This window comes from Euleptes europaea, chromosome 17 (genome assembly GCF_029931775.1).
Source record: "Euleptes europaea isolate rEulEur1 chromosome 17, rEulEur1.hap1, whole genome shotgun sequence".
Lineage (NCBI taxonomy): Eukaryota > Metazoa > Chordata > Lepidosauria > Squamata > Sphaerodactylidae > Euleptes > Euleptes europaea.
Genome location: NC_079328.1, coordinates 21,495,574 through 21,556,521, shown reverse-complemented (window position 1 = coordinate 21,556,521; position 60,948 = coordinate 21,495,574). Strand labels below are relative to the sequence as shown.

The 60,948-nt window shown below is 47.7% G+C and overlaps 3 protein-coding genes across 3 annotated transcripts; 1 reads left to right on the top strand and 2 right to left on the bottom strand.

Moving 5' to 3' along the window:
• Window positions 1-3,991: 3,991 nt before the first annotated feature.
• Window positions 3,992-29,026, bottom strand: MMP15 (matrix metallopeptidase 15). The gene is made up of 10 exons (XM_056862456.1): window positions 28,964-29,026; window positions 24,824-24,972; window positions 16,356-16,478; window positions 14,939-15,246; window positions 12,592-12,756; window positions 10,932-11,134; window positions 8,186-8,324; window positions 6,742-6,892; window positions 5,094-5,209; window positions 3,992-4,514 (listed from the first exon to the last, which is right to left on the bottom strand). Exons 2-10 carry the CDS (start codon window positions 24,925-24,927, stop codon window positions 4,021-4,023), a joined length of 1,803 nt encoding a protein of 600 aa, XP_056718434.1. The 5' UTR covers window positions 24,928-24,972; window positions 28,964-29,026; the 3' UTR covers window positions 3,992-4,020.
• A 6,815-nt stretch (window positions 29,027-35,841) lies between these two features.
• On the bottom strand, window positions 35,842-46,334 carry USB1 (U6 snRNA biogenesis phosphodiesterase 1). Its single transcript, XM_056862319.1, has 7 exons — window positions 46,186-46,334; window positions 43,583-43,740; window positions 40,856-41,039; window positions 39,519-39,572; window positions 38,060-38,165; window positions 37,319-37,402; window positions 35,842-35,962 (listed from the first exon to the last, which is right to left on the bottom strand). Exons 1-7 carry the CDS (start codon window positions 46,332-46,334, stop codon window positions 35,858-35,860), a joined length of 840 nt encoding a protein of 279 aa, XP_056718297.1. The 3' UTR covers window positions 35,842-35,857.
• Window positions 46,335-57,277: 10,943 nt separating this feature from the next.
• Window positions 57,278-59,150, top strand: ZNF319 (zinc finger protein 319). The gene has a single exon (XM_056862718.1). It carries the CDS (start codon window positions 57,374-57,376, stop codon window positions 59,114-59,116), a length of 1,743 nt encoding a protein of 580 aa, XP_056718696.1. The 5' UTR covers window positions 57,278-57,373; the 3' UTR covers window positions 59,117-59,150.
• The last annotated feature ends 1,798 nt before the right edge of the window (window positions 59,151-60,948 follow it).

Here is a 60,948-nt window from a genome sequence, read left to right as displayed (position 1 = left end):
GTGCACTGCTTTGCCCGGGGGACCTATAATGCTGTTAAGACGGCTCTGCAAGCAACACTGCTTGGAGACAGAAAACAAGGACCACGTTGGGTTCAGGCCTTGAGAAGGGCCCAAAAGAGCAAGTTTAATGCCAGGCACCAGTGGAACGACTGCTACAAACATCAGTCCTCTTTGGACCAGCCCAATTCTGCAGCACAGAAGAGTCCGGGCCCCCAAAATTACACAAAATATTATCAAGTAAGAGGTACACACATCAGCCTGCTTTGCCTAAGCCGGTCAAGCTACACACCTGACTTCTTTTGCAACAGCAGCGAGACAGGGGAGGTGCAGGGGAGGGGTGGTCAGCAACGATCCAGTGGGTCAGGGCGCAGAACCTGAGGCCAAGAGGAAGAGAGAAGTAGCTGCCTGAAGCAACCTGACCGAAAGGTGAAAACTTTCCCCCGGCGCAATACTGGCACTCTTCAGAAAGACCAGTGTTGTTTCTTTGATAAAGTTCTGCCCTCACACAGTTGACGCAGCATGAAGAACGCCAACGCAACCTGAGATCAAGAGAATCCTAGACAACCTACATGAATGAAAGGGTCTATGTGTTCCTCTCAAGGCAGAGATCCACTTGGATTGCCTGCATGCAGACAGCACATGAGCAAGGCGCACATGTGCCAGAGCAACCCAGTCCTGAACATCACACATCCCCTCTGTATTGTATCAGTAGTTCTGCTTCCTAGATTTCAGGCTGTTTGAAAATATGGGGCTTCTGCTTCGGAAAGGAGGAGACTGGAAGAGAGCAACAGCGCGGAGCCTGGAGAGAACGAAGTCACAGGGAAGCAGGAGCCTTGGAGCAGGATAACCACCATTCTTCCCTCGAGTCTGAAGGTCCGTCCCTCACAATGTCCACCACTGCCCTCCTTCCTTGGCAGGCACAAGAAATACCGCTTCAAAATAAAAATGGAAGAAAGACTCAGGATGACCAACAGCAGCCTTAAGAATAAAGCTCTAAGTTTATGCAAGAAGTCAACAGTGATGTTCTCTATGTCCATCTTGAACCACTTGAAGGCCATTCACATGGCCCACAGCTCAGGGTCTCTCTCAGTGGCAAGGACCTTATGGCTGTAAAGATGGATTGAGATGCTAGAAGTGCAGACTGTGATTCTTGGTGGCACCGGCACCTCTCTTGCTCCTTGTTATGAGAAGATGGCAGAATAAGGGATCAAAACAATTGGAAGTCCTTTGCATAACAAATACATGTTGCAGACTTGCACTTCTCTAATGTGAACACATGCGTGAAGCAGCCTTATACTGAGTCAGACCCTTGGTCCATCAAGGTCAATATTGGCTACTCAGACTGGCAGGGGCTCTCCAAGGTCTCAGGAAGAGGTCTCACCTGCTACCTGGTCCTTTCGACTGCAGATGCTGGGGACTGAACTTGGGACCTTCTATATGCCAAGCTGATGCTCTACCACTGAGCCATGGCCTCTCCCCGAGAGCCAGCGTGGTGTAGTGGTTAAGAACAGTGGTTTGGAGCAGTGGACTCTAATCTGGAGAACCGGGTTGGATCCCTCACTCCTCCACATGAGCGGCGGACGCTAATCTGGTGAACTGGGTTGTTTTCCCCACTCCTACACATGAAGCCAGCTGAGTGACCTTGGGCTAGTCACAGCTCTTACAGCTCTCTCAGCCCCACCTAACTCACAGGGTGTCTATTGTGGGGAGGGGAAGGAGAGTATAATCCGGTCCGATTCTTCCTTAAGTGGTAGAGTAAATCAGCATATTAAAAACAATTCTTGTTCTTCTTTTCTTGGGGCAGACATTAAGACATCAATTTGTCCCTCTGCAGGGCAGGCTAACCCTATTGCCGACTGGGTCAAGGCATTCCCCAAGCAGTTTGACCAACCTTACAACTTCTGGAACTGCAGCATCTACCTGCTCAATTCACCTGTTGGAAGAGAGTTCTGGGCAAGCAAAGAGGGAAAGGCAGACACACCAAACCCACCAACAGTTCTGCCTCCGCAACTACTAGAGTTGTCTGACATGCTGCTAAATGCACTGGCATGCATCCACATATGCTAGCAGAAAAGCCATTACGCTAATGAAAGCTTTAGGTCCCGTCCCCGCAAAGTTGTGCAAAAGACAGCCCAGTTGTATCCCAAGAGCCGCTTGTGCAAAGCATAGCACTACCATTAGGACAGCTGTTCTAATTTATTTCAAAGCAGAAAATGACAAGCGCTCACATTTGCACAAGATTCGTGCCATGCTTGATGCTACCGCCTGAGCAAAGATCCTTGCGTTAACAGGACACAAGTTGGAGAGGAACTCTGCTGACATTTGATTAGATACATGCCTGTACCACCACAGGCTTGAGGGTTACAGCCGTATTATTGTCTGAACCTTTCTTCACCTCTCGCGGGCCTAAGCCAAATTCTGCAGCGTTCCCGTCTGTGCCGCAAATGGGTTTAGGGCAACGATTTCCATCCTCAGAAGATACAGAATACACAAGTCCCGGGTCCACAGAAATACATGCAGAGTTGCTGAATGAACGGGGGGGTGCGCTTGTTTTGCTGCCCGGTAGCCCCGTTGGGGAGCCACGTCCACACACCACAAATGTACATCTATCAGGGGAATAACTCTTGAGCCGCATGTGCAAATTGGGCTTTGGATTTTCAGTCTCCAAAATTCAGGTCAAAGTCCTCCTTGGGAGAGCCGAAAACATCCCCTCTCAGAAGTCAAGCTGGGGAACAACACCTAGTCCCAATTCAGTGTACACCTGCTGCCAAAAGCCTAGCCGTTTCAGGGAGAGGGTCACAGGAGGTAGTTATCCACCATTCACCCGACATTCATTCCACAGGGTAGAACCAACTGGTTGCTGCTGCCTCGCAGCTATGAGAGGAGAAAGAGCTCGAAGCACAGCACCCACAACTGGCCAGGGAAACCACAGTGCAGGACCAAGTTATACCCACCAAGCACGTTCTGCTCTTCAGCTTTCAAGGCATCCGGAATTGTTGGCATGGGAACAGAAGCAGACAACCATAGTGAGATGTGAAGAGGTAGGCAAGGAATAGTTGTCACCTGGCCAGGAAGAAGACACCAGAACTACCCCCCCCCACCTCGACAAGGCCCACCTATTTCCTCCTCTGGCTTCAGAGACTTCACCAGGAGTAGTAAATCCCAACAAATTACAATGAAAGAGTCTTCCAGATTTTGTCCTGCAGGGAAGAAGGCCAGGATTATTTAAAAAAAATAACAAGAATGAAGGCAAGAGTTGTAGGATGCATGGCACATCTAAAGGCACCCAAAATTCACTGTGTCCTGTGCATGACAACGACTGGAACAAGCATCTCTGTTTCCCAGTTGGTTTGGAGGGGGAGACAGTGAACAACGCTTGAAGGCAAGGAAGTAACCCCCCCACACACACACACACACAAACACCAGCAATTAGTCTGGTATAAGCAGCACTGTCAGGATGCAACTTGGAGAGCCCATGCATAGAAAGGACAAAAACGGATCTAAAAGGGTGAAGCACCCTCCCCCTTCCTGACTGGTCATCATTCAGTCTTTGCAAACAGGGGCCCAGACCGCCATGCATGCACTAGAACCCAGAACGGGGAACGAGATCCATCAGATCATTCTCCATCCCCAGGTCACACTCTCTAAGAGAAAGCCATGCCTCAAAACTGGAGGACTCCAGCAGTATCTCTTTGGCTAGAGTGGTCGGGGTACGGATAGGAGAGATCAGCTACTTATCCTCCAACCACTAGAACACCCGCGTAGAAGCCGGATCTCTAAGGCTACCTGCAACAGTCCTACACAGGAAGCGACGAGGCCTGCTTTGGGCCTGAAGAGATGGAAGTGACCAATCAGCCTCAGACACCTTCCGAAGCCTCAAAAGCCTCTCCTCCGTGTGGGAGACGAGGGGGAGGGAGAAAGAAAGCTCTACGGATTAACTAGCCCACTGGGAGAGACTGGGAGGTAGTGAGAGGCACGTCGAGAGCACCAAGGCCGTTGATGGTGGGACACGGTCAGGCTTCACACCCATTCCTGTAGAGACCGCTTGCAGTAGAGAAGCATGCGGGGGGTGCCCTTCCGCTGCAGCTGCACAAGGGCATAGATGAGGCCCAAGATCCCAAGCAGTAGCACCAACGGCACCATCACCATGACGATGCTCAGGGTCAGAGGGTATTCGTCAATGTGCACCACGATGTCCACATCATTGTCCCCGCCGCGCCCACGGCCCTTTGCCCTGCCACCGTCCGCGTCGTCGCTGTAAGCGTCCTCCGCGTCCACTTCGTTGTCTTCCTCCTCGGGGGGAGGGTCCACATTGTATTCCTCCTCGGTGCCATCCGGGCCGATGGTCGGCCTGCCCAGATTAGGCCACCGATGACCGGGGTCAGGCGTCATGGCAACCTCCTCGTGGCAGCCCATAAAGTCACGCAGGATAGACTTGGGGTAGCCTGGCTCTGTTTTCAGCCTCTCGTTGTCAAACTTCCAGTACTTTGTGCCTTTGTAGAAATACGTGTAAACTGGAAAAAAAGTGTGGAGAAAGAATAGTTAGTGACTCCGGTCCCATCCTGTTCCAACCATTCGCTAACCAACCCGTACAATCTTGCGTTCTGTGGCTGCTCTGCTTCCAGCATCCAGGACTCCACATGTCCTGACCTGATTACACACTGTGTTCTGTGGTCTGAATAAATTCTGCCCGAGACCCTGGAGAGTCGCTGCCGGCCTGAGTAGACAATACTGACTTTTCTTGCAGCTGGCTCCCAGCTTATGCTGTACTTTCACAATAACAATAAGTTAATAATCATCATTTTGTAATTTATTATTAGCTTTGATCTTACTCTTTGCTTGTTTTTGTTACTTTAGGATGGTGGCTATGAGAGTTTGTGCTTCTCTCTGTCAGACCTCAGAATCAGATTTATTAATACGGCAAATGCCAGCCGAACAATTATGTCCTTTAAACATGAAATAAAAGATTATATAGATTTTATGTAAACAGTACCTAGTAAAAATTCTTGAACAATGTATAATAAACTAAAATTCACCAAATATTAAAAGATTGTATAGATTTAATCTATTTGCCATGCTCTTTGTCCATTTACCTGCATCGGAGCTCAGAAAGGCTCCCTTGGGAGCGGAGGGGATTCCGGCCCACACACTGATTTTCTTTGGGTAGCCAGGATCCATGCTGTGCCTCTCCTCATTAAAGCGCCAGTACCTATGCGAGAGCAAGGGGTAACATGAAGGCGCGCACTTTCCAAGAGCCCAGGGAACAGGAAGAGAGGCTCAGGGTCCCCAAGAGACATCACTGTCATTATTTTACTGTGGTCAGGAACAAAAATAGCTATTTTATTTGCATCCTGCTTGGCTCAGCCCCAAGTATTCTTCCATCAAAGCCCAGAACCGCTTTGCTCCAGAGACCGAACTATACCACACAATGTCGGATTATTCTCTGAACCCTGCAGATGAGAGCTCTCTCAGCACCCTTTATACTCCTGCATCCTCGCCTACTATAGACTCCTATTTAAACTCATACAGTAGCCTCTAATCTGGAGAACCAGGTTTGATTCCCCATTCTTCCACATGAGCGGTGGATGGTAATCTGAACATAAAGCCAGCTGGGTGACCTTGGGCTAGTTACAGTTCTCTTAGAGCTCTCTCAGACCCACCTACCTCGCAGGGTGTTTGTTATGGGGAGGGGAAAGGAAGGTGATTGTAAGCTAGTTTGATTCTTCCTTAGGTGGTAGAGAAAGTTGGCATATAAAAACCAACTCTTCTTCTTCTTCTTAAGGCACAGAAGCCTCTGGACAACAGTAGCAGCTGTTGGAATATTGGTTCTTTCTGCTAACTTTTCCCTGCCAGAGGCACTTCCAAAGATTAGCAGGAACACAGGCATCCTCCTTGGCCAGAGCAGACAGCTACTACAAGCACCCAAAGGCTTCTGGGCTCCCAGAATCTATTGTGCAAAGCTGACCTCAGTATTCTTCTTCCACTGTTATCTCTGTGCCTTCAGCCATGGTGTTACCCACGTCCGGGCACGAACATACACACACACACCAGTCCACTTCTCTTTCCTCCAAACCTGTGCAACTGCTTTAGCAAAGCATATCCTTGGTCTTCATCGTGTGATGGCTATAGGGGACTCCTTGGAGGAAGGAGTCTTGCACTCATTCGGCCCGTGTCACACAGGGGAGCTGGAAACCATTGAGCACGTATTTTTTAGATGTCTCCTCTACAAGTCAGCCCGCTTCAATATTATTGACCCTTTGATTAGGAAAATGGGCTCTGGAGATGAGGGTGAATGGACCAAAAGGTTTCTGCTGTGAGATAGCTCGCCAATCACCACTCAGGTTGCAAAATATTGTGCAGTAGCAATGAAGCTACGTCGCCTTAATGTACTTCCTTAATCTGTGGAAATGTAAAATTGGGTGATTCCTAATTTTGTTGACTTTGGTTGTAAACATCTACTCTGTATGGTCAGTTTCTGTTTCACTTGTTTTATCTGGCATACTAGCTGCAAATAAAATTTATTTATTTATTATTCTTGCACTCATTCCTCCACAAACTCTGTGCTCACCTCCTCCTGCTCCACTCCAGCCTCTACGGCCTTGAATCCTGCTCCTTAAGCCCCGACTGGCTCACCCTAGACCTTATCTCTGCAAATTTGCCTTCAGAATGAGCCCCTTAGCGGAGACCTACCTGCAAGCTCTCTGGTGAACTTCGTGTGCAGTCTGCACACCGGTTACGCACCTGTCCCCTTGGAAGAAGTAGGTGTGTCCTGTGGGTTCCCACCAGATGGCCGTGTCCACTCTGCCGTATGGCATGCCCAGTCCGTAGCTAGTTAGGGGCTGCGGGTAACCTGGTTCCAAGTTTGCCTCGCGGAAAAGCCAGTACTGATCCCCTGGAGATAGGATGCAGAAGGACGTCAAGTTGAAGCTAGCAGAGCTCCCATGTGCTACACAATTCTTGCAGGGCCACGTTGCTCAGATGTGGTCTAGTGCCCAAGAGGCCCTCTGGAATCAGGAGACGGGGCAAGAAAAAAAAAAAAAGCTACCAGTGCCAGGTGGGGGAGTTGGCCTCTTTCCTGCTTGCCAGCAAAACTTCTTGCAATGTCATAGTTCCACTGTACACAACATTGGTCAGGCCACACCTGGAGTATTGTGTGCAGTTCTGGAGGCCTCACTACAAAAAGGATGTGGACAGAATGGAGCAGGTGCAGAGGAGAGCGACGAGGATGATCAGGGGCCTGGAGAACAAGCCCCATGAGGAAAGGCCGAGGGAGTTGGGAATGTTTTGTCTGGAGGAGAGGAGGCTAAGGGGGGACATGATTGCTCTCTTGAAGTATTTGAAGGGCTGTCACTTAGAGGAGGGCAAGGAGCTGAGAGAACAGGACTCGAAATAATGGGTTTAAATTGCGGGCTGAAACGTGTGTGTGTGTGTGTGTGTGTGTAAAGTGCCGTCAAGTCGCAGCCGACTTATGGCAACCCCTTTTGGGGTTTTCATGGCAAGAGACTAACAGAGGTGGTTTGCCAGTGCCTTCCTCTGCACAGCAACCCTGGTCTTCCTTGGTAGTCTCCCATCCAAATACTAACCACGGCTGACCCTGCTTAGCTTCTGAGATCTGACAAGATCAGGCTAGCCTGGGCCATCCAGGTCAGGGCGGGCTGAAACATACCAGCTGGATATTAGGAAAAAGTTTTACAGTAAGAGTTGTTTGACAGTGGAATCAGCTACCTAGGGAGGTGGTGAGCTTCCCCTCACTAGCAGTCATTAAACAGAGTCTGGACAAGCACTTGTCAGGGATTCTCTAGGCTGATCCTGCATTAAGCAGGGGGTTGGACTAGATGACCTGTAAGGCCCCTTCCAACTCTATGAGTCTATGATTCTATGAACTCTGATTGGGCTTCTATCTGCCCAAGTCGCACCCACTTCAAAACAGACTAGGGCCTGGACAGGACAAACAACTCTCTGTCTGGACTCCCGATGCCGCCCCTCTCCAGTGAGAGAGACACATCTCTCCAGATAGCTTTGGGGAGTTTTCTGTCTGGTGACACCAGGGAAAGGTTAAAGAGACCCCCTGTCCGTTCAGGCCTGAGCCGGGACAACTGGCAGAGAAGCTCTTCTTGATCTTGGCAGGGCTCAACACGACAACATCCTGGTTTTACCTTCAACCCCCACCGAAGGTCCCCCTCACCTTTAAAGAACACAAACCGGCCATCATGCCTCTCGTATGCAGCATCGATGTTCCCGGGGAGGCCTCTCCAGAAGTGTCCAATCGGCATCGGGTAGTTCACCAGCACTCGGTTATAGCGGACCCGCCAGAACCAGCGGCCCTTTAGGGAGGGAGAATGACACACCTCAGACTCATTTCTGCAGACTCACGGTTCGTCCTGCCCCCAGCCAGAGATGGGGGGTGGCACAGCAGGCTCAGCCGGGGCAGCAAATGAGAGACTCACCCCCCCACCACCCTGTTTCCATCTCCAGGGACTTCTAACTCCCATGGAATAGCTCCACTTCCAGCCCCGTGTGCCCCTGAATGGCAGCAGGCGAGGGTGGTGGTGGAAAGTGCCGTCAAGTCAAAGCTGACTTGGGGCGACCCTGTAGGGTTTTCAAAGCAAGAGATGAGCAGAGGTGGTTTGCCATTGCTTGCCTCTGCAGAGCAACCGTGGGCTTCCTTGACAGTCTCCCAATCCAAGTACTACCCAGGACCAACCCTGCTTAGCTTCTGAGATCTGACAAGATTGGGCTAGCCTGCACCATCCAGGTCAGGGCAGCAGTCAAAGAGGAGATGTAATTCTACATTAACTTGCAGAAGGGACCGTCAGAAAGACTAAATTCGGCAAACAGTAACTATCATTCCATGCCATTCATTCAAAAAGACTGTAGCACACTGGTTTTTAAGACAGTGTAAGAAAGATCAAGGAGCCCCTTGGCGCAGAGGGGTAAGCTGCAATACTGCAGTCCAAGCTCTGCTCACGACCTGAGTTCAATCCCGACGGAAGTTGGTTTCAGGTTGCTGGCTCAAGGTTGACTCAGCTTTCCATCCTTCCAAGGTCGGTAAAATGAGTACGCAGCTTGCTGGGGGTAAAGGGAAGATGACTGGGGAAGGCACTGGCAAACCACCCCGTAAAACAAAGTCTGCCTAGTAAACGTCAGGATGTGACGTCACCCCATGGGTCAGGAATGACCCGGTGCTTCGCACAGGGGACCTTTATCTTTTTAAGAAAGATCAGGTTAAAATTTACAAAAACAAGAGACTCAGCATTTAAAGAAAATAAAAACAAAGAAATATACAATTTTTTTACAAATAGCATATATGAAAATCCATTAAGGCTCCAAGCCAGTTACCAGACTTATACCTTGGTTACTGTGAGGCTGAGAAACTGGCTTTAGTCGGATTTTCAGAGCTACCGAGACGTATTTAGCAGTACCAAGAGTAGTACGGTTTTCATTCCCAGATAGGAGAGTATATGGTAACTGCCTTAATTCTTGGGAAATACTACAAGAAATGGAGCTATCAAAGAACTTACAAAACTGCCATAGAGTTTGCATGAACAGAAAAAAATGTACCAGGGTTTGGGGCAGCTAAGACTCACATTAAGTGGATCAAACTAAATCTCACTGATAAACTCTGCCTGTGCATTTTTTTTGTTCCCCAAATTTGGAAACAGGCTTTCCTCCCAAACTCCCTTGTTGGCCTCAAGGAACAAAATGTACACTCAGAACATGGTTTGGAGTGTGTGAATGACCAAGTGGTGCATAGAACATGAACAGGGCAATGGTCCTAGGACAACTAAACTTCTACCACCAGAATACTAGCACTTGCACATTTAATGGAGAATTTGAAGGTGTTTGGGCCAAGAAAAAATATAGGGGAGGAACTTCTCTACTCTCGTTCTGTGCTAGGAGGCTACCGCTTGGCACGAGTCTCAACTCCCCCAACACTGAGTGCAGAAGGTCACTCCGGGGCTTCCTTCCGCTTCTGAAGCTGCCAGCAGAAACAAGTGGCTTCCAAGGTCTATGGTAGAGAGATGCCACATTTATCTCTTGGGAATGCTTCTCCAGAGTCTTCACCTGGGGCCACAAGATGGAGTCTGTGGCATAATCACTCTGTAACCCTCCTGATGGTGGCAAGCAAGCTTCCATGTTAGGCCACCAGAAGGGGAGGGAGAAACCTACAAAGGTCTCTGCTGCAATCCCACTGAAGAAGAAGCCCTGCTCTGTAGAGACGGACTACCAAATTGGGGTTGGAAACCTATTTCTGGAAGGGAGGGGGCGTTTTTACCCTTTGCCCCCTCACCCTGGGGGCGGAACAGCAGCCAGAGCAGCAGGGCAAAGAGGCCTTGCGGTCTGGGAAAGGGAGTGCACTGAAACATCTGTCTACCAGCTGAGTGTCATATTTTTGATGGGTTTTTTAATCTGCCTGGAATGAAACCATATGTAACGAAAAGGCTGGGCACAAAAAAGTTGTCTTTTAAATAAAGCTGCCATCCCCAAACCTGGTGTGACACCCTCTTTATTTGCATGTTGGATCTTTATTGCATGTTTTGATCTTAGAATCATAGAGTTGGAAGGGATCACCAGGTCATCTAGTCCAACCCCCTGCACAATGCAGGAAATTCACAACTACCTACCCCCCATACCACCAGTGACCCCTACTCCATGCCCAAGATGCCCTCCCTCTCATGATCTGCCTAAGGTCATAGACTCAGATGGCCATCTAGCATCTGGTTAAAAACCTCCAGGGAAGGAAAGCTTACCACCTCCTGAGGACACCTGTTCCACTGAGGAACCACTCTAACTGTTAGACAATTCTTCCTAATGTCTAGATGGAAACTCTTTTGATTTAATTTCATCCTGTTGGTTCTGGACCGACCTTCTGGGGCAACAGAAAACAACTACCTTCCAAGCAAACAAGAGTCACTGGACTGAAGGAGTACCTTGAAGACAAACATCTCCCCACGCAGCTCTGTCACCACATCAAAGTCCCCATCGCAGATGTTGGGCTCCGACTGATCTGGGTTGCCTGGCCTGGGAGGCCAACCTGGCTTACCAGGCGGTGGCCTGGTGGTTCTCTGCTCTGGCTTCCTGGGCATCCCAGTAGGAAAGGGCTTGGTGGGCTGTGGCTGTCCCCCTGGGGCACCTGAGGAGCACAAGCACAGTGACCTGGGGAGAAATCGCTAGGCACCAGGGACAGTCACCTGCTGTGGGGGGGAGGAGGGCAGTGCCCACATACACTGGCATAACCAAAAGCTGTTTCAGGAGTCAAACTGGCACACACCTGACTCTTCTACATGGCGGAATCTTTAGATGTGTGTGTGTTAAGTGCCGTCAAGTCGCTTCTGACTCATGGTGACCCTATGAATCAATGTCCCCCAAAACGTCCTATCCTTAACAGCCTTGCTCAGATCTTGCAAACTGAGGGCCGTGGTTTCCTTGATAGAATCAATTCATCTCTTGTTGGGCCTTCCTCTTTTCCTGCTGCCCTCAACTTTTCCTAGCATGATTGTCTTTTCCAGTGACTCTTGTCTTCTCGTAATGTGACCAAAGTACATTAGCCTCAATCTTTAGATATCTGTCCCTAAAAAGGAAGGACTCAAAAAAAGGGAAGGATGAGAGACAGAGAAGATTGGAGCAAGATCCTTGCCCAATTCCAGAGGTTCATCAAAATACGTGCACATACCTCTCAGTTTTTGAAATGCAATATGAAAGCGGGGTTGCATTTGTCAGTATTTTGTGGCAGAAACACTTTGATTAGAGCCACATTGTGAAACAGTCAGTCAAAGGAAGGCTAAGTAGGATTTGCATTAGAGGGTGGGGCTTTACATAGTTCCAACCCCCTTGATTATATAAACAAACATATATGTGCAGGCTGCACCTTTCCTGTTAAAGCTTTGAAGTGAAAAGGGTGAAAGATTTAATATTTAAAAATGAAAGCTGGAAGATAGTAAATAATTATAAACTATAATGGTCTAGCAATTCCCAATATTTCAAATCCCCTAAAGTCCTCCAGTGTGTGCATGTGGGGGGGGGGGGAATGGCAGCAGTAGGGGCAGAGGCAAGGAAAATGGCACTGATGTGAGTGGGACCTACAAAAATGCACATCTTCCTTTCCTTAGAGAATCGGATTGACTGCTCCGTGTCCGAAAAGATCATACCAAACCAGGTTTGGGAACAATTGCAGAAAAACCAGTGGAAAACACCGAAAAGGGACAAATAGATGATGACATCATATGGATGCTTCTGAAAACAGCACTGCTACAAGGAAGCCAAAGTGGAGCAAAACATCTTATTGGAAACAGCCCAGGAGACAAGGCACGTAGGTTTCCCAGGAAGTTCCAACATTTCTTTCAAAACTAAAAATGGCAAGCATTTCAGGCCTCTACTTTCAAACGCTAAGACAGGTAACTTCTACAACAAGCTATTTCATACTAAACAGTGTGCTAAGAGGCTGCTCTGAAGTTTCTTCCCCCACCCCTCCACTTCCATCCAGAAAGGAGGTCAAGTATACAATCACCCTTTGTGCAACCCACACAATGCCCCAAGAACCTTAACAGCTGGCACTTGCCATAAAGGATTTCTATTATTAAAGGCACTCACCATAGAGCTGTTGGATGCCGCGAAGATCGTCATCCGGCAGCTGGAAGTTCTCTGTGTCCATCCATTGGTAGAAAGGTGCCATGATGGCCCCAGGGTTACTGGAATGCTCCAGGCCCAAAGAATGACCCAATTCGTGGACAGCTACCAGGAAGAGATTGTTCCCCTCTGGAAAGAGACAAGGGAGGTCTCCTAAATTCCATGTACTTCCACCCTGCTCCTTGACCTTGCTTCTCAGAATTACGGGGGAAACAGAAAAGGAATCTAATCTAATCAAGCCCAAACCAAGACCAGCCACAGGTAAGCCCCTCCCCAAGCTAACACATGCTGTCTATATTCCACTGTATCATAAGCAGAGAGGGAATCTGACCAACAATATAGATAAAAAGGCAAAATGGCCAAAATCTTTCATACAAAACAATACTTTGTATAGCTCTCACTGCAATACAGTGTCTGCACACCAGATTTTTCTTATATTTTCCCTGACTTAGTTGTTTACCATCAGCATTTCCCCACTTCTATTAGAGGACTTTTAAAAGGAAAAAAATAGGATTTGCTAGATCATTACAGTACTATAATGTTATATTGATTTACTGCCATAATCTACTAGCTCCTCTGAATTCTCAGCTTTCGTTTTTTTAAAAAGTGTCTAGACCTTTTCACTGCGGAGTTATACAGAAAAAGTGTAGGTTGCATCTTTCCCCTTATAACTCCGAAATGAAAAGACTTAGAAGCTTTCTTTTTCCAAAAAATAAAAGTTAGGAACCTGTACATTATTGCAATGAATTATGATGCTGTAGTGATCCAACAATTCCTGCTTTTAAAAAAAGCCCCCCGTATCGCTCTAAGTGTGTATGGGGGAATGGTGGTCATGGGGGCTAAGATAAGGAAAATGGCACCAATGTGGATAGGACCTGCAAACATGTGCACTTCCCCACCCAAAAGCACTTTGACAGTGATCTTTCTAAAAATGACCGTACCAAACTACATTTGGAAAAGGTCATAGCAAATCAGGAGAAAACACAGAAGCAGGATGAATAGAGGAAGACAGCAGGTGTTCCTGAAGACAGCAGTGCGGTAAAGAAACCGAGGGGGAGCAAAATGCATGCGGAAACAGCCCAACCCAGGTACTGCAGTGAACTGTGAAGATGGGTCTCAAAAATAAAATGAAATCCCAGGATTGACCCGGAAGAGGATCCCTTGCCGGTTCCATAAGATGACGATCAGCCCATTGGGACCAGCTCCAGACTGATGAAGCAAAAAGTCCAAGGGCACCTTCAAGACTAAGAACATTTATTTCAACATGAGCTTTTGTGAGTCACGGCTCACTTCTGCAGATGTGTGTGTGTGTAAAGTGCTATCAAGTCACAACCTACTTATGGAAACCCCCCGGCAAGGGGCTTTCAAGGCAAGTCAGAAGCAGAGGTGGCTTGCCATTGCCTTCCTCTGCAGAGTCTTCCTTGGAGGTCTCCCTTCCAAGTACTGACCCTGCTTAGCTTCTGAGATCTGATGAGAACGGGCTATACCATGCTCCCTTCCCTCCCACTTCTGCAGATATGTGAAGGGAAATCATATTGGGAGTTCTTATGGGGAAGTTTACAAGGGGGAGGGAGGAGTTGAGGCAGAGAAGTTTGGTGTCCATTTTTTCATGAACCTTTCAAGTGCAGATTCTCAATGTAAGGGGAAAAGGGAGGAACTGAGATAGGATGGTGAGGTGTGAATCCCATTATTAACCAACAGAACGAGCAGTTGCACATAATGGATGGTGAGAGAGTTCTGAGGTTCCAACAGAGAAGCAGATACAGAGAGCCAGTGTGGCGTAGTGGTTAAGAGCAGAGGTTACGAGCGGTGGACTCTGATCTGGAGAATCGGGTTTGATTCCCCACTCCTACATATGAGCAGCGGACGCTAATATGATGAACTGGGTTGGTTTCCCCACATGAAGCCAGATGTGTGACCTTGGGCTAGTTACAGCTCTCTCAGAGCTCTCTCAACCCCACCTACCTCACAGGATGTCTGTTGTGGGGAGGGGAAGGAGATTCTAAGCTAGTTTGATTTTTCCTTAAGTAGTAGAGAAAGTCGGTATATTAAAACCAACTCTTCTTCTTCAAATAGTTTGTGAAAATTAACTGATATTGGTACAAGGCTACGGTCTGATAAAACATTTTAAGAACATCCAATTAACATTTCTAAAAAGTACAGAGCTACTAGAGATTGTAATAAGGCAGGAGACTGTAGTGAGTCCAGATTGATGCTAGCCCCCCCTAATGCAGCTTTATGTCCCTTGGCCTATCTTTATGCTCAGCATACACCCACACACCATCTTCAAAGCCTTATGATGCTTTCTTACCCGACACGTCCCTGTTCTCAAGCATCCATGGCTCGTCCAAGTCAAAGTGCACATCCCCTCCCAAACCGGTGCTCGGGAAGAATGCATGTGCCAAGAACCCCCCGGCACCATCGAAGGGAGAGCTGTCCCCATGGAACCCAGAGGCAAAGAGCACCATGATGTCAGCTTCCTTCCTCCTCTTGTAACGGATTTCGTCGTACGGGATCTCTTGGAAGATGAGCGGGGTAGCTTGCTCCCACACTCGGAAGGCTCGGCGGACGGCGTTGTAAGAATGGAAGCGGCCCACCTTCTCTGTGTAGTTCTGGATGCTAGAGGCAAAAGAATAAAAGGACACCCTGTTGTGTACTATTGACGGCAGACTGAAGGCAGCAGGAAGAAGAGCTGGTTTTTACATACCGACTCTCTCTACCAATTAAGGAAGAAGCAAACCGGTTTACAATCACCTTCCCTTGCCCTCCTGACAACAGATACCCTGTGAGGTAGGTGGGGCTGAGAGAGCTCTAAGAGAGCTGTGACTAGCCCATGGTCCCCCAGCTGGCTTCACGTGCAGGAGCGGGGAATCAAACCCAGTTCTCCAGATTAGAGTCCACTGCTCCAAACCACCACTTTTAACCACTACAACACACTGGGTCTCTCCCCTGGCTCTCAGGGGAAGGCTTTTCCTCTGAAGCCTCACCTTGCCCGTTTAGCTTTTCTTTTCCTTTACCCCAATCCATGTGTATATACATATATATATGATGCCAACAGCATCACCTTTGTGCCCAGGGCTCGTCCTATGCAGCAGACGATTGGTGGCTTTTATGGTATTATGCTGCCTCTGGGAGAAAACATTATTCCGCAGAAATCGAGGCATCTGGAAGACTAGCAGGGGCAGAACCTGCAACTGTATTGCCAAGGAACCGTTTGTTTTCCCCACATGAGATGACAGGAGAGAATATTTTGCAGTACAGCCATTTAAAAATGGCAATATGTCTCAGCTAACTTCAGATTTCAGTTCTTTAGAGACATTTGCAGCCCTCGCAACTATAAAGAAGTCTGAAATCACGTTAAGAGCTACCTGCCAAAAGTCTGCGAGTTTTCCACAGGGCTGCCATCTGTGCATAGATGGCATTCTGCTCCTAATCTCAGCGACTTCCTATTTATTTGCCCCCTCATAATACCATCCTTCCTTCCCTGCCTGATGCTGTCCCATTGTTCCCAAAGTATTCTACAAAATCCCTGATACTGAAGTTTTAAAAAACCACTGAAGAAATCTAGTCAAAACCAAATCACATAATCTATTTCAAGCCCAAATTCTGGACATTTGTGATACTGAATTGGGCTGTTCTGGCCCATCCTGCTGCCAACCCCAAAGCCAGGCCCTCTAGAAGCAGCCTTAGAAAACAATCCTTCTTCAGGCTTGGATGGTAGGACATACCTAAAGGTCAGGAGCTCCTGGGTCCACCTGCGTCCAGTCAGTGCGTATCGCTTGCGCCGCATGTTGGCTTTGACCTGAGTTCCAATCTTATCGGGGACTCCGCAGCGGGGCCGCCTCATCCACCTGCAAGCCACAACAGCCAGTGAGCAGAAAACAGATGAGAGGGCCAGGAAGCTATGAGGCCAAGCCCCCTACAACAACTTAAAGTATTGCTTCAGCATTCCCAGAATGTGCTAAAGGGACAGTGAGAACCTTTAAAAGAATCAAGCAATGTCTCCTTGATGTAGAATTGCAGAATTTTAACCCAGCTCTTCCCCCCATCTGCTCTCCGGCGGCCCTAGGCCTTAATAATGGATCGGGTAAAATGGCTAGGTATCTAGATAACCTAGAGATACCTTCTCAACGCCGCGCTTTTCTATTAGCTAGGGTTAATGCATTCCCATCTAGGATGCTCTTAGGCCGATACCTCCAGATCCCTAGACATGAACGCCTATGCACATGCGGTTTAAACTTGTTAGATACAATTGACCACATCCTTGTAGATTGCCCCTTCTATGTGACTCTGCGGGATAAACTGCTATCTACTTTGCTCCAGTACAAGACATACAGGAGTAATGAAGTGAAATGCAAATTTCTTTTGAGTGACCATGATCCTAAAATTACGGCTACCGTGGTTGAATTTCTTACAGGAGTTCTTAAAGAACAAGAAAAGTTTTATTAACCCGACTTGTAACTTATATGTATTGCCCTTTGGAGGTATATTGTTGTTTTTTTCTATGTCTGTCTTTTGGTATGCCAATAAAGGTTAATGAAATGAAATGAAATGACAGTGAGAACCTGCAAACACCAGGATATTGCGCCATCATCTTTCCCCTTCCACAACAGGAAGGCCTCGATGCATTCTACGAATATACTTCCTGGGAATGTGTTGTGTGCGGGGGTGGAGAAATCCATTATGAAGCGTCTGTCAACTAAAACGCAAGTTCACGCATACAGGTGGGATTACCAAAGGCTGAAATCCATATCCCTGTCCAAGCAAAGCTATGCGGTGAAGGATCTCATTCAGATCCTCAGAAGTACAGGCAAATTTGGAGGACGAAGTGGAAGTCAGAAAGCAAGTTCTTCCTCAACATTGGGCTGGATCCTATAGAAGATCTCTGCATTTGCAACAGTCCTTGTACAGGCAGAGGCAGAAGCGTGCTGGACATATTTTCCTTTCTTCTCACCCATTGCTGGATCCAACCCACATGTTTTCATGAGCCTGCATGTTCCCAAAGAGCCACGTCACTCGTTTCTTGTGTGGGAATTCTCGTCACTCGTTTCTTGTGTGGGAATTCTCTTCTAACAAGTTTCCCTGGAGGAAAGACCACCTCTCCAGCTGGCTGGACAAATCCCTTTGTCCCCCACCCCTTCTCCAGGCATCTGGCAGCAAATAGTGCAACGGCCATCGGAGGCTTCCTATTTCTGTGAATTTCACTGGTGCCAGCTAAAAATCGGTGTAAAGCTATCGGTGTGAAATCACTCACAGCCCTGAATGTACACGGCAGGGAGGGAAATGAGAGGGCCTGTTATTTAAGCCGTCTCTGGGAGCTCAGAGGAGAGCCGTTTCTGGGGGGCTTTAGCTCCCCGCTGGCATCTCAGAGCCATGACAAAGGCCCTGAGGGAAGCGCTGGTGCATGTTATTCCAAAGCGACTCCTTTGTCACTAAGTCCTCTGTGCAAGGACCGGGTCATTCTTGACCCATGGGGTGATGTCACATCCCGACATTTTCTAGGCAGACTTTGTTTAAGGGGTGGTTTGCCAGTGCCTTCCCCAGTCATCTTCCCTTTACCCCCCCCAAGCTAGGTACTAGAGCATCATAAATTGCTTCTTTATTTTCCCTTTTTGCAGCGAAAGATGGGGGAGGGAGGAGGAATAGAGAATCGCTGACGCTTGACTCCTATCTTCCTTGCATTACAGTTGGATTAAGTGAGAACTCTGTGGACTTCTGTTCTGGTTATTTGGAGGTACATAACTTTTTTCAATTTGAAATTTTAGCTCCTAGTTTACACAGAACTGCTGCAAAATACCAAGGCTCTTAAGAATCTTAAGCCTTGGAGATGCGAGATCCAAGTATGGAATTTAATGGATATCTTGTTTGAATAATTGAGCCATATGTCTTGAATTTGAACTGAAGTAAACTATTGGTGGTGAAGGAAAGTGCCGTATTTAAGGCTAAAACATTTCAGTAATTGAATCTGGACAGAAGCACATCATGTTTACTGAAAACCTTTATATGCTGACATTTAATTTTGTCACAAGGGTTTTCAATGCCCACTGAAAAGGACAGGTACACTACTTTTTTTTGGAAAAATATTTTGCATGAAGCACTTGAATGTCCAGTATTATTCAAAGTCACCTGGAACTTTGGTGCGAAGCAAATATTTAACTTCGCTACTTGGCTTTAACTTCTATCACTACTACCTGAATTTAACTGGAACTCCACCATAGAGTACCTTAACATTCATTGCTGTTATCTGAACTTAATTAAAGCTACTGTATAAAGCACTTTAACATTAACTGTTATTTGAATTTAAATGGACTTAACTATAACCCCCAACACAAAGCACTTTGATATCTTTTGAAAAGAACACTGCTGGTTAACAGTCTATTTTACACTGTATAACTTGCCTGAGTAAGGTAACATTTATTTAGAAATTTAGATCCAAAGATAATAAATGGGTCTGAAATTCCAAAGCTTTACAAAGATGAAGGAACTTTACATTTTTAGCAGAGGTTGTAGGAGCAGAAAAAAAAGGTATAGATGGAATAAATTAGCAGACGTTTCAGCATTTTAGAGAGAGGATTGTGATAAAAACAGAAAAAGTTAAAGAAATAATGAAAAAGCTTATAAAGACCAAAAGGAAAGGAAAGATATATACTATGGGATATGATTATGTAGTTTGTACTACACTGGCCACCAAGATTAAGTTAATTCATGCCATCGTATTCCTATTACTATGTATGGTTGTAAAAGCTGGACAATGAAGAAAGCTGATAGGAAGAAAGTAGATTTCTTTGAAATGCGGTGTTGGAGGAAAGTGTAACAGATACTCTGGACTGCCAAAAAGGCAAACAAGAGGGTTATAGATCAGATCAAGCCTGAACTGACCCTAGAAGCTAAAATGACTAAACTGAGGCTATCATATTTTGGTCACATTATGAGAAGGCAAGAGTCACTGGAAAAGGCAGTCATGCTAGGAAAAGTTGAGGGCAGCAGGAAAAGAGGAAGACCCAACAAGAGATGGATTGACTCAATAAAGGAAACCACGGCCCTCAGTTTGCAAGACCTGAGCAAGGCTGTCAAAGATAGGACATTTTGGAGGACGTTGATTCATAGGGTCGCCATGAGTCGGATGCGACTTGACGGCACTTAACACACACACACACACTACACTGATATATTGAGAAAAGGAGAAGAATGATGTCGCAGAATATAAGGGAGTTCAATATTAATGTTAAAAGGCAAAGACGATTCAGAAAGAAAGCAAAAATTGTTTTCTTGCAAGAAACTCATTAAAATAGCACAAGGGAATGGAATAAAACAAGAATCAGAAATGCATATATTTTTTCTTTGGCAAAAGGTAACGCCACAATTACTTAAAATGCACTATCAAACAGACAAGCAATACATGAACAAAGAGGGCTAGGGTGAGCATTGTAAATTTAACTGGCTGGTGGGGCTGATGGGGAAAGTGGGCTACGGCCTTCCATTTATAGGCTAATATTAATCAGAACCACTTTTTAAATGATCTCAAGAGACCTTTAATAAAATTCCAGTTTTATTGTTTCAAGTGCTTTCAAGAGTATGATGGATAAACAGGTTAACAATGTCAACATGTCTATGATTTTTCCAAAGTTTTATAGGAGGAATCTTTAAGATTAAGGAATACTTGGCATGTTTTATGTCACCTACAAAGAGATTATACTTTTAACTTCTGCTCAACAAATGAATACAAGAATATGGAATACATTATATATTGAAGAGTATCAAAAGTACTGAAAATTGAATCTGAGTTCTGGCACGTCAAGAAACAACAACAGTACATCATCTGAGCTAAATTATGGAGACTGGATCATTTTTTATTAGCCAATAAGGAAGACATTAAAAGAACAGTGAAGGAAGAGATTAAGCCCATTTTCATATCAACATTACACCCAATGTTTGTATTTTCAGTGTTGGAAATATTAAAAATTTTTATTAGAGGACACTTATCTCTCATAGCTTTGATGGGAGGAAATAAGGAGAACTTGCTATGCCAAACTTAAGAATTAGAAAATAAGAATAAAAATACAAGTTAAAGAGGAAACATTAATGGAATTAAAATTTTACAGAGACCAATTAAAGATATTAGATGTAAATGGTACTGAAAATCCTTAGCCTCCACAAAAAACATTTCAAATATAGAAGTAAAAAACTCCATTAGATCGGGATCTTTCCCTTTACTACCCCATCCAGCAATATTCCAGGACATAATGTGAACTGTCTACTTCTGCTTTTGTATAGGGCTGGCTAGTCAATCCAATTCGGATATTAAATTTAGAGACTCATTCTGTTCTGAACAGATACAGCCATTTTAAATATAGAAGTAAATATGGCAAACTATTTGCTCAGAGTAAAATAATTAAGCACAAATTGCTGACCCCATCAAATCAGCCACAAATATCGAGGCGGAGCAAGATGGTAATAAATGAGCTTGAAACATACCAAACGAACAAGTGCCAAATTAACGAAGAGATATTTATCTATAATATTTATAGCTTGACTTTTCCCAACCACAGGTTCAAAGCAAAACGGTCAGCAAAAACCAACTATTAAAAATATCTCCACATCTGAAGCCAGAGACACAAACCCCCACAGTCACACCAAGCAACTGAAACTCCCCTTAAAAGCCCTAATAAACAAAATAGCTTTGAATTTCATCTTAATACCCCAAAGGCAGAAGTTCACAAACTTTTTGAAGAGGGATCCACTTCTAAATGTACTGTACTTCTCAGGACTCAATTGCAAAGGAACTCTGTGTGACTTTTCCCATCCCTAAGAAGGAGACTTGGACTCACATCCGTTAACACTGAACAGTGAAAAAAAGCTGACCCAAGGAGCATAAGCAGCATATGGGTATAAATATAAAAAGTATTGGTGAGGATGATTAATTGCTAAGTACTAAAATAAGCCAAGAAGAAGCTAAAATAAAATCAGGAGGCTCACGATGGACGGGAAGTCCAAGAAGGGATGGATTGCCCCTGGATATATAAATTACTTTCTGGTTCAGGTGGTAGCCATGTTGTTTGCAGTAGGAGCAAGATTCAAGTCCAGTAACACCAGATATACCAACAAGATTTCTAGGGTATAAACATTTGAGCTTCAACCCTTCCTTCGTCAGATACCTTGGAAATCTTATATTACTTACAAGGATAAGCTACTAATTCTACTCGCCTTGGTAGTGCAAAAGAAAAAATACCCCCACTCCATGGAAAGCAACTGCTGCTGATGCTTAAAGAAGGGAAGGATTCTTTGAGTGAGAACTCGTATTTTCCAACAGCCTCCCTTTCTCAGGACTACAAAATAATGATGCTGATCACGGCACACAGTTTTACGTTGCATTCCTGACTTTCATTAGGCTGATGAAAGGTAATATAGAGAGTTTGGTGTGGCAAAGCAAACCCACTTAAATATCAGCTTTTTTAGATGTTGAGGAAAGCAGCCTTTCCTTAATTCTATTCTAGAAAAAAAGATGGACAACTGTTTTCTGGGTTATTATGTGTTATAAGGATGCAAAACGTGAAATAAATTGAAAGTTAATGCAGTGTCTGAAAAGAGGAACATATCAATGACATGTGCTGCCCCTGATATTCTTTACAATATTTACAAACAGCATCGTGAATGCAATCTGTCAGGAGAAAGATGTAAAAGCTCTTCAGTTAGGGCCCAAAGAATCACAATTATGTTATACGCAGCTGACGTTGCATTAAATGTACTTGATCCTGTGACTTATTTAAGGGATGTAAAAGAAATAAAGCAAACAGGAGTATGTACATGGACAGCAAAACTAATGCAAAAGGTCTCCATAAACAACAAAATATATCAAGAATTAATAAAAAGCACTCTTAGAAGTGTACAGAAATGACATTCTGAGGGATCTATTCGCATTGGGTTGGATTTTCCACTGGTGGAAGACATTGCCGTCAGCGGAACAGAACTTTCCTGCCTCTCCCCCGTGGTGCTGACCACTGATCTTCCCAAAATGCCACTCCTGGAGGACAGAGGGGCCTCGGGAATGGTAGACGGGGCAAATCAGGGGTTGGCAGCAGGAAGGGGAAATTGGCAGAAATGACACCTCTCTTTCCATTAGTGGGAAATTTAGTCTGCTTCCAACCCACTGCTGTGCAGCAAAATTCCAGAGGTTGCTTGAATGGACAATGCCAGACAACAAAGCCTCTTTTCTTAGCGCACAAGTAGGATGGAATTGGGGTCCCTCTGAAGTATTTACCATGGGTAGGCGAAAAAAATAGGAAGAAAAACCAACCTTGTAAGAAAAGGCAAGAAGATTTTTTTTTATTTTAAAAATATTTTGTACATAGGGATTGGACACACCCAGCAGTGAAGAAAAGTGCAGCACCCTTCAGTTTTCCTAAAAAGGGTTGACCATTTCTGCTGATTCGCATCTTCCCGCTGTAGCTGAATGAGACTTCCAAATTCTGTTCCTGGGGGAGTCGGTCAGTGGACCCTCATAAGCAGCCTAGTGGGGGTCTACAGTAGGAGGGGCGAAATCAAGAGAAATCGCCGCCCTCACTAGTGCCCTGAAATCTTTGGAACATGGTTCGATAACAGGTCAAAATAAGCAAAAAGGGACACTCACCAAGATGAAAGGCTTGATTTGAAAAAAACAACAATAATGCATAGTATCAAAAAAATATCATAACATTTGGAAGGTATAAAATAGGTTAACTTTCACATATGTGAAGCAGAGAAGGAATGGAGATGTAATTTCTTCACGTAGCGCATAATAAACTGCTCCCACAAGGCACTTTCACTAGTTAGATGGCTAATAGGGCATTAGAAAAAAATCGTGGAAATACTCTTGCAGTAGTTCTTAGCCATGATGACTATACAGAACCTCCATGTTCTGAGGCAGTGTACCTTGGAACACCAGTTACTGTGGGTTAACAATACTTGGACGTTTTGCTCTAAGTTCCCTGCCGATAGGTTTCCCAGTCTGGCCACAGTGGGGAAACAGGATACAATATCATTCTGGTCCAGTTTAGTATTGCCATTCCTATATTCTTAAAGGGGGAGGGGCAGAATGACGGAAGAAAGGGAAACAGAGAATCCAGAAGGCACAAGAGAAGAAGCCCTTCTCTCCTTCATCTCACGCCCCCGGGGCCTTCTCCTGTTCCTCTGATAGCTATCTAATTTTCCAGACGAAATTTGCCCCATGGTTTAAAATGATAAAAAAAGACCACATTAGCACCTCCTATCTGACAGATATCACAGTCTATAGCCTTAGAGCAGTCTTGACATCGCTTCGTTTTCAAACTATGCCCATGGAATTTCTTGCAGGTCATTTCTCAAAAAACAAACAAACAACCTAGCTCAACGTATCTGCCAATGTGGTGGGGCAGTAGAAGATCTCCCCCATTATGTTTTGGCCTGCCCTTTATACAATGAACCCCGAAATAAGTTTTTGGCAAACTTTCTATCTACATTACCATTTCCATTCCATTTATATACTAGCTCCTTTGACCAAAGGTCTTGAGCTTAACCATAACAATAATACATAAAACAAAACAACACCAAATAATCAATTTACAATACCCAACATATACTTAAAGTTAAAACACAGTAGAAATGGAATTACTAAACATAGCATCGCTAATACCATAAAAATCAGTGTATTCCCTTTGAACCAGCCTCATTGAACTGGGATCATTCAAATCACAGAATTTAATCCAACATTCATCTTGCAGCCTACGTGCTTATTTTATTTTGATGTTTAAGCGACATCACCTCCGCCAGAAATCTCGCAACAGGTATCTGCATTACAATCATTACCTGATGCTGATAAATGAATTCATTAGTTATCAGATATGCATCTCTGTATTTCCCAAAAAATGGCACCTTATGGCCTGGCGGCCAAGAAAAATCAGAGAGAAGCATAAATTGTGGAATGCTGGACAGAATTGAACGGGCGCAGTTTAATGTGTTTTTTTTTTTTTTTAATTATATCGGTTTGTACATTTTAAAATTGCTGTTATATTGTTTTAGATTGTAATGGCCTATGGTCTTATACAATAAACTACTACTACTACTACTACTACTACTACTACTACTCCTCCTGTTCCTCAGCTTCCCCTGTAGCCTTGTGCTACAGGAGACGAAACTCAGCCCCCACCACCCTGTCTTTTGTAGGTTCCCAGGAGCAGCTTACACTTTTGTCTCTTCATCTAGGACACCTGTCACAGCGATGCCGTAGAAGCTCTGCATCTCAGACACGGCGGAGGAGAGGATTTGAGCCGAGCGCAGAGTAGACATCTGGCGGGTAGACGGCGGGAGGTAGCCGTAAGACTGGAGCCAGGCCTACGAGGAAGCATTTCGATCGTAATGCAAAGCAGAAGAACAAGGCGGACATCATATCAGCTACTTCACCAAACAGCAAGAATGTGCAGAACAAAGGCAAAGGGCTCAAAATGTTAAATTCCCTGCAGTGTATTTTGGGTTAGGGGAGCTGTTTTCCAGGAAAGCTAGAAAGAAGAAAGAAGAAGAAGAGTTGGTTTTTATACCCAGGTTTTCACTACCTTTTAAGGAGACTCAAACCAGCTTACAATCACCTTCCCTTCCTCTGCCCACAACAGACATCTTGTGAGGTAGGTGGGACTGAGATGGGAGGGAACTGTGACTAGCCCAAGGTCACCCAGCTGGCTTCATGTGGAGGAGCAGGGAAACCAACCCGGTTCACCAGAGTAGAGTCCACCGCTCTTAACCACTACACCACGCTGCCAGGAAAGTCATAGGTGGGTAAACCCTGGACTGGAAACGGACAATGGCCCTGGGGCAAGAAGAAGAAGAGTTGGTTTTTATATGCCGACTTTCTCTACCACTTAAGGAAGAATCAAACCGGCTTACAATCATCTTTCCTTCCCCTCCCCATAACAGTCACCCTGGGAGGTAGGTGGGGCTGAGAAAACTCTAAAAGAGCTGTGAGTAGTCCAAGGTCACCTAGCTGGTTTCATGTGGAGGAGTGGGGAAACAAATCCAGTTCACCAGATTAGCGTTTCATGTGGAGGAGTGGAGAATCGAACCCGTTCCTCCAGATCAGAGTCCACCACTCCAAACCACCACACCACGCTGGCTCCCTTCTCCAAACTGAGTAGTCCCAGTGGCACTATAAGCCAGTGTGAACGTCAGGGGTCACTCAGCTCAGCGATGCAAACTATGGGTTCACCAAATGCTTCCTCCTGAAAACTGGCAGCAAAGCAGGACATCAGTCCCCATTGCCAAGGAAGGGTCTGAGCCAAGCGCGCCTGAGTTACTCGCTGCTGGCCCCCAGTGGCCCTCCACACCAGTGGCCCACTGGGAAACTTCCCTGCAACTTAAGTGCTCAGTCCGCCTCTGGGGAAAACCCTGAGCTGAGCACAGGCCTGGAGAAGGGATGTATACCCCAAAGGCATGCACAGATTTCACAGAGGAGGCAGGACATAACCATTCGCTCCAAAGGCACAATGCTCCCATTCAGAAGCTGGGTGTGCCGCCAAGCCATACTTGAATGGGACGAGCTACTGCCAATAAGCAACTCCAAGTGTTGACGAGAGTAATTTTAGATCCCGGGCTGGAAACAAACGCTTTCCCAAGGGCTCAAGAACTACTTCCTGAGGCATATATCAGTTCCACGGCCATTTCTGGCCCAACAGGCTTTGCAGGATTTGGAAAACCTTTATGAAAAGGGGTGTGTGCCTGTGAACTTTAAGGTCACGCAACCTTTTCTTTCTTTTTTTAAACAAGTCACACATTTACCAGCTGTGGCATTCACACCTGGGTTGCTAGGCAGTAGGATACAACTGGCAGAGCACAACTTGCCCCTCTACTTCACAGCCAGTCTACTAGACCTGCAGTGAAAGTTACCTCCACCAAGTTCTTAAACTCAGTTCTCAGGCTCAAAAACTGAGCCGGGAGCTGCAGAGGCGTCTGCCTGGTTTGGCTTTTTAGGCGTTGTTCAAGAGACACGTGTCATACAGAGGAGGGAGCACTAGGATGCTGCTGGTGCGCCCGCAACCTCTCCATGCACCTGCCATGCCCAACAACGCCCCGGCCTGCAAGCATCAGCCTGACCCCCGGCAGCATCCCTGCACACGCACACCCCGCCGCTCCAGCAGTGCTGCTTGCTCTTGCCATCCAGGTTGGGCTGGGAATGTGCGCTCGCTTCCCTTCCAGGTTCAGTCGGGCGGGCTTCCTTCCAGACAGCACTGGTATCTCTTTTGCCATTTATGCATGGGAGGCTTTGCCTTGGATCTGCTGCTCTCTAAATGCACATTTCCCCCCTCCAAATTCTTAGAGCCAGCATGGTGTAGTGGTTCAGAGTGGTGGTTTGGAGCGGTGGACTCTGATCTGGAGAACCAGGTTTGATTCCCCACTCCTCCACATGAGCGGCAGAGGCTAATCTGGTGGACCAGATTTGTTTCCCCAGTCCTCCACATGAAGCCAGCTGGGTGACCTTGGGCTAGTCACTCTTCTTCAAACTAAAAAATAAGGCCCCATGTAGAGTTTTGAGAATTCGGATGGGAAAAATGTGCACCCAGAGGAATGGCAAATCCAATGCAAAACCTTCCGTGCATAAATGGCCTTTCTCTTTGCTCCTTCCTAGCCCCCAACCCAGGACACCACCAGGGAAGCGAGATCCGGCTTCCGTTGAAAGCCCTAGAGGAGAACCGCGAAGGGGCTTCCAATGCCAGACCCCCACCCCCCAATAACCCCTCCAAGCAGAACCCCTGGCCCGGAACCTCCAGAACACCCCCCAGGGCCAAAGGTGGCCTTTCCACTTCGGGGCTGGACAGGTGTCTTCCCTCTTTCTTTGCCACTGGGATTAGCATTAGCCCTTGGGGGGCAGCAGGTCCCGGGTTTGACAAACGGGTGGGGCACGATCCGGAGCGGCTCCCTGATGCCTCCACGCGGACTTTGCACGGTCGGGGTGTCGCCGTCGGAGGCGCAGCACAATATTTGCTTTGCCTCCGTGCCAAGCACCAACCTGCCGTCTGCCATCCCCGCTTCCCGGGGCAAAGGGCACGGCCCACCTCCCCGCGGCAGTCCAGGGCCACTTATGCATGGGAGGTTTGGCCTTGGATTGGCCGCTCTCTAGATGCACATTTCCCCCATCTGAATTCTCAAACCTATGCATGGGGGGGGGGCTTGTTTTTAAGTTTTGAGAATTTGGACGGGGGGAAATGTGCATCTAGAGAGCAGCAACTCCAAGGCACAACCTCCCAGGCATAAATGGCCATGCACAGATGCATGTTTTCCCCATCCAAATTCTCAGAACTCAACAATAAGCCCCCCATGCAGAGTATTGAGAATTTGGATGGGGAAAATGTGCATCTAGAGAGCAGCAACTCCAAGGCACAACCTCCCAGGCAGAAATGGCCACGCACAGATGCACGTTTTCCCCATCCAAATTCTCAGAACTCAACAATAAGCCCCCCATGCAGAGTATTGAGAATTTGGATGGGGGGAAATGTGCATCTAGAGAGCAGCAACTCCAAGGCACAACCTCCCAGGCATAAATGGCCACGCACAGATGCACGTTTTCCCCATCCAAATTCTCAGAACTCAACAATAAGCCCCCCATGCAGAGTTTTGAGAATTTGGATGGGGAAAGTGTGCAACTCTGTGTGGCCATTTATGCCTGGGAGGTTTTGCCTTGGATTTGCTGCTCTTTAGTTGCACATTTTCCCTATCCAAATGCTCAAAACTAAAAAATAAGCCCCCCATGCAGAGTTTTGAAAATTTGGATGGGGGGAAATGTGCATCTAGAGAGCAGCAACTCCAAGGCACAACCTCCCAGGCATAAATGGCCATGCACAGATGCAGGTTTTCCCCATCCAAATTCTCAGAACTCAACATTAAGCCCCCCCAGGCAGAGTTTTGAGAATCTGGATAGGGGAAAACGTGCAACTCGGTGTGGCCATTTATGGCTGGGAGGTTTTGCCTTGGAGTTGCTGCTCTCTAGTTGCCCATTTCCCCCATCCAAATGCTCAAAACTCAACAATAAGCCCCCCGTGCAGAGTTTTGAGAAGCTGGATGGGGAAAACGTGCCTCTAGAGAGCGGCCACCCCAAGGCCAAACCCGCCCTGCGTAAGTGGCCCAGGATGCCCCACCGGGGAGCAACGCCAAGCGCCCCAGGGCCTTCCCAGGACAGGCAGGCAGCGCGGAGCGTCCTCCCGCCGCGTGCAAAAGGCGGCCGGTGCAAACCTCCAGCTTGCAGCCTGGGGGAAAGGGGCGGACCCCCCCCCCGCCGACCCCTGCCCCGCGCGCCTTTGCAGCCGAGGGCGGCTTGGGCCGGACCCCCGCAGGACCCTACCTCGGCGTCCACCTCGCCCGGGGCTGGCCCCTCCGAGGCCCGCGGCAGCAGCAGCAGCAGCAGAGCCAGCAGCGGCACCAGCGCCCCGCCGCCTCCGCCCCGCCGCTCCATCGCCCCGGCCCGGCCTCGCCTCTCCTCTCGACGCGCCGCCGGCCCCCTGCCGCCGCAGCCCGGCCGTGGCCCCGAGGCGGAGCGGCTGCGGCGACCGCCTTTGTCTGGCCGGCCCGCGACTGCCCCAGCTGGCCGGCCCGGCCCGGCCCACGCCCCGCCCCGCCCCGCCTCGCCTCCTCCTCCAGCTGCCCACGGCGCAGCTGGCTGGCCGGACAGAGCCCTCTTTCTTTCTATGTTAGTTTTTTTTTTATATTAATATTAGGTTATCCATTATATTCCAAAATGTCCAACATAGTATGGCTTTATGATAAGGATACATACCCGATAAGGATACATACCTATATGATAAGGATACATATCTGATAAGGATACATACCTATATGATAAGGATACATATCTGATAAGGATACATACATATATGACAAGGATACAGACCTGATAAGGATACATACATATATGATAAGGATACAGACCTGATAAGGATACATACCTATATGATAAGGATACATATCTGATAAGGATACATACATATCTGATAAGGATACATACCTATATGATAAGGATACATACCTGATAAGGATACATACATATATGATAAGGATACATACCTGATAAGGATACATACCTATATGATAAGGATACAGACCTGATAAGGATACATACCTATATGATAAGGATACATATCTGATAAGGATACATACATATCTGATAAAGATACATACCTATATGATAAGGATACATACCTGATAAGGATACATACATATATGATAAGGATACATACCTGATAAGGATACATACCTGATAAGGATACATACCTATATGATAAGGATACACATCTGATAAGGATACATACCTATATGATAAGGATACATACCTGATAAGGATACATACACATATGATAAGGATACATACCTGATAAGGATACATACATATATGATAAGGATACATACCTGATAAGGATACATACACATATGATAAGGATACATACCTGATAAGGATACATACATGAACATCTATACGAAGATAGAATGTAGCGAGCAAGCTACCAAACGAGATGGTCAGTTTCAAATCCATACTGTGTTCTACGTTTTCCCCCCCCACACAACATTTTCACACCGAAATCTTTTACCGGAAGCACAAGTTTCTAAATTTCTTAGTTGTATTAGTTCACAGTATCTGAAGAAGTGAGCTGTGGCTCATGAAAGCTCATACCCTGCCAGAAAATATTTTTGTTAGTCTTTAAGGTGCTACTGGACTCTTGCTCTTCTCTACTAAATCCATACTATGTTATACACTTTTCCCCCACCCAACATTTTCACACCAAAATCTTTTACCAGGAGCACAAGTTTCTAAATTTCTTAGTTATATTAGTTCACAGTATCTGAAGAAGTGAGCTGTGGCTCACGAAAGCTCATACCCTACCAGAAAATATTTTTGTTAGTCTTTAAGGTGCTACTGGACTCTTGCCCTTTTCTATTAGTTATATTAGGGTTGACTTCCTCGCATTTTATCCAATTGAAGTATAGAGACCACTTGTCCTTTATTTCCCTTATTTTACTATCCCACGGTGAATCTTTAGCCAATTGTGCAACAATATCTGATTGTATATATTCATATAAATAATCATTCCAACATTCAAAAGTCCATTTGTTTGCTTCTTTCCAGCCTTTGGCTATTGTAGCTTGTGCTGCTAGGATCATAGGAGAGCGGCTTCCCCGACGGGCCCAGCTGTGCCACGTGTTGGGGCTGGTGCCAGAGCAGGGTTGCCAGGTCCCTCTTTGCCACCGGCGGGAGGTTTTGGGGGCGGAGCCTGAGGAGGGCAGGGTTTGGGGAGGGACTTCAATGCCATAGAGTCCAATGGCCAAAGTGGCCCTTTTCTCCAGGGGAACTGATCTCTGTTGGCTGGAGATCAGTTGTAATAGCAGGAGACCAGCTAGTACCTGGAGGTTAATGAAACCACAGCACCAGCTCTATTAATTAACAATAACGATGAAATGCCACAAATGATTGTGCGTCATTAAATAATATTATTGAGATTAAGTCAAAACCACAAAAGTATAACAAAATACACGGTTGCTTCACCCTTGACAAGTTCTTGGTCAGAATATAATGCAAAAGAAAAACGGTGATTCAACAGCGTCCATAAAGTCAACTGAAATATGTAACTTCCAAGTGCAAAGTCCAAAGAATCGAAACTGAGAGATACAAAACATCACTTCCGGATAAGTAGGCGTTTCGCAATTATGATTGCTTCATCAGTTGTAAATGTCCAGATATTCTTACCCCAGTGGGGTTATCAAACTTGTAAGCGGGTACAACGACCTCTGAGGTTATATGGTATGCTTCTATAGCAGGACGGTGCTGCATGAGAGATGCTATAGAAGCATACCATATAACCTCAGAGGTCGTTGTACCCGCTTACAAGTTTGATAACCCCACTGGGGTAAGAATATCTGGACATTTACAACTGATGAAGCAATCATAATTGCGAAACGCCTACTTATCCGGAAGTGACGTTTTGTATCTCTCAGTTTCGATTCTTTGGACTTTGCACTTGGAAGTTACATATCTCAGTTGACTTTATGGACGCTGTTGAATCACCGTTTTTCTTTTGCATTATATTCTGACCAAGAACTTGTCAAGGGTGAAGCAACCGTGTATTTTGTTATACTTTTGTGGTTTTGACTTAATCTCAATATTATTTAATGACGCACAATCATTTGTGGCATTTCATCGTTATTGTTAATTAATAGAGCTGGTGCTGTGGTTTCATTAACTTAGTCTAAGTCAGCATACGTATTTTGGATTTAAGTACCTGGAGGTTGGCAGCCCTAGGAGATCTCCCACAATCACAACAGATCTCCAGACCACAGAGTTCAGTTCCCCTGGCGGGAATGGCTGCTTTGCATGGTGGATAGGGTTGCCAAGCTCCAGGCACCAGCTGGAGATCTCCCACTATTACAACTGATCTCTATCAGATAGAGATCAGTTCATTTGGAGAAAATGGCTGCTTTGGCAATTGGACTTTATGGCATTGAAGTCCCTCCCCTCCCCAAACTCTGCCCTCCTCAGGCTCCACCCCAAAAATCTTCAGGTATTTCTCAACCCAGAGCTGGCAACCCTAATGGTGAACTCTATGGCATCATACCTTGCCTCCCCAAACCCTTCCTAGGCTCCATCCCCAAAGCTCCAAGAATTGTCTAAGTCGGAGCTCGCAACCATATTCACCCCCCACACACAGGGGCTCCTGTATCCATTCTGGCTGGTCACCTGGGGCTTGGAAAGGGTGCCCATGCCTAATAGCTCCCCTCCCGCTACTGATGCGATAAACCCCATAGTTGAGCTCTGTAAAGGCCAGGGAGGAGACGGAGAACAATCCAACTGAACAGAAAGGGAATATTGGCTCCCCTCTGCTGCTTGGAGCTTTTGCACCCGTGCCCTTCAACAGGGTTAGAACCTCAGGCGCACAGCTCTTCAGCCCAGGTGTATGTGGCTGGCTTCATTGCTGGGGCAGATGGGCGCCAAACCCTGACACCTAGGGTTGCCAGCTCTGGGTTGGGAAATACCTGGAAATTTTGGGGGTAGAGCCTGAGGAGGGCAGGGTTTGGTGAGAGGAGGGACTTCAAAGGGGTATAACGCCATAGGGTCTCCTTTCCAAAGTGGCTGTTCTCCCCAGGTGAACCGATCTCTGTAACCTTGAGATCAATTGTAATACCAGAAGCTCTCCAACCATTACCTGGAGGTTGGCAACCCTACTGCTACTTAGTCCTGCCGTTGAAGCATTGCTGTACAGTGGAGTGTGCCAATTCTGTTCCTGCCATTTTTAAATAGCATACGTGATAGTTGCTGATGCAGCCTTCAGTATTTGCATTTGTGTGTGTGTAGGAAACCCCCCCACCATTTTCCCATCACAGTGCTTCCTCAGCTAGGCAGCCCGGGCCTACACTAATGAGTTTTCCTTTCTTCACCCTTGCACAACAAAAACAAAAACCCCTTCCTCTCATGGCAATATAATTCCCCTAAGAGGGCTTGAAGGTTGGCTGGGCCACAGGCTCTTCACGCCGGTTCCCTTTCAACTGAGCTGGGAAGCTGGTGGGGTGACATATGAGGCAGGCCCTCTGCCTGCCTTCCTTCCTGGTGTGTTTTCCTGCCAAAAGGTAGTAACTGTTTATAAGCTGTGTAGGGAAGGAGATTCAAGCCTCCGTTCACAGGGAACCCAGGAGTGGCTTTGTCTGGTCAATGTGTGGTGCGTTTGTCTACTGCAGCAGTTTCCAAACTGTGCTCCGAGGAGCACTTGGTGCTCTGCGAAACATCTCCTAGTGTTCCAAGAAGAGATTGGAAAGAAAAATACGACTGTCATTCGATTTAGTATATAGGTGCTAGGTGAAAATTAGTGCTCCGCAATTAATTTCTCTCGAAAAGTGCTCCGCGACTCAAAAGGTTTGGGAACCGCTGGTCTACTGGGATGCATCTCCTATTTGTGGTGGGCAGGATGCCACCCGGTTGCTCTCTGCTGGCTGGCAGATACTGAGGCACCTTTGGCTCCCTGTGGGTTTCGGCAGCACTGCTATCTGTTCAACTGTTTAAAGAGACCCCACCCCACCATTGCTGCTTTGGTACAGCCCTCCAAACACACTACGCCAAGGTTTACACCAGCAAAAGCAGCACAACGTTCTGAGAAGTTACAGAAATAGCATGATTTATTCCACACAAGCTTAAAATTGAAATGTACAAGGGATGTAGGCTGGTTGTTGTTCGGAGGGCTTTGCTTGTGGTTGCTGCGTGTCTCCCACACCCATGACCAACCCGGCTCTCTTTGCAAGCAATATCACCACCCCGCCTATTTCTGCTCTCTAGGGCCCAGCAGCTACCCCCCGTTGTATACCATAGATAGGAGGCGACACATTGCTCAAAGCCCCGGAGAACACAGACAGCGTCTCTAAGGCCTCGGCTAACTTTTACAACTCTGAAGCTGGGCACAAACGTCTTTGCTAAAACAGCAGTATTCTGGACTGCTTCCAAGGCAGACGACCAGCTCGAGAATTCCCAGGTACTCCTGAGAGCCAATCCCATGTGTGTGTGTGTGAGGGAGAGAGTCGGGCAAGGCATGTGCCCACGTGCAGAGTGCCCTGGCAGACGACACACAGCGGGTCTCACATTCTAGATGGCCCCCTCTGCAAGGCCTAGACTTTGCAGGGCTGATCCATCAGGAGCACAAATTCCACCCCACCCCCAACAGCAGGCTCTACAAGCTGCAGTGAAAAAGGTTCTCCTCATAACCACCTTCAAGTGAGTTATCACTACAAAAGCCGGGCTCTCCCCATGGGATTCTGAAAAAGTGGGATTCTAAGCCAACTCCGGCTCTAGAGAAGTCTGAGCTGCGGTCCCTACAACCCTTCCAGAACACACTCCCCAAACTTGGTCCAATCACAGCCTGTCATTCCAAACTAGATTTTCACGTTTGGCCCAGTCACTGGTTTGGAGCACTGGTGACGCTAACGAAGTGTGGATGGGAAATACACACCAGTCACTCTGCACAATCTAAAAGGAAGGAGGGGGAAACATTGTAATGACGGGATGGACTGCTATGCCCCAAATCATGTCATATCTACAGCAGCTGGACTATGCTTTTGGGTTTAAAATGGGTTCTCTCCCTCCGCTTCCCATCCTGCATTAAGAGGCGAGACATTCTGAACACGAAATGTGTATGTAGCATCACTTTGGAACAGGGCAAATCTGCCCTGCAAAGAAAGTATTCGGAGCCAGCCTCAAGCTCTCCCTTCAGGACAGTTAAGTAAACCAACTTTGGATGAAAAGATACCTGAGAAAGGGACAAAGGGCTAAGCGAAGAACAAAACTGCCTTAAAATTTTGCAAGCTCACACAAAAATGAGCCATTCATCTCCCTTGTAAGCAAAGGGTAACAGGAAAGAGGGGTTCTTCCTGCTCCTTACAGGAAACTGCAGCAAATTCAGTACAGCCAAGTTAATGGCCACAGGTTCTTCCTCTGGACCCATCTATACTATTCACTTGCAGAGGCAGCCACCTCCCCAAAATCAAGAAATTAAGCTTTATGAATATGCAAAGGATTCTGTTTTAAACACTTATAATGGGAAGTACTGAAGAGCAAAGAGTTAAACTTATTTTGGTAATGTGCTGTAAACAGGTAGCTAATTTGGTTTCCCCGGCACAGGCAAAAAGAAAGCCAACAGCGACCACTTGTGGCGATCGAGGAGAATGACAATTCCATGTGTTTAGAACCAGCACAACCCCCTTCCTCCTTTCGAGATTGCCAGTGGGGGGGAAAATCTATCCCTATATTGCCCTTGGGGCAACCCAGAGGTTTGCTTGAGGCACTTTGGGGTTGAATGTCTGTCAGAGAGAGGCAAGAGGTCCAGATAATTGTACTGGAGGAGTCCTTCCTTTTTTGGATCCAGCAAGACAAAACAAAGCCCTGAAGTCCACAGGATCCCACTCATCTGGCTTTCCACATTTATGCATCGTTTTCAGCCTCAGCCCAACACTGAATGCTTTTTCTCACACCTGCCAGCTTCACGTAGCAATTTCAGTGCACTCGCAATGCAGTACCACCAAGAAACGTGGACCTAACAGCAGGTCTCAGGTCCCTACCACCACCATCGGCAGTACCCACAAAGACAAAACGGTGCTCTGCAAATAGAATAGGTTTTGGAATGAAGTCGTACTGATGACAGCTTCTGACCAGTCCTCACGTCCAGGTGGAACGGCTGCCAAAGTGCTAGTGGCATGCTGCTCTCATGTGCCCCTATCGTAGAGGGAAGGAAAAGACCTTCTTGCCAGACTTGCAACGGACATCGGCCACATGGATTCGGAGAAGGTAGGAAGAATCCTCAAACTTGTCCACAATCTCCTGGGAAAATGAAGGAAAGGGGAGACAATTCAGTGTGGTGCAGTGGTTAAGAGCAGTGGTTTGGAGAGGTGGACTCTGATCTGGAGGACTGGGTTTGATTCCCCACTCCTCCATATTAGCGGTGGATGCTAATTTGGTGAACTGGATTTGTTTCCCCACTCCTACGCATGAAGCTAGCTGGGTGACCTTGGGCTAGTCACAGCTCTCTCAGCCTCACCTACCTCACAGGGTGTCTGTTGCGGGGAGGGAAAGGGAAGGTGATCGTAAGCCCGTTTGATTCTTCCTTAAGTGGTAGAGAAAGTCGGCATATAAAAACCAACTCTTCTTTTTCTTCTTCAGGCAGAAAACTGGCCTAGACGTGTTTAGGGGAGGGAGACTGTGTTGATCTGGGCATGCTACTGTATGGAAATGGTGCATGATTACTCCTGTTTTGTCCAATGTATACTGGCCACCAATTAGTTTTCCAGGTCCAATTCTGTTGGAAAATTATGCCCTTACAGTGTCACTTGTCTCCATATTCAGGGTGGGGTGGGGGACTGATTAGAGAGTCAGATAGATAGACAGGACATAGGAGGTCCTCTCCAGTTACACCTCCCTCTCTTCCATTTCCTGTCCCCTTTGATGTTTAGAGTTATATTGTCAGGGAAAAACTTCCTTCTTCTTCCCTCTCCCCTCATCCATGCAAGCCGCTAGAGCTGAGCGCTCCCACGCTCAGACCTTCTCATCCCACAATGGAAAAGAGAAGGCAGGATACCTTTTGATATCTAGAAAGCTAGCAAGATAGATTAGGATAAAGGACCCTGTTTGTTCTTTCCTATACTCATTGTATTTCACCAATAAATGAGTTTAGTTTAATTAGAAAGGACGTCTGATGCTTCTTTTGTTTTTTCTAACTTGCACACACGCATGTGTTGCGCTGATTGCAAACTTGCGCACTCTGCGAAGTATCGTAATATCAGACCATAGATATTACAACAAATTCAAGGCTTTCACTTTCAAAGCTCTTCATAGACCAGTCTCTGCGTACCACAGAAACAACCTTCTCCTACACGTTCCTGTGCTCTGAGATCATGCCCCACCCTTTAAAAGGGATAAGAGATCACAGCAGGACCTTTAATGTGGTGGCACCCGCTCTTTGCAAATTTCTGCTGAGGGAGCTCTGGCTGTACCAGCTGCTGCCCTGAGTACTCCCACAGGATGGTCAGAAACCTCAAGAGAGGCTGTCGTAGGACAGGCGATGAACCAGCGCATAGAGCACAAAGCCTTCTTTTCAACCCCCCCACCCCCAGCCAATTGGTTCTTTACAATTCTTTGGACGCTTCGGGACTGCCAGCTGAGGGCAATGGGGCTAGTTACCTGCAGTTCCTGGAGACACTGGCCTTCAAGTTTTTCAGACAAGTTTCCAACACACCATGCGAGACTGAGGTGAAACGACGGATTCTGCATAATGAAGGACCAGAAGCCAAGAATCAGAGATGTGACACCCCATCATCCATCCCAGAATAACTGAGCACTTTACAGGCATTCATTCATCCATTCACTGTCCTCTCCTCTGGAGAGGACTGAGAGAAAGGCGGGGATATAGGTTAAGTAAATAAAAATAAAATGAATAATAGGTCCATCTGGCTGACAGACAAAAACATTTCAAGGGAATTCTATCGAGAGTCATTCCTGGGGACAGTAATCCTGCCTGTTACGACAAGACCCAGAGTTCCATATCACCTAGCAAAGAACAACCCGCACCTCAGTCAGCAAACTGTCAGTTATGCTAGAGATAAACACACACCCAGCTTGGATACAGACACTGGAAAATGCCAGCCCATCTCTTCTATTGCCAGCCCTTTCCCCTGGAGAACTATTAAAGATTGGACAAGTTCAGAAGGATTGGTGAAATCTTTTTCTTGGGCTGGCTTTGGAATTATACTCTGTATGGATGGGGCCTAAATATGTACTGAGTTATTCCAACCATTAAAAGAACCTGTAACTCTTCCCTGAACCTCCATCATCAGAAGACATAATCAAGCCTTCATCCCCGAAGCCTGGTGCAGGCTCAATTCTTCTTCTCGCCATCTGCCTGAAAAAAGCAACAATTTTTACCTTGTAGAATGGGGCTAGATTGAACTCCTCCGTAACTTTGTCCACCTCAGAAACCAGCTCCAAGAACTGGGAATGCCCCGAAGAGACCTCCAAGCCAACAAACGTCCTGCAGGAAGAGATGGGGAGAGAATGTCAAGGTGGCTTTTCAGGGCTGACATCCGTAGCCACAAATTCCTCCTCCATCCCTAGGGTACCCCTCAGCACTTGAACAGTTTGCCATGAGTTGGTAGACAACAAATGGCTTCCCAAGTAACTAAAAGAGAAAGGGAGCAACCACTAAAGATAGTACTGGGGTGTGTCATGAACCTCAAAATGGTGCCAAGGAGAACATTTGTTACAAAAGTTCTCAAACTGGTTTGGACTGTGGCTCAGTGGTAGAGCCTCTGCTTTGCATGCAGAAGGTCCCAGGTTCCCGGCATCGCCACTTAAAGGGACTAGGCAAGTAGGTGATGTGAAAGACCTCTGCCTGATACCCTGTAGAGCCACTGCCGGTCTGAGTAGACAGTACTGACTTTGATGGACCACGGGTCTGATTCAGTATAAGGCAGCTTCATGTATTCATATAGTTCCACAAGGGGAACTATAAATATCAATAGATGTATAACAGAACATGAAGAGAATATTTAATAAAAAAGCAGACCACAAAAGCAGCCCATTCCTGAAGGGGGGTAGGTAGTTGATGGCTGGGATGGAGCAGCCACGCCACCCTGAGAGGCTTCCCAGCTGGAAAAAACCAATTTAAAATACTTCTGCACAAAAACCCTGTGAAACTCTCCCATTGAGTTTCATGGGGCTACAACAGCTATTTTGCTGATGTAGCAATACTGCAGCATAGAGGGGCATTCCTGGGCTGAAAGGGGTTTGGGAGCTGACTAATGTCAGCTGCACCCCTGGGAATGCCCCCCCCCCCCTTGACACTCGCTTCTGGGATTCTGCTGTCTGTGCAGCAGTGATCACAGCACGTGATCCATGCCAATGATCACAGCACAAAGTGGCACAGACAAAGTGGGGTTATGCCGGCTGCTATAATGCTTTGGCCCCTCCCTTCAGGATTGCATGGTTAGTCCACAGTAAGATCTATGCCATTTAGGAATTAATTCTGTACAAGAAGGCTAACCTGCATAACAAAGACCTGGTTGGACAAATCGGGGTGGATTTCTTTGTGATACTGAACGGATTGTTTGGAACAGCACCAGCCTTGAATAAGGTTCTGCAAACCTCCCAGTCTTTCCCCTCTTTGGTCACTATAAGCTTCTTTCCTTCTATCAGCAGTATCCTTGACAAAAATATTCCATACCCTGATCACACGAGTGTTTCCCCCCCTCTTTTTTGGGGTACAATCAAGCAGCTTTACAAACAGTCATAGAGTTGGCATTTAAAAAAAACCTGCTACAGAGCTGTGTAGCTCATTCTCCACTGCTCTTTGGGGGGACAGATATTCCAAGACTCACGCACCCACCTGGTTTTAGCATCATTGGTGTAAATCTTCACTTGGTCTGCCCTGCAGATAAACCTGAAACGTGGGAGAGAAGCCATCTTATCTGGGAAGATGAACAACAAAAACAGGACAGAGAACAAACAGGCACAGCTTTGGCTTGCTCACCAGCTGCAGCCTTTCCTTGACAGAGTAGACCTGGCCACAATCATTTATTCATTCCTTTACTTCATTTATACTCCACCTTTCTCTCCCATGGAGATCTAAAGCTGCTTACATCATTCCCCTCTCCTCCATTTTATCTTCACAACCACCCTGTGAGGTAGGTTAGGCGGAGTATACTATCGGCCCAAGGTCACCCAGCAAGCTTCCATGGCAGAGTGGGGAAACCAGGGTCTCTCAGATCCTAGTCCAATACTCTACCCCAGGGGTCCCCAGTGTGGTGCCCGTGGGTACCATGGTGCCCCCCAGAACCCTTCCTGGCACCCGCTAAGGGTTTTTAGAAAGTGGGCAGGGCCAGGTAAGTGTGCTGTCCAATAGTGCTTCTGATTGGCTGTGGAGGTTTTTTTTTTAAGTTACTTCCACGGCAGCTGCCGCCATAACACAATATTTTAAAAGGCATCCTGTTAAACAGGGCTTCTGTTTAAAATTCTGAAAAGGTTACTGTTAGAGTTATGCATAACTTCATTCCCTGATATTCTGTGGTCGGCTCCGCTGCATTTGGAGGCTGCGCCCGTCACCTTGTGTCAGAATTCCAGAGGTGCCTGCAAGCTCAAAAAGGCTCAGGGCCCTTGCCCTAACAGCTACATCCAGCTGGCTCTCAGTCATGCATGCAAAACCAACATCCAGATTAGATTACTGCTGCATGCAGTAATGGTGGTAAACAAATGAAAAAATAAAGCTGTAAGACTCTAAATAAAAACCCATCCTTTTTTTTCATTTGTCTACCACCATGAGGCCCAGGAACCTATATTTTAAGAGACTGCAGATCCTTGAATTCTGAATAAATTGTTTGCCTTCATGAGTGTAGATGCACAATGTATTTCACTGTGTGGCTTCTAGTTTTCCCATGGGAGTGAATGCTCCTTGCAACCTCACGTCACCTCTAGTTCTCTCAAATAGAGTAAGTTGGGTTACTTTATAAATGGTGAGGAGTTTCAAATTATTTGCTCCATGCTGAGATTTGGGAGACAAACATGGCTTTCTTTTAGCACAGGCAAGAAAGTGCCTTTGACTGCTTCCTGGCAGAGGAAGTCCTCCTCAAGAGAAGGGAAAGGATTTGGGCTAGGAGAGGGAAGGCGCAAGGCAACACCAAGCATGCTGCAGGATAAGGCAGCCCAAGAACGCGAAAGACGTCTTACCTGTGGAAGGAGGACAGGCGTTCCTTGAGGGACTGCACAAAAGGGTTTATCCAGTGATGGCGCAGAATCACGCTCTGCGAGAGACTGATGTGGAATTCAGCCGTGGCTGTCAGCGATGCCACGTGCGTCTGTGCATGCGCATGGAGGACCTGCAGCAGGTCCAAGAAGTCCTCCTGGGCTTCATCTGAAGGGCAAGATGGAAAGAAAAACAGCTCATAGGTAGAGGACTGGAGATCAGGATTCTCCTCTAAGCCAAGATGCAACTAGTGTATGGTAGTGATTAGAGTGTTAAATGTCAAACTAGGATCTGGGACCCCCTGGTTCGAATCCTCACTCTGCCATGAAAACCTGTTGGGTGACTTTGGGCCAGTCATGGTATCTTGGCCAAAAGTACCCCACAGGGTTGTTGTGAGGATAAAATGGAGGTGAGGAAAATGATGTAAGCCACTTTTGGTCCCCTTTGGCGAGAAAGGTGGGGTAGAAATGAAATAAATAAACTAACTAAACAGCCTTGGGCAAATCACTGTTTCTGAGCCTCAGCTATCTTCTCTACAATGGAAATTCCTACAGCCTACTATACAGGACAATTGTGGAACTAAACAAGGTGGAACAAAACCCCCAGAAAGTACACCAGAAGTACCACACCAAGCAAATCAACTACAGTATTTGGATTCTAGCAGAAAGATGTTCTTTGCTCCCCACTCCCGATTTCTTCTTCTCAAAGATGGGTAAATTAAAGGGTACAGGAAAGAAGATGGGTACAGGAAAGGGGGATACATGGTCAATCAACCCCATATTCACTAAACTTGATTTTATTAGATTTGTTGATTGAACAAAAAACATTTGGCAGTGCCTGTGGTTGAGCAGCAGAACGCATGCTTTGCATACATAAGGTCCCTTCTTGGCACCTCAATAACCAGGGAAAGTGCTTCCTTTGCCCGATCACCTGATAAGTCACTGCAACCTAGTACAGACCAAACTGAGCAAAAGGGAGTAGAGGCCTGGCCTGGTATAAGGCAGCTTCATATGTTGCCAGCACGCAGTCAGAGCCAACTGAACTGGTGAACTCAGAAAGGGTTGGAGTCTTTTTTGGGGTCTCCAGAGGTACAAGCTGATGACCTTCTCCCTTTTATTGAGCAGCAAACTGACCTCCTGTTGACAGGTGAAAGAGTGCTACATCTTTAAACCTATGGAACAAATTCTAAACAATACTTTTTTTTGCAGTAAGAGTTTTCAACAGTGGAATCAGCTACCTAGGGAGGTGGTGTGCTCCCCCTCACTGGCAGTCTTTAAGCAGAGGCTGGAGTAACACTTGTCAGGGGTGCTCTAGGCTGATCCTGCATTAAGCAGGGGGTTGGACTAGATGGCCTGTATAGGCCCTTCCAACTCTATGAGTCTATTATTCTATTCTATAATAATATGACTGTGATCCTGGATAGTTTGAAATATTCAGTCTTAATAAAGCCCAAACTCTATACACACTCTCTCTCTCCTGCACACTCTAACTCTCTCTCTATATAATCTTTTGATGGGCATTGATGGACACTGTGTAATCCACCTTGAGTCTCAGGGAGAGAGGTGCACTATAAATAATGTAAATAAAATAAATATGGTAGACAAAGTATGTACCACATGGGTAGCAATAACAATGCAACCCAGTAGCTACATGGTAGAAAACCTGGGCCAACAGAACTACAGCTTTTGAGTCGGATTCTGTTCCCATACTTATCAGTACTAATGAATATATTCTAGCAGTATAATTTGAAAGAGCTATCCTTTTGCTGTTTCATTAGCACAAAATTTCCTGAGAAAAAAGTGGAAATATTTCTGTTAAATCTGTCCTGTCAGCCATAAGAGGATTTGAACAAGTGGCTCCAGGTATCTGTCACTCACATGGATTATGGAGCAGTTCGGGCTGTGCTCAGGAGCCTGAATACCCCAATTTAGCCCGAGCTCGTCAGGGAATTAAGCAGGGTCAGCCATGGTCAGTACTTGGATGGGAGGGAGATCACCAAAGAAGTCCAACATTGCTACACACAGGCAGGCAAGGGAGAACTACATCTGCTCATCTCTTACCTTGAACACCCCATGGTTGGGGTCGCCATCAGTAGGTTGCGACTCAACGGCACATTCTTCTTACCCTTCTAGGGCTGTGCTCCTTCGAGAATATGAGGAGGGGATCTCTAGCAGGACTTGTTTGCTTTCAAAGATGACCATTCCCAAAATTGGAGGAGGCCTCCTACCCTCCTCTCCTACGGCTGCCAACTCTGGTCTGGAAAATTCCTGGAGATTTGGGGGCAATGCTTGGGGCAGGCAGAGTTCAGGGAAAGAGCAGGGATTTAATGCCATGGAGTCTGCTTCCAGTTTCCTCCAGGGAAATGGATCTCTGTAGTGTGGAGAACAGTTGTAACTCTGGGAGATCTCATCTCCAGGCCACATCTGGAAGTTAGCAAAAGTAACAGTACTAGGCTCTGATATAGTATGAAACACGATTCAAAAATTATAAGTGAAAGTGTATAACACAGTGATCTACTTATCTCTGTGTTATACACTTTCACTTATAATTTTGAATTGTGTTTCATACTATATCAGAGCCTAGTACTGTTACTTTTGCTAACTTACCATACAGTATTGGTGATATTTTGATTATGTACACATCTGAAAGTTGGCAACCCTACTTTCTCTTACCGTTGCACACACAGAGTGGGCAGCATTGAAGGGACTTACAAGGCACATAGATGTGGGTTGCCCAGTTGCCTCGCTCATGCGCAAAGGTCCGCACCCGGCCTCCATGCTTGCTGGGGTCATCCACTACCGTATCCTCTTCCTGGTCTCTGAACATATTTAGCACACTGTCTGGTACAGGAAGACGGGGAGCTGTTATGCTGCAAGAGAGGGAACCAGAGCCAAAGGAGAATTTTGAGTGTTCCCAACCTGCCCCAAACCATTTTTTTTCTTTTTTGAGAAAGACAGAAAAATGAACTGACAGCTGAACCCCAGACTGCTCGTTCATTTACTAGCCCAGTGGTACTTTCAAAGAGCCACATTTGCAGTTAACATCAAACAAAAGAGCCACAATTTACTTCCATCCTTGGGAGGAGGTTTTCATTTCAGGGAGGCGCATAACTTACCTGTTCCTCTGGTGGCTGTTTCAAGGTGGGGACCACCTCCAAACTACAAGCCCCACGGGTCAAGGACCTTGACCATTTCCCCGAAATTTGGAGCAGGTATCACACTGGGTTATAGATCAAATCAAGCCTGAACTGATCCCAGAAGCTAAAATAACTAAACAGAGGCTATCATGCTTTGGTCACATTATGAGAAGATAAGAGTCACTGGAAAAGATAACCATGCTAGGAAAAGTTGAAGACAGAAAGAAAAGAGGAAGATCCAACAAGAGATGGATTGACTCTATAAAGGAAGCCACAGCCCTCAGTTTGCAAGATCTGAGCAAAGCTGTTAAGGATAGGACATTTTGGAGGACAGTGATTCATAGGGTCGCCATGAGTCGGAAGCGACTTGATGGCACTTAATACATACACACCACATTGAGGAACAGTGCTCAGAACAGCCATAGATCGCATGCCAGAGAGCCACATGTGCCTCCCATGGTACTGAGTATCACTGCACTACTCCTACTACTTAGGCAGCAGAGGAAAAGGGTACTAAACGACCTTAAAGGTACCACTGGAGCTTGAGAGTAGAACTAGCAGGGTGGGGAAAATCTCCATTGGAGCCATGATGTGCATAGCCAGTGCAAAAGACTGGAGCTCATTGGACCAGAAATAGGGATGTTTGAGAGAGGTAGGGGAGAGCTAGACAGAGGAGAGCAATTGTTAAGGTTTACCGCTGGGATTTTTGCACCTGTGTAGGGTCTAGTTTGCCCTGGCAATACCATTCCTAACCAAGATGGCACCTTGGCATTGAAAAGAATTCACAACTTGTGGACCCTTGTTGGGAAACACCCCTCACTGCCTACCCACCTAGCCCGGGGCATCTGTTACCCAGTGCTGCTTTGGCTTGGGAGGACGGATTATAAATTTAATATAATAATAATAATAAAATGGAAATTGTCACTAGTAAAGCCACTCATCTGGCCTCAGTCTTGGGGGGGGGGGGGTTTACCTCTGTTACCCCATGCCATTCAGGATATGGTGGAAAAGGAGGGAACCTTGGGGGAGGTGGCGGGGGGGGGGGACATGCATCCTCCATTCCTCTAAGCTGCTAGGGGCTGAGCTCTCTTTGCAATGGAAAAAAAGGGGGCAATTAATTAGTTTCAGAGGAGGCATTCCCGGCATCTGCATAAAGGGGGCTCCAGCCAACCAACCCTTCCACACCAATAACAAAACCTTGGTAGTCTTTTGCAAGGCCATTTATGCATGGGAGGTTTTGCCTTGGATTTGCCACTCTCTAGATGCACATTTCCCCCATCCAAATTCTCGAAACTCAAAACTGGCCATTTATGCATGGGAGGTTTTGCTTTGGATTTGCCACTTTCTAGATGCACATCCCCCCCCCCCATCTGAATTCTCAAAACTCTGCATGGAGGCTTATTGTTGATTTTTTATAATTTGGACGGGGAAAACGTGCATCTAGAGAGCAGCGAATCCAAGGCAAAACCTCCCGTGCATAAATGGCCAATAAGCCCCCATGCAGTTTTGAGAATTCAGATGAGGAAAATGTGCATCTAGAAAGTGGCACATACAAGGCAAAACCTCCCGTGCATATTGAAGGAGAGTGCGAGCGTTATTTGCCATTGATGCAGTAAATCAGAGGTTCGTGGGGGAGGAGACCCGAGGCCGTTGTTTGCAAGAAAACAGTTATTTATTCGGGCACTACTACCCAGAGCACTCTACCGAGTAAAAATCTCTGAGCCCCGATCATACTGAGGAAGGGATATTTATCCAAATTCAAGATATGACAACCCATCAACGTTCAGGGTAAAGCTGATAGCACTCCAGACATGCAGGCGGCAGTATAGTAACAGTTTCACCCAGTTCTTGTTATGGTTCACTGTAACCCTCCGTGACTTTTGCCCCCAATTCCTCAGCACACAGACACACAGAGACATCCTGCCCAGCAACAAGCTATTCCCCGGCCGTCCTAATACATTTTACAGAAAGGAAAAGAGATTATTGCAAATGGCTAAATCAGTGGATCTTCCATAGTCAGGGGGAGTCTACCCTGCTGTCTCAATGGGGAGGGGGGGAGACACCTCCTGCCCGGGCGATCCTCCCCCCTTGGGCGGAGCTTGCTTTGCTTCCCACTCTCCCCCCCCCCACACCTCCTTGCCCCAGTGGCCATTCAGACGAGCAAGCTAGCCCACCCACCTGGGGGCGGGGAGGGCGGCGGGGCTCCCCGCCTGGGTGGCCGCCTCCTGGGCCGCGGGGGAGCCGTCTTCGTCGCCCGAGGCGGGGGGCGACGAGGCCGAGCTGCTGCTGCTGCTGCTGCTGCTGCTGCTGCTGTAGCCCACCAGCATGGTCCCTCTCTGCGCTTCCGCGTGGACTTCCTTGCAGGAGACCAGGCGAAGGGAGGCTGCAAGGAGGGCACGCCCAGGGGCGGGGCCGGCCGGCGGGCCAGCCAATCGTCTCCCGCTCTTCCCGTGGAGCTTTCGGAAACAAAACAGAACACTCCCCCGCCCCTCCCCGTCAGAACCAGGAGGGGCTTCTGTCGTCGCCTAGCCCAGGGGTCAGCAAACGCATTAGTCAAAAGAGCCAAATCTCAACAGTACAACGATGGAGATTTCTTTCGAGAGCCAAATTTCTTAAACTATATAGGTAGGCACACTGTTTATTAACTTAATACACTTTAATTAAAGTTTTAAGTCTTAATTAAACTATAGGTACCCTGAATAAGAGGAGCCCCGTGGTGCAGAGTGGTAAAGCTGCAGTGCTGCAGTCCAAGCTCTGCTCACGACCTGAGTTCGATCCCAGCGGAAGTTGGTTTCAGGTAGCCGGCTCAAGGTGGACTCCGCCTTCCATCCTTCTGAGGCTGGTCAAATGAGTACCAGCTTGCTGGGGGTAAAGGGAAGATGACTGGGGAAGGCACTGGCAAACCACCCCGCAAAACAAAGTCTGCCTAGAAAACGTCGGGATGTGACGTCGCCCCATGGGTCAGGAATGATGCGGTGCTTGCACAGGGGACCTTTACCTTACACTGAATAAAACTTGATATCATACTTAATAGTGATCTTATTTATTGATAAAAATTAAATTGTAAGTCCCTGCCATTTCCCCCTCCCTGTCCGGAGTCCTCGTCTGGAGGCCTGGTCTACAGTCATAAAAGCCTATTGGTAGACCTGGCCTCCGGCTGAGTCCCATTGGGAGGCCAGGTCTACCCATTGGCTTTCTTGGCAGTAGACCTGGCCTCCGGAGGCCCATAGAAGCAGATCGGTAGACCTAGCCTCTGAAGGTGGAGTTTTTTCCCCTCCTCGGAGTCCAGGTCTACCACCAAGAAAGCCAGTGGGTAGACATGGCCTCCCAATGGGACTCAGCCGGAGGCCAGGTCTACCAAAGGAAGCCCGCCCTGCCCAACAGCTGATAGGCGGGGGGCAGGAACCGCCGAGCCGCCCGCCCAGCAATCGCACGGCTAGAGGGGAGGGGAGGCTTTAGCCTCCCAATCATTGAGGGCAAGGGAAAGGGGGACCTGGCCATTCTCCACGGCGGGGGGGGGGAGACAGCGTGCCCACTCGCCTGCTCTCTCTCTCTCTCAGGCACGTGGCTCCGCAGCCCGGCTGCCGGCGCGAGCATTCGCAAGAGCAGGGGCTCCGAACCAAGTTCGGAGAGCCGCACTCAACGGGCCAAAGAGCCGCATGCGCCTCGGGAGCCGCAGTTTGCAGACCCCTGGCCTAGGGCCTTTATGCAGGGTCGATTTTTGATGTTTGCATTTGGCCAATTAATTAGTTCCCAGCATCTGCATAAAGGGAGCTCCAGCCAACCAACCCTTCGGCACCAATAACAAAACCGTGGCAGTCTTTTGCAAGGCCATTTATGCAGGGGAGGTTTTGCCTTGGATTTGCCACTCTCTAGATGCACATTTTTCCCCCATCCAAATTCTCTAAGCTCAACAGTAAGCCCCCATGCAGAGGGTTGAGAATTCAGATGGGGAAAATGTGCATCTAGAGAGCTGCAAATCCCCACCCCAGAACACTTCTGCGATTCCCAGGGGCTGTCAATCCCCTTGGGGGGCTGTCATCCCCACCCCAGAACACTTCTGCGAGTCCCAGGGGCTGTCAATCCCCTTGGGGGGCTGTCATCCCCACCCCAGAACACTTCTGCGAGTCCCAGGGGCTGTCAATCCCCTTGGGGGGCTGCCATTCCAGTCCTAAAGTAGTGTATCTGGGCTTAGAGACCTTACTGGAAAATTCATTCCACATTTTCTCTGCAACTCTTTGTGCTGTAGTGTATTTCAATGGAGCCCATTCAAGTCAACCAACACTCCAGGCTCCCATTATCTTCAATGGGGTGGGCATCCTCTCCCATTGCTTCTAATGGGCTGGCTTGTCATGCGTTTTAGTACATCCCCTATTCACGGTCCAATGCAAGAGGAGAAAGTCAAACAAATTCCACCCCCCCCCACTTGCCTGCTCTTTCTGTTTGCAGCCATTAGCAATGGTTGTTTGCATAGCTGAGCCATGGCTGTGATTTTTCATGGTTCCTTCAGTAAATGCTTCGATGCGGGACGGAGCAAATACAAAAGGTTGCGTTAAAGGGGCTCTTAAGAAATGCAAAGCAGGTATGTGCCCGCTTCACAGTAACCCGCTGGAATGACGGTTCAGCATGAAGAAATTTTAAAAAAATATGTGGGGCACTTCAGCATGGAATGCGCTGCTAATTACCAAGCATAAAGAGCCCTAATGTATTTTTTAAAAGATTTTTATGCCCCACTTGTCTCCCCAATGACCCACATCCTCCATTTGATCCTGGTAACACCACAGCCAGCCCCTTTCCTCACTTTAGCTTCTTAGCTGATAGGAAAAAAGTAGGTTCCTTTGAAATGTGGTGTTGGAGGAGAGTGTTAGGGATATCATGGACTGGCAAAAAAGCAAATCAGTGGGTTATAGATCAAATCAAGCCTGAATTGACCCTAGAAGCTAAAATTACTACACTGAGGCTACTGTACTTTGGTCCATGACGAGAAGACAAAAGTCACTGGAAAAGACAATCATGCTAGGAAAAGTTGAGGGCAGCAGGAAAAGAGGAAGACCCAACAAGAGATGGACTGACCTTCTCTATACAACAGTCCATTGCTCTACCCTATCCAAGCTTCTGCGAAAATGTTATAGATGCTGCAGAAATCCTGTTTAATATTTTTTTTGGTAAATTTTTTATTTTTATAATATAAAACAAAACAAACAAATACAATAATAACAAAAAGAAAAAGAAAATACAAGAGTATGTTATAATTATACAAAGTTATAAAGTTCAACAAAACAAAAATACCCTTTTGACCCTCCACCCACCTTAAAAAGTGACCCATCACCTGACTTCCGCAGAAGTGTCTAAACAGTTTTGAAAGTTGTTAATAATAATAATAAAAAAGTAAATAAACTTGTTTCTATAACTCACTAACTAAAATAGTAAAATATTGTCGAAGGCTTTCACGGTCAGACATCATTGGTTCTTGTAGGTCAGGGGTGGGAAACCTTTTTTTCTGCCAAGGGCCATTTGGATATTTATAACATCATTCGCGGGCCATACAAAATTATCAGCTTAATTAAAATTAACCTGCTATATTTGGTCAAACATTTAGCTAAGAGGCACGACCAGAGACGGCTCCAAGTGTCTGCCACGTAGTTTCTCCACGGCCCGGGTGGGAAAGGGTTAACACAGTTTCTTGGGTGGTCCTAGCAGCTCCACAGCTGACTCTTCTGCAAGGGGGGAAAAAGGTTCCTTTTCTCGGCGAAACAAACTCACATCCACCTTGAAGAGAGGCTATTCCTGTTTGCGGGAGGAGGCGGATCACCAGTCTTAGATCCTTCTCAGCTAGAGATCTGCCGGGACCCACGAAGGGCCAGAGCAAATGATTTTGCGGGCCTTACACGGCCCCCGGGCCTGACGTTCCCCACCCCTGTTGTAGGTTATCCGGGCGGTGTGACCGTGGTCTTGGTATTTTCTTTCCTGACGTTTCGCCAGCTGCTGGCGAAACGTCAGGAAAGAAAATACCAAGACCACGGTCACACCGCCCGGATAACCTACAAGAACCAATAAAATAGTAAAATCCATTTTTGCCAGTTTATCCCAATATGTGCTGGCCTTTGCCCAAGTTTTTTTTTTTTTTTATTCTCCCATGTCTTTCCCAGGTAGGAATTATGTTGATTTGGCCATCCCCATCGATATCCACAGTGAAACCCTGTTCAATATGGGTGGCAGACGAGCCCAAAACGTGCCTCCCCTTCCGCCTCCACTTGCTGCCTGTCCATCAGCACCCTCTGCGTGAGGTTGACCGTCTTTTTGTAAAAACTGGTCTTTGACCGTAATAAACAAACGAATGAATGAAAGGTTGACCCACAACACGTATGTTGATGCCGCCCCGCCCCAATTTCCCTATTGGCCGGGTCCCTTGCCCCGCCCCCCCGGTCCCGCAGTCCCCCCCCTCTCGCCCGACCCGCAGTTCTCCCCGCGGCCGGAAGAGGGCGACCCCGATCCCCCTCCTCCTCCTCCTCCGGCCGGCGGGCGCCGCCCCTTCCAGCGTCTCTCCTCTCCGGCCGGCTCCTCCCCGCCGCGGCCGTGATTAACGCGAGGCCGAGGCTCGAGCGGGGCGACTAGGCCGCGACTCTCTTCCGGGCCTCTGAGGCGGGCCGGACGGAGGTAGGTCGCGCCCCCCACACACCCCGGGCCGCAAAAGCCGCCCCGGTCCCAGCTGGTCTTCCCGGCCTGGAGGTCCCGGGGCTTTTTTTCCCCCGGCAGGGTCCCCTCCTCCTCGCCCCTCCTCAGCTCGGAGGGACGCCGGGCCGACGCGTCCCTACTTGCCCGCCGCCCCCTCCCACGACTCGCTACTCTCGTGTGAATCCCGAAACGAGGGATCCTGCTGGCCCCTCTTGGGGGCTCAGCCCTGCCCCGCTGGCTGGTTTGCGGGGGTGGGGGTACGTCTGAAAGCGGCCCTCGGCCCTGCCAGCCTTGCCCTGTCTCTGGAGACCCTACTTCCCTTTCCTTTTACCCCTTAGAAGCTCCTTGATCCATTGATCTTGAGCATCCTATATCTACTGTTGGAGGGATATAAGGTCTGAAACAAATCTTGCCACTGACAATGTAGCCTTGGGGTCCCTATCGCTTAGTAAAAAAGGCATTATGTCAGTCGCAGAGGCATTGGATTTGTGTGTGTGTGTGTGTGTGTGTGTATATATATAAAATAAATTTTTATTAAACTTTAAGAAAACAGACAATATAAAAAGAAAAAAAATTATTGACAATTATTATTGATTTGTATATTAAAAGGGGGGAAATATAGTGCGATCGAAGCTCCTCGTAAAAGCGGCCTTCCAAAAGGGCATGGGCGAATGAGTCAATAGAGCTGGAAGAGAAGGAGACCATACTGGCAGCACCCCTTTCCTTCTGATGGGCGCTGCCAGGGGGCAAGGCTGGAGCCTTCTGCGTGCCAAGCAGGGGCGATGCCAGCGAGACGAAGCACCTCCTGGGCTGGAGACCCACAAAGGAAGGTGCTTGGTGATGGAGACCATACTGGCAGCATCCCTTTCCTTCTGATGGGCGCTGCCAGAGGGCAAGGTTGGAGCCTTCTGCGTGCCAAGCAGGGGCGATGCCAGCGAGATCAGGCACCTCCTGGGCTGGAGACCCACAAAGGAAGGTGCTTGGTGATGGAGACCATACTGGCAGCACCCCTTTCCTTCTGATGGGCAATGCCAGGGGGCAAGGCTGGAGCCTTCTGCGTGCCAAGCAGGGGCAATGCCAGCGAGACAAGGCACCTCCTGGGCTGGAGACCCACAAAGGAAGGTGCTTGGTGATGGAGACCATACTGGCAGCACCCCTTTCCTTCTGATGGGCAATGCCAGGGGGCAAGGCTGGAGCCTTCTGCGTGCCAAGCAGGGGCGATGCCAGCGAGACAAGGCACCTCCTGGGCTGGAGACCCACAAAGGCAGGTGCTTGGTGAGTGAGCCAGACCCTTGCCTGGCTTGGCGGGGCCCGCTCTTGCTGGCAGTGGTTGTGCAGGGTCTCATCTATTTCCTGGGACAGGTGATAGCCGGTGTTGAACTTTCTTTTTTCTTTTTATAACATTTTTTATTGTTTTTTTATAGTACAGTAGTTTCCATCATTCATTAAGATAATTATATGATATAAACAATATTTCTCTATTCTATATAACTAATTAGTTAATATATTTACGTTAACTTCTCCTCTCTCCTCTATATTTTTGATAACTTTATTGTCACCTTTGCATTTAATTTCTAATTCAATACAATGCTTCATATATAAATCGGATTACATTTCTTAAAATCTAAATCTTTGATCTTAATAATATTTCTACCTTAATCAATTGAATTAGAGCAAAACATAACCTTCAATACTTCCCAATTTAAATTCATTTTGACAATATATTGTCCATGCCTCCCATTCTCCCACAAATTCTGTATTCTCCTTTTGATTTACTAATGCCATAAGTTTAGCCATTTCTGCGAGTTCCAACATTTTATTTATCCAGTCCATCTTATCCAGTATCTCTAAAAGTTTCCATTTTGCTGCATAAACCAATCTTGCAGCTGTAGTGGCATATATCAAAAAAGATCTCTGAGTTAATATTGTTTCCGGTATAATACTTAATAACATCAGCCGGTGTTGAACTTTCTGCCCCATCGCTGAACAGGGAGCCGGCGGCCGTGAACTTCTCCGAATCAGACGTGTCTCTAGATGAGGCTTCAGGCCAGGTAACTGGGACACCACCCCTTGCCCCAAGGAAGCAATCTGCCAAGATGAAACGGAGGCTCTGCTGCTTAGCGTCTGTTCGGAATCCCAAACTGGATGGGTAGTTAATCCAGACTTTTCAAAGGTTCTGCTTCTGGGGGCTTCCAAGTACAGGTGCTGGGTTGAAAACCTTAAAGCCCAGCCCAAAATCCACATAAGAGGAATCTGAACTAAACCGGAGGGCCCCTTCCGCTAAGCTTGACTGGGGATTGGAGCCTTTTCCTTCTGAGACGCCTCTCTCATTCCGCTTTATTTGGCTTGGGGCTTTGCCAGCGTTCTGACTGGGGTCATGAACAGAATGCGCCTGAGCCTGTCTGTGGTCAACTATTTAACCACAAATAAATAGATCAACCATTTTACCACATGTGTGTGTGGTGAAAGTCTTGGTACTTGGCAAGATGGGAGAGCGCACTTGGGAAAGTTTGGTCATCTGTATGATATTGGAATCCCAACATGAGAGGGTGGATGGAGGATTGAGCTGTGACCTTCATTTGAACTGTATGCTCATACAGGTACATACATACATACATACATTTATTGCGGCATTGCGCCAATAAAGATTAAGAACATAACAGCAATGTTATCACGGGTACATTGATATTATTTAAAAGTTATGTCATATTAAATTGAAAGAGTATATATAATTAAAATAATTTACAGTTAGGTAAAAAATAAACATTTTGACACATATTAAAAAAAAGACTTATTTTTTTCTCTCTCTTCTTCGTTTTCCGTAATTTCTTTGGATTTTATTGTAAAAGACTTTGATGAAGTTTATAGATTGCTGCACAGAATTTGGCGACCTCACTAATTTGGTGGGGATTTTCCTCCGAGAGGTATAACTTATACAGGTATAAATCGGTATGTAGAATCTGTGTGTGTATTGGCATTTGCAGAGTTTCCTTTTGCTCTTCTTTGACATTGTTTATTCTTTTAATTGTTGCTGTGTCCAAAATTAATCCTCCCCCCTTTTTTTAATTTCAAAAACTCCCATTTGTTCTTTGGGGGTCTGACCCCATCATTTAATTTTTATTTTCTCTATGGAAGGGACTTCCAAGAGACTTAACCATATACTGGTAATTCAGTAAGAAGCAAAGAACAGCTAGGAAAGTTTTCCTTTCTGTGTATTACCACAAGGTGCTGAATGTGAGTTGCCCCATGGAAGATGGATAGTTGGGTGGTCTGCACATGGAGGGTTTATTTCTTCCTCTAAAATGCCACACAGCTCTTTGGAAAAAGGTTGGGGTACAGCTAAAAAGAACAAAAATTCTCTTGATGGAACTTCTGCTGAGATATTTCAGTTTGTGTGTGTAATTCCATTACTCCACCCTGCTTTCCTAGTTATAAACCTATTGACCTCCCCTTTCAGGGTCCAATCCTCAGCTGGGTCTTCCCTTACTGACATTGGATGGTGCATCACTTGTGACGCTTCCTGAGAAAACCTGATTTTGGCTGCTGTTATTCATGTTCTGGTAAGGTTCCAAATTAGATCACAGCACTGGGGTATGCATGGAATGGCCTAGGAAAAGTTTTTCAGAAACTTCATCTTGTTCACAATACAGTAAAAAGGTAAAGGTCCCCTGTGCAAGCACCGGGTCATTCTTGACCCATGGGGTGACGTCACATCCCGACGTTTTTTAGGCAGACTTTTGTTTGCGGGGTGGTTTGCCAGTGCCTTCCCCAGTCATCTTCCCTTTACCCCCAGCAAGCTGGGTACTCATTTTACTGACCCCGGAAGGATGGAAGGCTTAGTCAACCTCAAGCCGGCAACCTGAAACCAACTTCCATCGGGATCGAACTCAGGTCATGAGCAGAGTTTGGACTGCAGTACTGCTGCTTACCACTCTGCGCCACGGGCTAGCCTGGGTTTTAATAGGGATCCACTGATTTGAACATGTCTGACCAATACTTAAACTGGCTACCAATTTTTTTTCCCAAGCATGATCTAAGATGCATGCTTTACTTTTAAAGCTCTAAGAACTGCCCAGTTCCATAACTAAGTTCCATAACTGTTCTCAGTGCCTCCACCTTTAGGGAAGAGGTGGCTGGTTACTGGAAATGGAGCTCTTCCGTGGTGGAGCCAGATTTTGGAATGCCCTGTCTAACCCCAATTCTATCATCCCTGTTAGCAATCAGTTAACACATTTATTCTCCCAGGCCAACAGAGACATTGGAGTGCTTTTTCTGGGATTCTGCTCTGAGTGTGTCTTTGTGACATTGTAGTAGAGGATTGTGGATTGCTGTTTTCAACTTTGCAAAGTCACAATGGATACCTGGGTAGAGAGTCAAAACCAGCACTTTCAGTTATGCCTGGAGGCAACTCAGTGCAGATTTCTAAGTGCGGATGTAATCTGATCAGACCTCATGCCTTGGTTAGCAAACTGGTAGTGGAATTCTGTACTCATTGGGAGCTTTGAAACAATGTTTATAAGCAACTGTGTGTAGAACGCATTGCAGAAATGCAACCTGGATTTTACCAAAACATGGCTAACCATGACAAGATCAGGTTTCCCTAGGAAGGGTCTCAGGAAAGTTGGTAAAAGGCTGTCTGAAACATGGGTGCTGTTTGCCATCCATCTTGGCTATATTTAATAGAACTACCCCAAACCACGAACCTGGTCTTGCAGGGGGTCTAGAATCCTGCTCGGAACAAGGTCAATAGTACTGTCCAATCAATTTGCTCATCTGCCAATTCCACCTTGTCTGAATTGAGCTCCAGTTTGTTCGTTCCCTTCTGGTCTGTTAAGAGTTCAGGCATCTGTTTTCACTGCCCACCACCTCATCCAGATTAGACGGAAAGGCAAAATGGAGCTGTATGGATGGCATCTCACTCCAAATCCTCGTATCACATCCCCTGCAGTTGTATATAGATCAGGGGTGTCAAACATAAGGCCCATGGGCCGGATCCGACCCCTTGAGAGCGCTTAACCGGCCTGCGAGCCAGCCGAGGCAGCCACCCTACTCTTGGTCTGGGCTGGTGAAGGATGGCTGGCCTGACCAAGTGGCATTAATGTCATATCCGGCCCTTGTAACAGTTGAGTCTGACACCCCGATATAGATGCTGAGGAGACTGAGGGAGACAATGGAACCTTGTGGCAGAGCACAGGGCAGAGTACAAATCCCCCAGCACTGTTCAGCCGTAGGCTTGCTGAAAGGTGCAGAGCCACTGTAGCACCAGGCTCCCAGCACACTTCCCTGCCCAGCGATTCAGAAGGAAGCCATCAACACTGGTATGGAAAGCCATTGAGAAGGTCCTGGAGAATCAACAGGGCTGCATTGTCCCATCAGGGTGGCCCAGGCAGAAAATCAGGCCAGGCTGCAGTTTGAAGTGGGTATTGGGCTTCATGCAAGGTATGAATGAAGTTTGGAGGCTCCCACCTTCTCAGAAAACCTTGCCTCAAACTGGGGGATAATGAGAAATCCTCAGGGCTGGGGGAGGGCTTTTAAGGAGCAGCCTCGGAGCTTACTTCCTCTCTCCATAAGGCATTCACCAGCTTCCAGCCTCATTCGCTTGCCTTATGTGACATGGAGTTGGCTTGGTTGAGCAGGAAGCAACCACCCCCAGGCCATAATAGCTGAATGTGGGTGGATGCTTGTAGAGGTCCTTCGAGGTCAAGGCTTGGAAAGGGCCTGTTTGGGTTTTACGTCACTACACTCACCTATATTCCCATCAGAGTAATTAGCAGCAAATTTTAATAATCCCATCCTTGAAAACAAACTGTTTCAGGTGATGGATGCTCGGTTCTAGACATCTTTTGTTTTGTTTTTCATGAAGTTGATATAAAAACCTCCAGCTCTTCCCAAGATCCATGTGGCATCTCAGTGACCTTTCCTTGTTCCACGTGTGAGGTCCTTCTAAGAAAGAAAACCACCATTTGCTCGTTTGGAGGTTTCTGGGTTCAAAATTGGTTTCAAGACTTCGTCTTGCTTAGTTCTGTCTGGCTCTGTTGCCAGTGATGAGTCCTTCATGAGGCTGTTCCCCCCCTGACCCAGCAAAGCTGTATATTTCTGGCCTATGTAACAGAGATGCAAGTGAGTGCACAATGGTGGTATGTTTCATGGAAGTGTGGAGAACTTGAGATGCTCTGGGAAACTTAAAGGTATGTGGGGGGATTTGTTGGGGAGATAGATTCCACAGTCTCTGAGCAGGTATCTGTGGGCTCCAAATTAAAATCTTGTTTCAGGGTATTAACCTGGCTCTGTCCATGACCTTGGAGGAGCAAAGGGAAGATCTGCATCCATCAGGTCTTGATCAGCATTTGGATAAGAATAACCGGACTTCTAAACAGTATAAAAATTGCCTGTCAGTCTGTGAACCCTAACCCTAAGTGTTCTCTTCTTACAGGATCTCTCCTTGAAGCGCCTTCCAGAAGGACACACAGTGCCTTTTACAGGATGTTCCGCCTGCTTGTGTCCGTCTGTCTTTGATGCCCGACGCATTTTGGAATTGCTGTTCTAGCCCGCTCAGGAGGCCAGCGCTGTGAGCTTCCTTCCCCCCCATCTTTGGAATCAACCGCTGGGAATTCAGATCTCCTTAATAATTTCCCTCTCCGTTGAGAAGCTGAAGCCCTTATTGCGAAAACCCCGTTTTCTTTTCTCCAGCATGTCGGAAAGCTGGCAACAGCAGCCGGCCCCTCCGCAACAGCCGCCGCACCACGCCGGGGCAGCTGCTCTCCCGGAGCATCCCATCCCATCGAGCGCGGTGGGTGAGAACCCCTTAGGCTGCGCCGTCTACGGCATCCTGCTCCAGCCGGAGCCCAGCAGCCTTCAGCACCACCCGCCCATCCCCGCCAGCAGCGGGGAGCCCTCTGCCAAATGCGGCGTGTGCGGCCATGACTTGGCCCACCTCTCCAACCCCCAGGAGCACCAGTGTCTGCAGGGGGGCCACGACCGGTCCTTCCAGTGCACCCAGTGCCTGAAGATCTTCCACCAGGCCACGGACCTCCTGGAGCACCAGTGCCTGCAAGTGGAGCAGAAGCCGTTTGTCTGCGGCGTCTGCAAGATGGGCTTCTCCCTCCTCACGTCGCTGGCTCAGCACCACAACGTCCACAACGGCAGCGCCGCCGTCAAGTGCTCCATCTGCGAGAAGACCTACAAGGCGGCGGCTGTGGCAGCAGCACCTGAGGAGCCGGCGCCACCCCAGCAGCCTGCTGCGCTCAACCGGACCCCCATGGAGAAGCCCTACAGCTGCTCCATCTGCCAGAAGCCCTTCAAGCACCTCTCGGAGCTGTCGCGCCACGAGCGGGTGCACACCGGGGAGAAGCCTTACAAGTGCAGCCTCTGCGACAAGAGCTTCAGCCAGTCGTCCCACCTGGTGCACCACAAGCGCACGCACAGCGCCGAGCGGCCTTATAAATGCACCGTGTGCGAGAAGGCCTTCAAGCACCGCTCCCACCTGGTGCGTCACATGTATGCCCACTCGGGCGAGGCGCATCTCTTCCGCTGCAACGTCTGCGAGCTGCACTTCAAGGAGTCGTCGGAGCTTCTGCAGCACCCCTGCACCCCCAGCGGCGAGCGGCCCTTTCGCTGCGGCGCCTGCCACAAGGCATTCCGCCGGCCCTCGGACCTCCGGCAGCACGAGCGCACGCACAGCACCGAGCGCCCCTTCCAGTGCGACCTCTGCCAGATGAGCTTCAAGCAGCAGTACGCGCTGATGCGCCACCGCCGCACGCACAAGACGGCAGCTCCGACCACCTCCACGGAGCAGGAGCCGCAGGCGCCCCCCTTCAAGTGTTCTTTGTGCGAGAAGGGCTTCGTGCAGCCGGCTCACCTGCTCTATCACCAGCATGTCCACGGCATTGAGAACCTGTTCAAGTGTAACGCGTGCCAGAAGGGCTTCAGCCAGTCCTCGGAGCTGCTGCGCCACCGCTGTGTCCAGAGCGCCGAGCGGCCCTTCAAGTGCGCCGTGTGTAGTAAGGCCTACAAGCGGGCGTCCGCCCTCCAGAAGCACCAGCTGGCCTCGCACTGCGCGGAGAAGCCCCTCCGCTGCACCCTGTGCGAGAGGCGCTTCTTCTCGTCGTCGGAATTTGTGCAGCACCGTTGCGACCCTGCCCGCGAGCGGCCCCTCAAGTGCCCGGACTGCCAGAAGCGCTTCAAGTACGCCTCTGACCTGCAGCGCCACCGGCGGGTTCACACCGGGGAGAAGCCTTACAAGTGCCCGGCTTGCGAGAAGGCCTTCAAGCAGCGGGAGCACCTGAACAAGCACCACGGGGTCCACACCCGGGAGCAACACTACAAGTGCATGTGGTGCGGTGAGCGCTTCCTGGACCTGGGCCTGCTGCAGGAGCACAGTGCGCAGCACACGTCTGCCGAGAACGCCTACCCGGTCGCGCCCTGCCTGCCTTGACCAGCTGCCCTGGGTGGCTGATGGGTCATACCAAATTTCCATCCCTCCAATCCCCCCCCCCCCGTTTTAACTCTGGGCTGAAGCGGTAACCTTGCCGGAGACTTCACATCCTCGGAAACGTGGCCCTCTGATACACAAAGTGATGGGAGGGGTGGGGTGGGGTTATGCTGGCGGAGTGGAACATGTAGAAGAAGCAGGCTGCTGTCTGTTTGCCGGGCTGGGCCATTAATAGGTTGCGTCATTGCTCCCTAAATGGAGAACAGCATGAGTTTGGGAACCAGTCATAAGCCGGGACTCCTTGGCAAGTCCCAGCACAGTGTCTGTTTTCAGATCAGATTGAAATAAGTGCTCCTAAAGCCTGCTGAGTGCCAACTGAGGGAAGGGTGGGACCCAGGAGCGCTTTGTGCGTTGGTCTCTTTGCTGCTTGCAAATGTTAGGGGTGGTGCAGCGAAGCAGGTGAGACATGCCTGGCTCCCCTTAAGGCATCCCCCCCCCCAGAAAAGGCCCCAGATCCGTTCTGAAACAGCGGAGGGGGGTGTGTGCTCCATGAGCTTGTGTCTCAACATTCCTCCCCCCCCCCTCCCGACTTCAAATTGTTAGGCAGGCATCTTGGAATTCCCTCTGAGCTCCAGCCTCTTGAGAGGCTAGGGCTGCGTGTTGGGCTTTGCCCTTCCACCTCAAGGGAAGGCAGGGTGAAAAGCAGGCTTTGGAGCTGGAAGTGCGATAAAACTAGAGCAACATCCCTCCCCCACATTAAATATAGAGAGGTTCTGGGAAGCGGATTGTTTGCATGCAGAATTCAGAGGGGGCAGAAACTAGACCAGTGCTGCTGGAGCTGCCACGAAATAGCCTTTTTTTGGAGCACGGTTTTCATGAACAATGAGATCTCCAGCAGAATGAACCTGAGCTGAGGTAGCTGAGCGCCTGCGTTATGTTTTCTTTCTGGAGGCCTCTGGGATTTGTGTGTTTTGATCATTTGCTTTCTCTCGCACAACCACCAAATCAGTGGTTCTCACTCATTGGCTCCGGAGCCATGTGGTGGTTCTGAGCACTGTTACCCAGTGTGGCACCTGCCATGTATTTCAGGAGAGTGCGTAAGGCTCTTGCCGAGAGGGGCTTGTGTTTGGCAGGTGGTCCTCACCTTGAAACAGCTGCCACTGAAGGAACAGGGAAACTACAAGTCTCCCTGAGGTCGGACCTCATGCTAGGGCAGGAAGTAAACCTGGCTCTTTCAGTTAATGGCAACTGCGAGCCATGGAGTGAGTACCACTGCTCAAAACTGTTAAATTGGGAGCTGCTTGTAATGGGCTCCCTAAGGGTTAGGCTTTTGGGGGCTGCCCCATAAACCCGAGTTACACCTGTTGGTCATGGGATTCAGAGCACCTCCAGGAAGGAAAGTGTACCAACCTGGACCCGTTTATTTAGCCACCTGCTCAGGACAGGACAGGGCAGAAGCACATCAGAAGGAGGCTGGCCAAGGTGCCCGCCTGGTATAAGAGCAAGCTGGACAGTCTGCCCACACTTAAGACCTGCTGCCTGGAACTTGCGTCTTTCATGTCACCTGAGATGTATAGAACTAACTTTGGGGGAGTTTGTCTTCATTATTTTTCATATTGCTTTTTTTTTTTTTAAGGAAGCAGTTTACTACTCATTAAAAATCTGTGTAGCTTAACTGGATGTCATCTTGGGATCCTTAAAAGGTCGGGTTTGCTAGATTTTAGGGGAGGCTCAGGGTCTGAGGTCACTACATAGAGTTCAGTCGATGCTGTAACTACTGCTGCAAAAATAAACCCAAGCAAGGAAGAGGAAGCTGTGCTTTTTTTTGCAGCTGC

Coding starts and splice junctions, on each gene's coding strand:
- ZNF319 (XM_056862718.1), top strand. CDS start 57,374: ATGTCGGAAAGCTGGCAACAGCAGCCGGCCCCTCCGCAACAGCCGCCG.
- USB1 (XM_056862319.1), bottom strand. CDS start 46,334: ATGCTGGTGGGCTACAGCAGCAGCAGCAGCAGCAGCAGCAGCAGCAGC. Junction 37,403..38,059: donor ATCTAGCCCCATTCTACAAG/GTAAAAATTGTT, acceptor TTCATTATGCAG/AATCCGTCGTTTCACCTCAG. Junction 35,963..37,318: donor AGTGTCTCCAGGAACTGCAG/GTAACTAGCCCC, acceptor TCATTTTCCCAG/GAGATTGTGGACAAGTTTGA.
- MMP15 (XM_056862456.1), bottom strand. CDS start 24,927: ATGTCTACTCTGCGCTCGGCTCAAATCCTCTCCTCCGCCGTGTCTGAG. Junction 11,135..12,591: donor CGGCATCCAACAGCTCTATG/GTGAGTGCCTTT, acceptor TGTGCTCCTCAG/GTGCCCCAGGGGGACAGCCA. Junction 5,210..6,741: donor TACTTCTTCCAAGGGGACAG/GTGCGTAACCGG, acceptor GCTCTCGCATAG/GTACTGGCGCTTTAATGAGG.